Here is a 72,089-nt window from a genome sequence, read left to right on the forward strand (position 1 = left end):
GGATTATTTTGGAAAGAAAAGGAGACGAGGTGCTATTATGGATGGTGGGTGTCCCAGTGGTTTCTCGAAGAGTTGGAGTCGAATCAAAAGAATAGTACGCTTCATGTCGCGGCGTTCTTGGCTCTTTGGTTATCCAGAGATATTTTCGATGACGGCTCGAGTAAGAAGGAGATAAGACAGGAACTTATCAAGTTTTCCATAAAATTGGAAAAAGGTGTCGTTCTCCCTATTGGCGGCTTGTTTCTTGGTTCTCTGTACACACACTTGGATCAGCTGGTCGCGTACATGTGCGCTTCAAATGGTTACATGAAAGTGGATTCGTATATTCATGCCGCCTTTATCCAAGCGTGGATGTGGGAGTACTTCGAAAATTATGCTCCAAAACCGTTGGCCGTACTTCCCGAGTCTTTGGGTGGCTCTAGGATACTGCGTTGGTTGAATAGGCGCCCAAAGATTGGTTCGAACTTGGTTGGATTCCTTGACAACTCGCACACGGTTAATTTTCGTCCATGGGCTCCGGTGCATGCATCCATAACTCGGATCAGTACCTTTGATCCTGCTCCGAGCATGTCTTTGTCTTCTGATAAAGAGGATATGAGTGTTGGAGAGATGGTGTTCATGCAAAGCTGCACGCCCGGTTATGTGCCGTCTTTCTTTCGAGGATCTTGCAAAGCAGTCTCTTACAATATCGATAGGGCGGCTCGGCATATGGGTTTTGACCAAGGGGTCCCACTTGTTCGTCAGCCGGTTTTTCCAAAAGTCTCGTTGCCAATTGTTCTCGATGCTACTGTTCTTGTGTCGGGTAAAAGTCTCCCTTTCCTTCTTGCGGAACAAAATCCATCAACAACCTCCAAATATAACATATTTTGGCAGGATGAGTTTCTCGTTTTCCATGGATTCGTGAATGATGTGGTAGAAAACCGTCGCGGTAAGCCTTCTCATGTGGTTTTAGCGGAGCATACACTGCTGAGGGATCCTTCTTCGCCCAAGCGAAAATCCGTTAGCCCGAATGCAGATAGTCCCCAAGTGAAGGAGCAAAGATCTAAAAGCCGTGCAGATGGTTCCCAGTCAGTTTCGACCGCCCTACCGACTTTCATTTCGTCCAATATGCGGGTACGTGTGATTTTCCTCTTGACTTTAGTTGGATCGTGTATATCCTTGTTTCTTTCCTGAGTATCTGTCTTTGTATCTTGTCTAGGGTCTCAGCAGCGTGAACGCCTTTACCAAACTTGAAAGTAATCAGAAAACATCGCTTCTCGAGACGGAGGGTGGCGGTGCTGAGCCTATCCTTGGCGATGGGGAACCCGAGAAGGATGAAAGCTCAGAGTTTAGTGATGGCGAGAGTAGTTCTTTCGACAACAGTGCTGAATCATCCTCTAGCCAGTCTGAAAGCGAATCAGTGAGTCTCCCGCATGTTTTTTTTCCTCTTTGGAAAATATCCAATCCGTGATGTCATATGGGGAAACTGTTTCTGAAGATGGCCCTGAGACGGAGACTGGTGGTGATACAGCTTTGTCTCCAATTGTGGCAGCCGCACCGAGAGACCTTGGAATGGATGTTGATCGAGATGAAAACGTTGTTGTGACTCAGACAATGGTACTCCAGTGGCCGTAGGTGCAATTTTCGTTAGGAATCCCTTGTCGGTTGCTGATGTAGACGCGGGCGCCACTTTCAACCCTCCATACTTGGTTCCTTATCCGGATCATGTGTTGATCGTGGGATTTAGCGTGCCAGCCAAACATGCGGCGATATACACCAAGATATGGGAAAGCTACGGATATATCGCCACGACCAAGAAGGTTACTAGTCAATTTGCGTTGGTTAAGCGTGTGGAGGAAGCTTTGTCTTCGATTGAAGACATGTGCAACGTGACCGGTAATACTGTTTATGAGGATGTAATCTCGAGATGGAGGTTCCATTGTGACATATGTGTAAACTTCGAGTTCAATGTTCCTTGGTTCGTTGAAGGTTTCTATGAGGTTGAAAAGTTGTTGGTCGAAACAGTCGAAGGTCCTTCTGCGGATATGGTGAAGAAGCAGGAAGCGGAAGTCGAAAAATTGTCCAGGAAGCTGAAGTTGAAGAGGGCGGCTCTCCAAAGCACGAAGGAGGCTCTTGATAATAAGAGCAAGCCATTGTTGAAAAAATTTCCTTGAATGTATTTCTATCTTCTGAACTTCTTATTTTTAGGTTTTTTTTTTTGAAAGGCAAATGAAACGCCTAGTTTATGGTTTTGATTTCCTGGATTTTTGGGTTGATAGAAAAATCTTACCTTGAGGGTTTTGGATTATTATTTTGGAATGAATTGTTTTGGAATGGATTGTTTTGGGAATGATGTTGTCTTGGTTACGATTGCAAGTGACGCAAACATCCCAGGAAAACCATGGAACCGTGAGCGTTGCGTGTCGGTAGATGACATGGGGTGAAACATAACTTGGCTATCGGTTTTATCATTCCCGTGAAAACTTGAAATAGCAAACCATGTATTTTGTCTAGGTAAGACTTACTCGGTTTTTCAGGTCTCTTGATGAAAAGGGAATCTTACGGGTGTAAGACCGAGTTTTACGGGAGGCACCGCAGTGATTGTGGAAAGTCCCCAGTCATCTCATCTGATAATCGAGTCGACGATCCCTGGTTGGATCGTTCGTTTTTAACCTCTAGGAAGTCCCCAGTCATCCCTCGCCGTGTCAAGACTGATAATCGGGTCATCTGGTAACTGAGTCATCGATCCCTGAGCGGATCGCTTGCTTCTACCGCCTTGATGTCTAGGTCGAAGCATGAGACCGATGGTCGAAAATTGACATTGTAACCGAAATATCAATCTCCCACTGTGGTCGCCAATTGTTTGAGGATGAAAACGGTTTCTGCTGATTTTGGTAATTTCGGGTGTGTGGGTGAGAAACGAATTTAAACCCTAAACAATGTACTGCAAGGGAGTACTTTAGATTCGAGAGATAAATCTGTACAAATCCAGCCTAAACCAAGAAATGGCCGTTCAAGACTTGCTGCGGTCACAAAGTGAGGGAGAAAGGTTGGTTTTGGGGAGGGAAGCGAAGAAAGTGTTGAGACCAGAATAGTTGATTCTGGAAGAGTAGTTGTTTCACGACTTGTATCAGAAAGTGGGAAGCTAACAGATGGAAAGCTAGCAAATGTTTTCTGAGTGTTGTATCCTCCTGACCTGAACTTGTTGTTCGGTGGAAATAGGTAATGCCTATTTATACAAGTCGAAGTGAAACGTACTCTGGTCTCATTAAGAAATGGAAAACGGGTGAGTAAATGGGAGGAGGTGGTAACCGGTAACGCTTGGAATTGATGTTCCATAAAAGAAAGCGTTTCACCATTACTCCCTGTATTTACTAACCGCCTCATCCTTATGACACTTTCTTATAACGAGCGTAGTGTATGCCACACGCTGTAAACCGCCATACCAATACCCAATGAGCATCCCCCAGTTTGTGACATGTGTTGATGTCTCGAGTGTTTTCGTGGAAAACATGTATCATGTTGTTGTTGTCTGGCAAGTTGAGCTTGGGAGACTTGTCGGCTCGGTGGTGACCTTCAACGGTCGAGATTTTGCATCTTAAGAGGAAAGTAGCCGTTGATTATTGCAACCTTTCGTTTGGTAGCTAGTGGCATGAAAGTATGATCAGTATGGCTTTAATATAGCCCAGTTTAGGCGCGACCAAAAGTTAGGGTTTTGGCTTTATTTAGGCGCGACCAAACTAAGGCCAAAGGTTGTCATGTGTTAGCTGGTAACCTTGGACGGCTAAGATCTGCATCTTAGATGAAAAAGTGGTTGTTGATTGTTGCAGCCCTTCGTTTTGGTAGTTTCTAGGGAATGCCGGCATGGTATGGCGCGACAAGGTGGTTGGCATGCCATTGGCACATGTGGCATGGCATGCCTTGGCGCGGTTTGGTGTGGCCAAAACTAGGGTTTTGGGCCAAAGGTTACCATGCATTGTTTAGCGACCTTGGATGGCTAGGATTTTCATCTAGGATGGAAGGGTGTCCGTTGATCGTCGCACACCTTAGTTTTGGTAGCCGCATAGGAAAGGCCGGCATGGTATGGCGCGGAAAGGTGGTTGGCATGCCATTGGCACATGTGGCACGGCATGCCTTGGCGCGGTTTGGTGTGGCCAAAACTAGGGTTTGGGGCCAAAGGTTACCATGCGCTGTTTGGCGACCTTGGAAGGCTAGGATTTGCATCCAGGATGGAAGGGTGGTCGTTGATCGTCGCACGCCTTCGTTTTGTTAGCCGCATGGGGAAGGTCGTGATGGTATGGCCCGGAAAGATGGTTTTCATGGCATTGACACATGTGGCATGGCATGCCTTGGCGCGGTTTGGCGTGGCCAAAACTAGGGTTTTGGGCCAAAGGTTACCATGCGATGTTTGGCGACCTTGGACGGCTAGGATTTGCATCTAGGATGGAAGGGTGGTCGTTGATCGTCGCACACCTTCGTTTTGGTAGCCGCATAGGGAAGGCCGGCATGGTGGGGCCAAGGCCAATGGCGCAGATGACTTGGCATAGTGGGGACTAGGGTTTGGTACGGACGGCTTGGCATGGTGGGGCCAAGGCAAGGTGCGGTTGGCTTGGCATGATGGGGCCAAGGGTTTGGCATGCCATTGGCGCATGGTGCGGCTATCATGGTTGGAGCCAAGGCAAGGCGCGGTTGTCTTAGCATGGTGGGTCCAAGGGTTTGGCATGTCGTTGGCGCATGGTGCGGCTAGCATGGTTGGCATGCCTTGGAGCGGTTGACGTGGTTGGCATGGTTGGCATGCCTTGGCGCGGAGATGTGGCTGGCATGGTTTGTCATTGGCACAGTGGTGCGGCTGCCATGGCTGGTATGCCTTGGCGCGGAGATGTGGCTGGCATAGTTTGCCATTGGCACAGTGGTGCGGCTGGCATGGCTGGCATGCCTTGGCGCGGAGATGTGGCTGGCATGGTTTGCCATTGGCACAGTGGTGCGACTGGCATGGTTGGCATGCCTTGGCGCGGAGATGTGGCTGGCATGGTTGGCATGCCTTGGCGCGGTGATGTGGCTGCATGGTTTGCCATTGGCACAGTGGTGCGGCTGGCATGGTTGGCATCCCTTGGCACGGAGATGTGGCTGGCATGGTTTTCCATTGGCACCGTGGTGCGGCTGGCATGGTTGGCATGCCTTGGTGCAGAGATGTGGCTGGCATGGTTGGCATGCCTTGGCGCGGTAGCATGAGAATTAGGGTTTAGCATAGATGATGTTGGTCAATGTTAAGGGTTCTATCGTGGAACATGATACATAAAAAAAAGGTACCCTGGTAATTCTTTCGTAGGCATGCTGATCGATTCAATAAATGTGATAATGGTCAAAGTGACGTCATGTCAGTTGTACGGTTTTACGATTTTAACCCTAAGCTAAAAACCACCATCAACACTAGCGAGCGATATTGATAATATCGCCAGCACTACCATTAATATCGCTCGATCTTGAGTCTAGCGCCAGCATCTAGTTATTTATCGCCTATAAATAGGTAATTTTCAAACACAAAACTTACCCCAAACTTTTTACAAATTTTTCTCTATTTCCCGATCTAATTTATTTTTCAAATTTTCCCAAATGGAACAGTTTCAAACCCAACTTGATTTGGCAACATAACTTGATTTTTCTGGAGTAGTGCTTGAAGATTCCGTTAAGAAGATATGTGATAATTATAAAGAAATAGGTAAAACGCAAAGGAGTCTTCAAGTTTTGGATATTAACCAAGTCAAAACCGTAACTAAGAAAAGGCAAAGAAAAGTTCAAGACAAAACAAATTTGAAGCCAAAGAAGAAGATAAACAAAGGAAACTCCGTTCATGAGCGCATTGATTGGAAGTTTTGTGAAATAAAGAAGATTAACAAGATGAAAAACATTGTCCCAAATTCTCATTTTTAAAGTCTATATTTCAAATTACTATTGTCTAGTTTTATGTCTTGTAAAATGACTATTAACGATTAAGTTTAAGTTTAATGAATTTGAAAAATTGACTCGTATTTTTGAAAATTAAGCTTAATTATATTCTTAATTCAATCTTACATCTTAATTAGAGATACATTTTAGTTTAAACTAAAGTAAGACCAATATTAAAACTTAATACTTAAAACTACTTCCAAACTTAACGACTTAAGTAGACAATTAAGAAACTAAAACATAAATATAAATATTGGATTATATTTGGGAAACCCTCTTAAAATCTCGAAATAACTTCCAAATTAAAAGTCTTTTTCGTAGCTGCGACGATATTCCGCACGACACCTTTGTTGAAGTTCCATCATGGTTTCGTCATCCCTCATGTTTGGACCTTCTTGCTGAAGTAAAACAACATACCTAATAACTTCTTGTTGATGGTGGTTTTTAGCTTAGGGTTAAAATCGTAAAACCTTGCATCTGACGTCACTCTGCAAGGAAACGGTTCCGTGAGTGCTAACCTCTCCACCAACATATTTATTGAGCCATTCAATATATTTACATGATTTTATCCTGACTGGCGAATGTAGCAACCATCCCAAACACTGTGTAAATTTAAGCACCTCGCCAATACAAGACTCACTGAGTACTTTCATGTGCTATGTTCCCCGTCATAACCCTTAATATCAGTATGGCATGACGGATTTGTATTCACTCGCAGCGGAGTAGCATGAACCTCTAAGTACCAAAGTTAAGGTCATTGCACCAAATGCTTAGACGGAAAGCACACTGCATTCTGTAGATAAGAATTTTTATGGAAGCATACAAAATCCAGCCAATTATTGTGATAACCCACAAAAAACTCATAAACCCGACTAATTTGCAAAATTAGTGTTTCACGCCCCGCGCAGTACACTAGACCCCGTTGGTCGAAAAACTACACTTAGCCAAACTAGGCGATTAAATCCGCCACAGCACACTGGAAGTTTGGCCATGCCCTAGATTGCCGGTCCCACTTCCCATCGACCAATCAAGTCGCTTTAAATCCGCCACACTCATACAGAAGTGTAGCCACCCTCACACTCGACCAATCAGGTTGCTTCAAACTCGCCACAGCGTTGAAAAGGAGGAAACCACGCCATATGGTCACAAAGCCAATTGGCTTCCCAAAACCCGCGCCAAACACGCATGTCAGACGCACATGCCAATCGGCATGCCAAACACGCCAAGCAATATGCCAAACCCTCCAAACGTGCATGTCAGGCGCACATGCCAATCGGCATGCCAAACTCGCCAAACGCGCATGCCAGATGCACATGCCAATTGGCATGCCAAGCATCATGCCAAACGCGCATGCCAGGCGCACATGCCGAGCAGCATGTCAAACCGACCAAAAGCGCGCGTGACAGACGCACATGCCAATCGGCGTGCCAACATGCCGAGCAGCATGCCAAACCCGCCAAACACGCATGCCAGACGCACATGCCAATCGGCATGCCAAATATGCCAAGCAGCATGCCAAACTCACCAAACGCGCATGCCAGACGCACATGCCAATCGGCATGCCTAACTTGCCAAACGCGCATGCCAGGCGCACATGCCTAACTTTCCAAAAATGCACATGCCAAACGGCATTCCATATACGCTAATTAGGGTTTCGAGATGATAAATCCTAATTTAGTCAAAGTTTTCAGGCGCCGACATAAGGTAGCCATAATCAACGACTATCCTTCCTCATGAGATGCAATCTCAGCCATCCAAGTTCGCCACCGAGCTGACATATTTGTGGCAACTTTCAGGCGACCAGCCGCCTAAAATTAATGGCCATGGCTACGCCAAGCGCCACTTGCACCATCGTGCCACTGGCATGCACGAGCCATGCCAGCCATGCCGCATTGCTACTGGCGTGCACCAAAAATGCCACTACGCCATCTTCAGGCGCCAACACAAGGTAGCCACAATCAACGGCCACCCTTATTTCATAAGATGCGATCTTAGCCACCGAAGTTCACCACCAAGCCGGCGAGCTTGTGTCAAGTTTTAGGCGACCAACCAAAAGGAGCCTAATAGCATCACATGCTATTTACCTTTGGCAAGCTTCTCAATTTCAACTTACCACACGTAGCAAAGTGCTACATGTTTTCCACGAAAACACTCGAGACATCAAAACATGTCACAAAATGGGGGATACTCATCAGGGTATTGGTCTGGCAGTTTACAACGTGCGGCGTGCAATACGCCCGTTACAAGAAAGTGTCATAAAGCGGGGCGGTTAGTAATGGCAAGAAGTAATGGTGAAACGTATCCTTCATTATGGAAACATCAATTCCAGGCATTATCCGTTACTCCCTTCTTCCACTACTTAATCATTTCCACTTCCTACGAGACCAGGGTACATTTTGTTGCGACTTGTATAAATAGGTCTCATCTATTTCTACCAAACAACAGGTTTTTGGTCAAGAGAACAATACAACAATCAGAAATCACCTGATAGCTTTTCATTTAACTAGGCAGTCCAATTTTCTGATATAAGTCACAAAACACCTACACTTCCAGAATAACGATTCTGGTCTCAACACTTTCTTCGCTTCCCTCCCTAAGACCAACCCTTCTCCTTCACTTTGTGCCGAAGCAAGTCTGGAACGCCCATTTGTACAGATTGATTTCTCGAATCAAAATTACTCCTGTGCAGTACATTGTCTAAGGTTTTGACTCGTTTCTCATTCACACACACGAATTTACCAACCCTCAAACAATTGGAGACCACGGTGGGAGATTAATCTCTCGGTTACAATACCAACTTCCAATTCCAAATTTCATTCTTCAACTCGGATATCAAGATGGTAGAAGCAAACGACGCAGGGTTCAATGGCTCAGTTGTCAGTTATTACACGATGAGGAATGACTGGGGACTTCTCACAGTCACAACGGCGTCGCCACAAAACTCAGACTTACGCCCGGAAGATCCATTTTGTTGGGAGACCCTAAAAGCGAGTAAGTCTTATTAGAAAAAGTACATAATCTTCTACTTCAAGTTTTCATGTTGATAATAGGAACTGATAGCCATGTTATCCCCAAAATTTCTTCTCATACTTTCTACCGACATATAACATTCACGGTTCCATGACTCTCCTGGAATATTTGTGCTACTAGCAGTCATCAAAACGACATTATTCTAAAATTCATTCCAAAGAATAATCCAAAACCCCCATAAGTAACAATTATCTATCAATCCAAAAATCAAAAAAAAAAAACAAACCATAAACTAGGTGTTTCGTTCGCCTTTCAAAAAAAAAACCTAAGAAAAAAGAAGTCCAAAAGACAGAAGATATTCAAGGAAAATCATTCAGAAATGGCTTGCTCTTCTTAGAGAAAGCCTCCTTTGCGTTTTGGAGGGCCGCCTGTTTCAGCCTCAACTCTTGGGACAACTTCTCGACTTCTGCCTCTCGTTGATTAATCAAATCCGCGGAAGGGTCGTCAGCCGCTTTAGCCTGTAACCTTTGGACCTCAGAAAGACCTTCACAGAACCAGGAGACGTTGAACTCAAAGCCCACGCACACATCCCGGTGAAACTTCCAGCTTGATCTTACATCTTCAGAAACAGTATGGCCAGTCACATTGCACATGTCATAAATTGAAGATAAATTTTCTTCCACGCACTTGAACAGCGCAAATCGGCTAGTGATCTTTTTGGATGTGGATATATGTCCATACCTTTCCCATATCTTGGTATACAGCGCCTCATACTTAACTGGTACGCTAAAACCTCCAAACAGCGCGTGACCTTCATGAGGAGTCAAAAATGGAGGGTCAAAAGTGGCGCCTGCAATTGATTCCGCGACCAGCAGGGATTCCTTGGCGAAAATCACACCTGCAGCCATCGGAGCGTTTCTTATCATCGTGGACACAGCAACATCTTCACGACGATCAATCTCCATCTCTAGATTACCAGCGGGTACGGTTTCCATGATTGGAGACACAGTTATATCTTCATTGTCGTGAATCTCTATCTCAAAATTATTTTCAGAAGCATCCTCCTCCCGTAAACACCGCAAATTGAATATTTGTGCGGTATAAATAAATAGTCCAAGAGGAGAACGTGTGGGAGACTCAACGACTCATCTGTGGACCCAGTGGGATTGGAAAAGGACTCGCTGCCCCGCTCTGAAGAACTTCCCCCATCACCGTCAGACTCTGAGTTTTGTTCTTCTTCATCTTCCTCTTCACTGCTGAGAGGCTCAGTATCGCCGGACTTTTCTTCAGAAGGCATCACCTTTTGGCCACTTGCAAGTTTGGTAAAGGCGTTTATCTTGTTGAGGCCCTGAATCAAAAAGGAAAATATGTTCAGTGGAAACAATTCAGAATATTTATGCAAGACGAACAAATCAGGAAGAAAATCATACATACTCACATATTGGAAGAACTAAAAGTCACAAGAGCCGTCGAATCTGACTGAAAACCACCCGCACTGTTTTTAGACCTTCGCTCCTTTTCTGGGGACTGTCCACATCCGAGCTGGGAGACTTCCGCTTAGCCGTAGGAAACTCCCTCAACAATGGATGTTCCGCTAAAACCGCAGAGGAAGGCTTGCCACAGGGATCTTTCATCACGTTATTTAAAAACCCATGGAGGGAGAGAAACTCACCCTGCTATAACACATTGTATTTGGAGATCGTCGATGGACTTCGTTCTGAGAGCAGGAAAGGGAGGTTTTTACCCGACGCAAGAACACTGGCATCAAGAACAGCTGACAACAATTCTTTCGGAGCCGCCGACTGACGAAGAAATGGGACTTCTTGGTCAAAACCCATACGCCGAGCAGCCCTGTCAATATTATAAGAAACCGCCTCATAAGATCCCATGAAGAAAGATGGCACGTGTCCAGGTGTACAGCTTCGCATGAATATGATTTCTCCAACGCTCATATTCTCTCCAGCATTTCAAAGTCATATTTGGGACAGCAGCGAAAGTGTTCGGATGAACTATGGACGCATGGACCGGAGCCCAAGGACGAAAGTTAACTGCATACGCATTGTCGAGGACGTCGATGAGCTTCGACCCGGATTTTGGACGCTTGTTCAACCAGCGGAGTATCCTGGAACCACCACAGGATTCAGGAAATGAAGCCAGCGGCTTAGGAGAATAATTTTTGAAATGCTCCCACAGCCACGTTTGAAGAAAAGTGATGTGGACATACGAGTCTACTTTCATATGACCATTAAAAACATACATGTCCGAGGTCAAGTGATCCATATGGGTGTACAAAGATCCAAGAAACAAGCCGCCGATGGGGAGGAAGACACCTTTCGCCAATTTGATGGCCAGTTTGATGATCTCCTGTCTTATCTCCTTCTTGCCAGAGCCATCATCAAGAATATCTATGGATAACCACAGAGGTAAAAATGCAGCGACATGGAGCGTACCGTTCATCTGATCCGGCTCCGAGTCTTTTGAGAACCATTCAGACACCCACCAGCTGGAGAAGCACTTCGTTTCGTAATCTTTCCGAACAACCCCTGCCGACTTGGCAACGAGAGTGGCACGCATTTCCTCTTCCTCATCAGACAAAGTAATGTCAAGGTTCCCTGTTATTGGAAGATTCAGCAGGACGGCTACACTCTCTAAAGAAATAGTCATTTCACCCCAACTGCATATGGCCGTATGAGTATCCGGACACCATCTGGAGATAAAAGTGACCAAGCCCACGATGTCCTTCCTGATTTGAAGTGTTGCAGAAGCCATGACCGCATTGATAATCTGCGCCCTTGTCAGACTGTCTCTTACGCAGTCTTGACTTATCATGAACCGCGTCCATTCATCAAAAGAACGCAATGGACTCTGACAAGCTCTGAAGTCAACAAGAAAAGAAGGATACTCATTTTTCTGAAGACAAAATCGTATCACGCACCCTGGACAAACTGATGGGGCGTCTCCTTCATTTTATGAACCGCTCAGAAGGATAGCCACATATTTGGGATGGTTTCTCTTAACCGTGGCAGACTATGTAAAGAATTCGTCATCCATGTTGGTCTTGGAGTTGCTAACGTTTTTCGACATAGCGGCAGGACTATTCTCGGGTGACATCCTAACAAAATTTTCTTATACTGCTTTCACTTTCAAAATAACTACAACGGAGCAAAACAAAGAAAAGTTACTACCAAAAAAAAGAGGTGCATGAAGACTACTTTATCACCAGTGGAGAATCTATTTTGGTCGCAAGTCATAGCACACGTAGCCAAAAGGAACACTCATAGCCAATAGAGTGGGGACCGATACTCGCTTCAACGAGCCATGTTTTTCCGCGGGAAACGTGCCCCTAGACAAAACCGTGTCTCGCAGCAGGAAGTATGCTCTCGACCAAAGGGAGAGTGTGTCCCTCCACGGAAATTGTGCACACGGCCACAAAAGGAAAAGGAAACCCTAAAGCTAGGTTTTCATGGGAGAAGAACCAATGGCGGCCACCCATCCATGCACGCCGACTTTGCATAACAATGGGATTCCTTACTATCAATGTGACATCTAATATTACTACTATACCGCTAGCAGAGAAGAATCATTCATACAAGAGTATTTCCACGGGTTTATGGAGGATATGCCTATGTCTAGGGTTTACACCAACACAGAAGAGCAACAAAAGAAGAAACGTTGAGAAACATACCTAAAATACACTCGCCTACTTTTGCTGCTGCTCTCTCCGCCGATCCAAGACTTTGCCGCTAACACCAAGATATGAAAACAAAGCAAACAATACGAAATTAAGGAAGATAGGTAACACCTTTTATAGGCATGGTGTTTTGGAGTTCGACTAGAGAAAGGTTTCTCTTTTGGGACACGCACGAAATAAGGCAGCTGGCCCGCGGTGTTGACATTCCATGGCGCTAATCTCCACGGCCAAGCCAACACTATGTCAACGCTCCATGGCTCCATCTCTACCATTCCTAGCCGACGCCATCTCTGCCCACTCCAAGCTAGCTGCGCCATCCACCACGCCACGGACGCAGCCAAGCCAGCACCACCACGCCAGCACCAACAGTCCACGTTCAAGCCCTGTGCCAAAGTTTCACGTCCAAGCCAGCAGTCATCTCGGCCATTCCGCGTCCAAGCTAGCTGCACCACTCCATGGATATCCCAAGGTATCCGTGCCATCTTCCATGCCAAGCTAGCCACGCCCATCCGCTACTTCATCTAGCAGCGCCATCCTAGCCATTCAAAGCAGCGCCATCTCCACCAGCCAAGGAAGCGCCATCCTGGTCGTTCAAAGCAGCGCCATCTCCATACGTTCCGTAACCTAGCCAGCTAGCATTCACCGATTCGCGAACCAAATTGCAGTTTCATCTCTGCCAATCAGTAGGCAAACTATCAGCGCCAACTTTTCCGCTCTTGACAAATGCCCTAGCCGTCAGCGCCGTGAACCATTCCCTAACCAGTAGCCAAAGACGTCGCACTGGTGCCAACATCCCATGGCTAAGACGAATTTATGCAAAAGCCAACACAAGGATCACGGATTCCTCATGCCTTCCACCAAAGGTTAGTTGAACTTCCTTGGAAATCTCTTCACGTCTTTCTCTTTTGATTTTACTCTTGTCTGTCACCATCTCATGTTTACACCGCAACAATGCCACTGTTACGTGCTAAGCAGGGGACTTAATGTTGATGGTGGTTTTTAGCTTAGGGTTAAAATCGTAAAACCTTGCATCTGACATCACTCTCCAAGGAAACGGTGCCGTGAGTGCTAACCTCTCCACCAACATATTTATTGAGCCATTCAATATATTTACATGAAATTTATCCAGACTGACGAATATAGCAACCATCCCAAATACTCTGTAAATTTTGGCACCTCGCCAATACAAGACTCACTAAGTACTTTCCTTTGTTATGTTCTCCGGCATAACCCTTAATATCGGTATGGCATGACGGATTTGTGTTCACTCGCAGCGGAGTAACATGAACCTCCAAGTACCAAAGTTAAGGCCATTGCATGAAATGCTCAGACGGAAAGCACACTGCATTCTGTAGATAAGGATTTTTATGGCAGCATACAAAATCCAGCCAATTATTGTGATAACCCACAAAAAACTCATAAACCCGACTAATTTGCAAAATTAAGGTTTCGCGCCCCGCGCAGTACACTAGACCCCGTTGGTCGAAAAACTATGCTTAGCCAAACTAGGCGATTAAATCTGCCACATCACACTGGAAGTGTGGCCACGCCCTAGCTTTCCGACCCCACTTCCCATCGACCAATCAGGTCGCTTTAAATCCGCCACACTCACACAGAACTGTAGCCACGCCCATGCTTGGTCGACCCTCTTACATTAACCAATCAGGTTGCTTCAAACTCTCCACAGCGTTGAAAAGGAGGAAACCACGCCAGATGGTCACAAAGCCAATTGGCTTCCCAAAACCCGCGCCAAACACGCATGCCAGACGCACATGCCAATCGGCATGCCAAGCAGCATGCCAAACTCGCCAAACGCGCATGCCAGGCACACATGCCAATCGACATGCCAAACATGCCAAGCAGCATGCCAAACCCGCCAAACGCGCATGTCAGACGCACAAGCCAATCGGCATGCCAAACATGCCAAGAAACATGCCAAACTCGCCAAACACACATGCCAACCGGCATGCCAAACATGCCAAGCAGCATGCCAAACTCGCCAAACGCGCGTGCCAGGTGCACATGCCAAACATGTCGAGCATCATGCCAAACCCGCCAAACGCGCGCGTGCCAGACGCACATGCCAAGCAGCATGCCAAACACGCATGTCAGACGCACATGCCAATCGGCATGCCAAAAATGCTAAGTAGCATGCCAAACTCGCAAAACGCGCATGCCAGACGCACATGCCAATCGGCATGCCTAACTTGCCAAACGTGCATGCCAGGCACACATGCCAAACACCATGCCTAACTTTCCAAAAATGCACATGCCATTAGCACATGCCAAACGGCATGCCATATACGCTAATTAGGGTTTCGGCATGCTAAACCCTAATTTAGACAAAGTTTTCAGGCACCGACAGAAGGTATCCATAATCGACGGCTATCCTTCCTCATGAGATGCAATCTCAGCCATCCAAGTTCTCCACCGAGCTGACAGACTTGTGGCAACTTTCAGGCGACCAGCCGCCTAAAATTGATGGCCATGGCTACGCCAAGCGCCACTTGCACCACCGTGCCACTGGCATGCACGAGCCATGCCTGCCATGCCGCATTGCTACTGGCGTGCACCAAAAACTCCATTGCGCCATCTTCAGGCGCCAACACAAGGTAGCCACAATCAACGGCTACCCTTATTTCATAAGATGCGATCTCAGCCATCGAAGTTCGCCACCAAGCCGGCGAGCTTGTGGAAAGTTTTACGCAATCATCCAAGACGAGCCTAATAGCATCACATGCTATTTACCTGCGGCAAGCCTCTCCATTTCAATTTGCCACACATAGCAAAGTGATACATGTTTTCCAAGAAAACACTCGAGACATCAACACATGTCACAAACTGGGGGATACTCATCATGGTATTGGTCTGGCGGTTTACAGCGTGCGACGTGCAATACACCCATTACAAGAAAGTGTCATAAATCGGGGCGGTTAGTAATGGCAAGAAGTAATGGTGAAATGTATCCTTCATTATGAAAACATCAATTCCAGGTGTTATCCGTTACTCCCTTCTTCCACTACTCAATCGTCTCCACTTCCTACGAGACCAGGGTACGTTTTGTTACGACTTGTATAAATATGTCTCACCTATTTCCACCAAACAACAGGTTTTTGGTCAGGAGAACAATACAACATTCAGAAATCACCTAATAGCTTTTCATTCAGCTAGGCAGTCCAATTTTCTGATATAAGTCAAAAACACCCACACTTCCAGAACGACGATTCTGGTCTCAACACTTTCTTCGCTTCCCTCCCTAAGACCAACCCTTCTCCTTTACTTTGTGACCGAAGCAAGTCTGGAACGGCCATTTCTTGGTTTAGACCAGATTTTTACAGATTGATCTCTCGAATCAAAAGTACTCCCGTGTAGTACATTGTTTAAGGTTTAGACTCGTTTCTCATTCACACACACGAATTTACCAAAACCAGCAGAAACCATTTTCACTCACAAACACTTCCTTATTGATTACAGTGAAGTGATGACTCAACCCTGAAACATCACGATTGTTTGGGTTCATTGATTATTCTTGAAATCTCCCAAAAATCCCTTCCCAAAATGTTTGGAGACTGAATTCATCTGCGAATAAAGTCTCAGTAAAAGAAACAAAATTCCTGCAAATACACTCATCTTCCTCAGTAGTAAATTTTGGTAATCGCCTCCTAATTTGACTTCGCACATTTGTACGATTAATAACTCTTTGATTTTCGGCAGCATGTTGGTTTGCTACGAACTCAGCCATGTTCATATTATCAGCCATGCTCTCTGGGGAATTGGAAGAATGGTGAAAGAATTGGAGATTGAGAAATTCTAGAGAGATTTAAAAATTCTGAAGTGAGTTGAAATGAGTTTGAAATTAGGTATTTATAGATGGAAAAATGGTAGCCCCTGGATGAGGATCTGATGAGCAATGATCAGAACAGCAAACGACAGCTTGACTATAGCTGGCGCTTGAATGACCAACAAGCATTATTTTGACCATCTAACGATAAACACTCTATCGTTCGCTAGAAAGTCTGTAATGTATGCCTATATGTTATATTTAACGCACAGACATATATATATATGTTTGGCACTTTGGCATATCCATAATAAGTGTATATATGGTAAAATCAGATGTTTAACATGTGCATAGGAATAGGCCTAAGGGATGGCCTCTTTTGCTTTGGGAGTCGAAAGTATGTACGGTCTTAAGTTGCTTAGCTCCGGTCGTGTCCAGTATCCCTCCTGGAATTTGGTCGGCCATGCTTTATATTGATCATGGATGGATTTCTTGGTGTGGACCACTGGTCACTTAAGCGAGTCAAACTGAACATGCAAGCTAGCAAACAGGGAGTAATATTTAGAATTATTCAATTGAAGTAGTTGTAGTTGTGAACCCTTGTCTCGAGCGATTAAGTCAGTCCCCACGTGTTTAAATTATTATTCAACCATTTTCAGATCTTTATTCGTTAATGTGTCTTTCTTTAGTTGATGAAATGTCAAAATTTCAAGTTAATTACTTCATCCAAAACCATTTGACGCTTAAAATGACCACATACATGGAATTACTGGTACAAAACTTTGAACGTCTCTACGATCGGTATAATGGTAAGTCATTGGAACGTTAATCCTCACATAATCTTCCATACTAGTACATTTTACGGATTATTCTATATTTTAATCCTTGTTCTGAATGAAAAGGTTGATACATCAAGAAAAATCAGAGATGAAACACCATAAAATTAACTGATGAATGGAAAGGCATCGGAAGTATGCAAATTACAACACCATAAAATTACAGTAGCTTTAACTTTGCCAGTACTTCCGCAGATGAAAGTAATCGACCTCCAAACATCATCTTGTTCCAAGTTATGATAGTATGAGACCAGATTACTCAACAGAATTAAGCACTATAAACTTCATCAGAGTGTATAACTAAAATTAATCAAAACAAAAACGATATCCATTCCAATTGCCAGTTCATTTGATGCTGTATGTCTTCAATAACATTAACTTTTTTACAATATTACACGTTTTAAAGAATCAAAAAAGAAGAATCAACTGGTTTCAGATTCATCAGCAGCATGTTTAAATAATCTGCTTGATTAACAGTAACATAATTAATTAATTAATTACTCTTAATCAATCTCACAGTTGAGCTTCTTACATCCATCCCTAATAATCTGCATGGTGATAATCTTGTAGTAATAGCAACATTCTTCTTACATTCTGAAATGGTTTCCAGTTTTGGTGACCAAACTCTTTCTTTTGAAGATCCAACCAATATATCGTAATGTTTCTTCAGCTCTGGTGTACTGCAAAGAAAACTATTACTACTACTAGTACTACTAACAGTACTGTTTCCATCTGATGTACTAATTAAGTTCATTATGAACTCCGGCAAAACCCTAATCAGCATTCTTCCATCACTACCTTTCACATATTGAAAGGGACATTCAGCAAAATTTATAGGTCTTTTTGGTTTACTACCACTTGAAGATGAAGCTAAAGAAGATAGAGATGAAATGGAAAGAACTTTGAAAGCGAAAGGATCGATAGGCAAAATGAAGTAAGTTTGTCCGGCGGATAACTCATCACTTATCGATAAAGCCGGTATGATATGGTTTATGTAAAATGAATTTGCATGACATACCATCATTTCTGGATATTCAAACATGATTTCTCCTGCTATTTTCTTGCCTTTAAATGTGATTGTTTTTCCTTCCCAGAATATTAACTTCACTAGTGATGAAGATGAAGATGTTGTTGATGCTTTGTAATTTACATAGAAACATAAAGCCATTGCATTTCCCATGTTTTCGATCTCTTTCTTTTTCTGTTGCCTTGTCTGTTATTAGTTTGAGAGATGGACGGTGTTGTTCTGGATTTTTCCTGCGAAGATATATATAGATGGAGGAAGAAGAGGTTTGAGATTTTGGGTTTTCTGGACTTAATGGGGTAATGGGTAGACTTGGTTTAAATAGAGTGTGATATGTGTAAGACTGAGTAAAGTCAAAATTTAATTTTCTAAGTGTTGTGTGCGTATCCAACTTGTGGGGGAGATCGGTGGTCAGCCAAGCCGGCTGTAAACTTAAATGCATCCTGTTGCTGAGGTAATTAATTGCATTGGACACGGAAAAAACATAGTATTATCAGCAACGACGCATGTTCGACCTTGCTGTGTAATTCAGATGGCGGTAGATTATAGAGTTTCATCGATTAAAAAAAAATGTATATATTCAAAGAACTGAAGGTGACGTATAATCAGATACCTTAAGATTGAAGCAGCCGCAATATACCTTGGGAAGTTTTATGCTCCTTCAGTTTAGTTAGAGAAGCAATTTTGTCGCACATCTTCTAGCTTATTTTACATTCCTAGACTGTCCACGGTCCAAAAATATCAAATACCTATGCATTTATGATCTAGCATAATAAGAGGAGGGCAAATGCTTCGCTGCCAATTTTAATTTGGCGCGTAGGTGGAGATTGAAATTGAGCTTTACTCCGAGTCCAACTTTAATCTTGAGTTCCTGCATTGTATATGCTTTTTCTTTTTTTCTGATCGGTAAAAAAATTTTGGTGCTGGCGAGTTTCGAACTCAGATCACTAATATCATCATCCAATGACTTTACCACTGTATTACAGTGACACTGACCAATATAAATGCTCTCACAGCTCCAAATTTACTCGCCTGTGAGCCTCACAAGTTACAACTTACAAGTAACCATATCCCTAAGAGTCCAGAATTTGTCTTTGTATACAATCTCTGTTGGCTTACATGCATCAAGTGATTCTCTTGGATTGTGTGTGATTCTAAGTTTCCACCTTGAGTCTTGTTATTTACAATACCATAATAGTACTTCCAATAGTGAAATTGCCATCATGATAATAGTATTTCTAATAGGAAAACTGACATCAATTGATTATCACTAACTTCTATGCTTTGAGTTAGTCAAAGTAAAAGAGTCTGAACAATGATACACACTGTCGACTAGACTAGTGCTGATTCTGATATCTAAACTATTTATATGATGTATCTAGCTAGCTAGGTCTCGCTTGTCATAAAGCTAGAGTCTATACCGACTAAACTTGTTGGCAATTTGCGAGTTGAATTATCCCGAAAATCCATCATTTGGTTAAACTTGCTTAACATGATACGTATTGATGCTAATTTAATAATCTCAGGTTAAGAAAACAAAGTAAAGAAAACGACTACCATAAGTTTTCATGCAACTAGCAGTTATAGGATTACCAAATTCCACGTGGTTATCAAATTTGGATCCACTGGTAAACTCTCTGTGGCTGCCTTGCTTCCCTGTTGTTATAATGGAAATAAATAGAAAATAGAACGTCTTCTCAATTCTATCTTGTTATATGCTTCCTTGACGGCAGCGGTATTGAGACACTGGATGGATAAACATATTATTTGCAAGGAGTAACCAAAAAACAAGGCAAAACTTGCAAGTGAAAAAAATGGTTTTGATATAGTTTAGCTAAGAAATCGTCCATGTTTTAGTAGATGTTGAATTTTTTGACGTATCACATTATCCTAATTTAGATGAAATCAAGCCAAAGTCAAATGAAAGGAGTTAGTAGCTACAGCAGGTGTGATTAAAAAGTGTTGTATTCATCTAACCGTGTGAGATTCATGTTCCATTAAGCAACTTTTCGTCTTTAATAGCAAACCAAAGAAAATTCAATATCACCATGTGCATGTGGACGAGTACTTCTTCGTCTTGATCATCTTCTAGGGTTGACAAACGCATCGACCGAGTCGCGTCGATAACTGGGACCTTTCCTGGAGTCTCTATCCCTATAATTATTAATTAATTAATCCATACTTACTACTTTATCTAATCAGAGCTGTCCTGCAGCAAAGAGAAAACATATTCAGATTTGTAGGTCAGAAAGTTTGATTTTAGTTGGCCTTGAACATACTCAAGTAAAACCACTTCAAAAAAAAAAAAAAAGCTACAGGTGAATTTCCTTGACCACTTTTTATTTTTCAGAATTTTAAAAACATGGGAAATAATTCTGGCTCAAGTTTTCTGCACAATTTTTTTTTTTTTTTACACAAGGAACCTTTTCATTAATGGGATTTTAAGGTTACAATGAGTTTAACATCGAAAATAAGAGAATACAAAATAACAAGAACATATTGTAAGAGTATAATACCGAGAAACCCGACAAGAAAAAGAGAAGGATTATCGGAGTAAGACAAATACAAGTATGAATAAGATCCGATTAAATCGGAAGAGGGATGGTGTTTCTCGGAATTCAATTCCAACCATTTAGTTTGTTTTTCTTTTATAAAAAGAAATGCTCCAAAAGTAGGAGTGATTTGCTCAAATCTCTTGTAACTAGTGATGAAGCTTCCTTCGTCAAAAAGACCATCTATGAAGATTTCGTCGCCGGATAAATTGATGATGAAGATTCCGATGAAGATTCTGTCACCGGAGACAACCAAGATGAAGATTTCGTCTTTGGAGAGCATCACTATTGATCTTAAAACCGAACCCAATAATCAAGAATCGTCATTAAAGCGAAGATAAACCTCAAAAGAGTAGATAAAACAACCAAAACGGTGTAGATAAGTAATAACATAACAAAAACTAAACTAAACTACTAATCAACCTAGAAAGCAAGGAACAATGAAGAAGGGTTGTTTTTGATGGTTTTGTTGGAGAAGAAGAAGAGTTTAGAGAGAGAGGAGAGAGAAAAAAAGCAACCAGGATTTTTTCGATTTTGTCCTTTTAACTGGAGTGGCTGAATTTACCATTTGCAACTGATGCATGGTTTCAAGTTTTAACTTTTAACTACTTGAAGAATGCAGCAGCTCAAGGATTTAAGCTTGAATTTTCTTCAATCATTTAGATTCATCTCTACCAAACCCTACCTAAGCTTTTATTTCTTTGAAATTTCATTTGAAACATATTTGTCACCAACTAGACTCTTCACTGTCGGCATATTGTAGCCGACTTTTGACATATAAGCAACAGGTTAATACACTACAAACACCAGGATTTAACTTAATTAATTTTTCTTCTGACGCTTATTTCTTTTCCTATAGCTGTTGAAAAGCTAATGATAAACAAATGATTATGTCACACTGATAGATTCATAATCGTTGATTAATCAAGGGCTTGAGTATTCTAGGTCGACAAATGGCAATGTTAACTTTTTTAAGTATTTGTGGCTAGACGCTGAAAAAAGAAAATACTATAATTAGGATTTGGTAGCAGCAATTGGTGAAATAGCATCACATCCTGATGCATGTACATAAAATACAAAAGATACAAAATTGGCCAGATATTTTATGATTGATGCACCTGCAGTAATCAAACATCAGCATAGAAATTGAATAACTAATTGATAATACAATTAAATGGTGACAGAAGCATAGTCCAGTCATAAATAACTTGAATCTAGTCTCAAAAAACTTCAGAGTTTTTCCTTAAATTAGTTGAAAACTTGGATCCAAATAAACATTGTTAATAGAGTTGTACACAAAACATAAACCATGTTTCACATGTCCTAATTTTAGGATTTCTTTTTTTAATACATATTGGGGAGGAGCCATTAAGATTAAACTTCTGATAATGTTCGATGATGTTGAGACTTGAGAAGACACAAAAATGCGAGACAAAACCTAAATCATAATATATATAAGCACTACCATTTTTGCTAATCCACAACCACCTAGGATCATAATCACAATGACATACATTATACTAATCCAGCCAACTTATAAACAGATAAATGCAGTCTGAACAAACATGGAAATAGTATGGTTGTACAGACACGTCTTATTTTATGAAAGTGTCAAGATCCTGGAACACACAAGTATTGCTAAAACATTTCAGTTCTTTTCCCCATTAACTCCATGCTTAAATTCATGAGATAGAATATAGTATGTATCTTGTTGATGAAACCAAGGGTCGAAATTTCTGACAAAACGTCATGGCCTAAAATAAAACAAAAACGAAAATGCCAGATTGACCGCGGGATTGAACCCGTGGTCAGTCTAGCAGCAGTCTAAAAAAATATATCAAAGGATTCTTAAGATATAACACCTTACCAAAACAGGTTTTGAGAGTGCGCAAAGTAAAACTGCCTCGGATTTGTTCTTGCTTCTAAAATTGCAAAAGAGTTTTTGTTTTCAATATCTCATCAATATCTTAAAAATAGCATTGTAAAGTTCCTAAACACTTTAGTATTTAACAAAATAATGCTGTCTAAATGTAATAATAATAAGCTAAAATCAGGGTGTCTAAGTCATACATAGTACAGTGAACTCACATGTTTGTTAAACTCAGTCATGCTCGGAATCTCTGTCCAACATAGTGCTTTTGTCTATTCATCTAAGAAATGATGCTTAATGTAGCACATAATATAAACACCTCGTGTCTCGGTGATTCTTATGGACTTGCAAGGACAAGCTTCCTTGTTGAATTCCTGATACTCTGCAGTGCATTAGCTTTTGCAATCAGTCCTACTATTTTATTTATTTTTATTTATTGACAAGAATATCAGAACTACTATGGCTAACAGGTTCATTAAATGCGTCCTGGCTTAAGCACAGAAGAACATGCCTGTATGAAGAAATCTCTTCCTTGAGAAACAAAGCTGTTACCATTTGCACTCTCTTCCCAACTTCAGCGCTGGTTGAAGTGGAGGTTTTTTCTGTTGTTATTACTAAGATAAGTCAAAACCATTGTTCCAGTCATCCGACTTCAAGTGCCCCCTCACAGTTGAAACTAGTTGGGGTCTGCACACAAACGACATATGCAATACAAAGCCTTGGTGAGAGAAAGATAGAGAAATGAGCTACTATTCATGATTAGATCTCCATATTTGCTAAATAGCTAGGTCCTTGTTGCCAACAACCTAATATAATATGCTGAAATTTAAGTGTATCGTGTGCTAGATAAATAACCTTAACCAACATCTCTTTGACTCGATGTTTGTGGATTTCTATGTATAAGTCGTGTGGGCATGACAAGTCCACTTATTCTCATTCTGAATCAGGTGACTGAACCCTCTGCCCCTTCTTTTTCTACACGTTCTCGAGATCCTGCCAAGCAAAAGTACTCGATGTGATTCATCTAACTAAAAGATGATAACGGTATACAATTTTATAGCAACAATTCAGTTAGTTATCATCAGATTTACACATACCATTATGAGTTTCAGTAAAAAAAACCACTGAAATCATTGAGTAGATGCATAGATGCAAAAGTTAACTTTGCTCTACTGCACCAAGGGCACCATCATGTAATAGAGGACCACAACTTCTAAAGAAAAGGAAAATAAAAGATATCAGAAATAATCATTTGGCACGAAACCCTTCTGTAACATTTCATCATGCAGGCGAAATGCTTCTTTAACATTGTCCTTAGAAACATATCCATTTATCAGTGACGTATAAGTGGATCTATCGGGTGTTATATTTTTCTCAATCATGCTCCTGAAAATCACAGTAGCTTCATCCATTCTACCCTGTACACAGAAACAATGAACTAGAATGTTATATGTAACAACATCAGGTATGAGCCCCTTATTCTCCATTTTACTAACCAAAGCCAAAGCACCATCCATGTTTTCCTCTCTTGCAAGCCCGTGAATAAGAGTGTTATATGTAATTTTATCAGGAATGATTCCCTCTTCAATCATCTTGTTCAAAAACTCATCTGCTTTTTCTGCATTCCCTAACCGACAATAGCCCTTGATGACTGAATTGAAAGTCACAATATTAGGCTCCATTCCTTTTTTAACCATCTCATCCCACAATCTAAGTGCCTCTCTGACATGTCCTTTACTACAGAGCCTGTTGATTAATATGCTGTAAGATACATGATTAGGAAATATTCCTTGAGATATCATATCACCCCATAACTCATTAGCCTTCTCCATATTTCCTTCTTTGCAAAATCCATCGATCAAAGTATTGTATGTCACAACGTCTGGCTTGAGATTCCTCTCAATCATCATTTCGAACAAGTCTAGTGATTTATCTGCGTTCCCATCCCCACAGTAACCATGAATAAGAGTTGTATAAGTGTAATAATCAGGAGAAATTCCTCTTTCTACCATCTCATTAAAAAGCTCATCTGCTTCAGACAATCTCTTCTCCTTGCACATTCCATTCAACAGTGTATTGTAAGTAACAACATCGGGAAGGAAACCCTGCTCTGTCATTTCATCTTGAAGCTTAAGGGCCTCTGCCATATTCCCATTTTTACAAAGTCCCCCAATAAGCATAGTATAAATCACACTGTCAGGTGCCAACCCAGCATTACTCATATCTCTAAAATAAACAAAAGCTTGATCGATATCTCCCTTCCTTGAAAACAACCCAATAAGAAAGCTAAAGCTAACTAAATCTGGAAGAATGCCATGACCCAGCATTTCCTTAAAAACTTGTTGAGCAGCACGTACACTGCCTTTTCTACAGCACTCACCGAGAAATATATTATAGGTAGAGGTATCAGGATTTAACCCAATCCTTGTCATCTCACCCAAAATCTTCTTAGCCTCCACAACTTTGCCACTCTTGCAGAGACAATTTATTATGGAATTATAGGCCACATTGCCAGGCATTAGGCCCTTAGCTTTCATCGAGTTCAATAACTCAAAAGCTTCTTCACAGTTCCCTTCCTTACAATGTGCACAAATAAGGGTATTATACGTCACGATATCGGGAAAAACCTCCTTCTTTTCCATATCCAATAAAAAAGACCTGGCGTTCTCCATTTGCCTTTCCTTACACAATGCATTAATCATAATGTTAAGTGTATAAATGTTCACTTGTAAACCAATTTTAATCATTTCCCAATAGATCCCCCATGCCATATCAACCCAATCAACCTTTACCAACCCACCAAGAAGGCTATTACAAGCATTTATCGAAGGCGAAAATCCCCTACGAGTCAAAATTCGAAATGCTTCTGAAGCTTCTCTTAGCTTCCTAGCTTGCACATATGTCCTTATTAACAAATCAAATACCATAAAGTTCGAACCACAACCATAATAAGTAGAAACCAAGGAATCTACAATCTGATTCCTGGAAACCCCACTCTTTCTAACCATTCTAAGTATCAAAACCTGAGCATCCGATATTCTCCTACCCCTTACCGCTATATGAATCATTGCACTTAAAGTGCTCAACGTATGTTTAAAACCCCGGTTTCTCCCCAAAAAATCAATAAAATTCAGACCTAACTGTATATTTCCACAACATTTATACAATACATTGACAACAATTGAAGGACTCATGCGAGAGGCGGCAAAATGCCGTAAAGAATCAAAATCACGGTTTTTCAGATACATAAACATCTTTTCCACAATAAATGAATCTGAAACAGATGTTACACGCTCAAATTCCTCAGTGTTTTTCAAATGTTCTAGGGTTTGATTCATCTTGGGTTTTGGATTACTAAAACCAGAGAAGGAGAGGAATCGACAAGAATACCTGGGTAAGCTCCTAACTGTTTGCGGATGTAGAATCCTATTTCCCGCCATTTTTGGGGAACCGTTATTCGAATTCTCAGGCAGACTCTAGTATTTCTCCCCCTTCACCTCACAGAACTACAGAAGTAGTTTAAAGAGAGAAAGAAAGTAGAAGGCATTTATACGCGTATTCATTGTTACGAATTATCCGGCCATTAAAAATACACGAGTCTCCGTATAATACGGAACGAGGAAACTTAAAATCTGAATTTGGCTCTACTTTCTCCGTCTCTAGTTGTTTTGGTGGTAATGGAAGAGGAGACAGAACTGCTTAAAAGCTTCGAATTTGAAGAACCAAAATCTGCTGATGATGTAGAAAAAATCGAAGAAAAGGGGAAGAGAGACATTTGCAGAAATGGCTGTGATAGGCCTGCCAATGTGTGTTTATGCAAAGAATTACCGGGAAAACCATTCTTAACCTACACCAAAATCATCATCCTACACCACCCACACGAAGTTCATCATAAGTTAGCAACTGTACCAATCTTAACTAAAAGTCTTCAAAATTGTGAAATCTTAATTGGTCGACGCCTCCGCAGTGGGCGGTCTCCAATTTTAGATTCTCTTCATGAAGCTTCAGTAAGAGATCCTGCTCTTCCTCATAAAGCTATATATCTTTTTCCTGGTACTGATTCTTCACCAGCTATTGATTTGAATGATTGGGTTGGTTCTACTATTGGAGGAGGAGGATTGGATGGAGCAGAGATTAGGGCTTTGATTGTATTTGATGGGACATGGAAACATGCAAAGGAAATGGTTAAGTCTAGTTTACCATATTTGTCTAAATTTGCAACTAGGGTTTGTTTGAAATATGATGTGGAAGTGGATGGTGAGACTATATTTAATTCAGAATTGGTTCTTAGGAAAGAACCATTTAGTGGATGTATGAGTACTATTGAAGCTGTTGCTAGATCTTTAAAGGTTTTAGAGGAGAATAACAATGGAATTGAGATTGAAGGAAAATTGATCTCAATTTTGAAGTCTATGGTTAAGTTTCAATCTTCTCATGTTATGAAAAAGAATATCAAACCAAGACCAATGTTGAAGAAACAAAACAAGAAACCACAAAACATTGTTTCTTAACTTTTTTTGATTGGTTAACGTTTTTGCTTCTATGTTAGAAATGTAATCCATTTTTTAGTAACTTAGTGAGTGAATTGTTTGCAAAAGAAAAAGTGAGCTAGTGAACTTGGATGCCCAAAAAAATTTAGATGATTTATGGATTTCTTTTTTATGGGTTTTTATGCTACTGCAATGTTCATTTTACATTACAACAGAACAGAGAAACTTTTACAACAGTCTACAATAATTATTACTTTGATAAAACAATTACAAGATTACTTTGTAATCTACATATAGACTAAAAAAGCTACTCTGATCTGATATACAAAATGGTATAAGAAAGTCTATAGTTGTGGACGTGTACTATATTTCTCTTCCCAATTGTTGTTTCCTGAGGCGTACATTCTCAGTTACCTGTACACGCAACTGCTCTTTAAGTCTTTTGGCTGCCTGCTCAAAATTCTCATTCATAATGGTTTTCTCATTAATTGCTTCTTTGTATCTACCTCTGTACATGTCTAGCTTTATCTGTGTACCTCGAAGTCTTAACCTGGCCTTGGCTTTTTCGTTTGTATTGCTTATAGTATCCTGTGAAAGTGACAATTATGCGGAATCATAGAAACCAAGGTTAATATTTCTGAAGACGCCCGGTGAGAAAAATAAATTCAGCATGAGGTACAAATAGGGATGTGTTGATACTTCAGAATCAGTACTTAAATCCTTCTATGAGCTCGACATAGCATAGTAAAAAGATGAAATGCAAACGAACTTAGTCATGAACATCTTTAGAAATAATTCAAAGATACTCACATTACGAATCTTGAGTTCCATGTCGGAGAGCTTTCTAATTGGTTCATCGGCATCAGCTCTAGCCTTCGCTAACTGTTAAACACACAAGTGTTAAGATTTAAGTCCAAATTCGTATAATGAAGCAATTAACATAGTGGCACAGTAAATATCCTTCAGAGGTTTCCACATCAATCAAAAAAGTTTGTGAATTAGTGACTATGCTTACATCTAGACTATTTTCACTCTCCGCCACAGATATTTTGAGTTTTAGCTGATCAATTTCTGCAGACTTGTCCATGCTGTAAAAGGAAAAAGAAGAATTAAAGCCGGAACCATCAGAAATCCTCCAAAATAGTACATAAAGGAACAGTAAAACTAACCTGCATTTTCTTTCCCTTGCAGTATTTTCCTCGGACAGGGTTAAAGTTTCCTTGAGGATCTTACATTCATATCTCAAGCACTCAAGTTGATGCCTCACCTTCAATTTCAAGAATATATACACAAGTGAGAACCATAGGCAGTATCCGAAAACGTATGAGTAGCTTGCCAAACACCGACAAATTGCCAAATTGAACATAACAGATTATCTAACACAAAGTCTGCCAGGCGATGGGTAGAACATAGGATACAAAGAATAGGCAGATACAGCCAAATCGAATGGCATGGTACCTCCAACATCTCCTTTGACAACTGTGTTAGCTCATTCGATATCCTTCCCTTATCTGCGATGGCTTCAATAGATGCTTTCTCCTTAGCAGACCATATAGCCTTTTCCTCCTCCAGATCCATAAGGGCATTTGTGAGTTGCTGTAGAGTCAAATCAAGATTGGTTTAGTAACAGTTAGCTCCACATAATTAAATAATAGTAGAGATGCAGAACCATAGATTAGATAGTAGTTAGTGCAAGTAACTACCATTGCCAACTCTTCTTTTTCTTCCAACATTTGGCTGATAGCTCTTTCCATTTTGTTGCAAGACAACACAGATTCGGCAATGTTATCTCTCTGCAACAGAATAAACGTGTTAACTTTCTGAATGACTTGAAATCTACGAACTAACTAACACAATATAACATAGAAAAACAGAGTAGGAGCCTAATAAGCTTACCATGCTTGATAACTCATCTTGCATCGCCTCCTTTTCCAAGTTTGCTGAATTCAAGTCCAAGGACATAGCTTCCAGTTCTGAAGCTAAAATATCCTTATTATATAAGACCTCCTCCTTTTCTGTACTTACAGCTTTCAATTCTTCTTCCAAAGAGGCAATCGTTGTTTCCATCTCAAATGCCAAAACTTCTAGCTTTTCATATTCTCCCTTAAGACCACATACAGTAACAGTAATGGGGTCAGACAGAGAAGTAATACCATCAGAAGCTTTAGTAGTCTAGTTATCCTTTAAGATCCATCTCTATTACCTGCATCATCTGTATAGAAGGACCAGCAGGACCCCGGGACTTCTTCATGTCAAACATATTAGAGTCACGCCTGGAGATATCACGCACAAGAAGATTTTTCTGCCCATGCAATTGCTTTATTTCTCGTTCTGCTTGTGCTTTCTCACCCTAGACACACAAATGTTAATGACTTGAGCCATGTGAAGTAGTTCCCCTTAATGCGAAAGAAGATATAACAAAGAAAGAGAAGCCCGGAAAAAGGAAGAAAAAAAAAAGAGGAAAAGAGAAACCTCAAGTCTAGTTTTCTCATGGATAGCGTTCTTAAGTTTGGACTCAGTCTCCTTCGACTTCAGTTTTGTTTTCTCAAGCTCTTTTCTCAATGCTTCTTTTTCTCTTTCCAATGAACAAGAAGACAATTTTGATATCTCCTTTTTGAGAGTTTGTATTTGGGAAAGGAGCTCCACTTTCTCCAGCTCATGCAGTTCATCACGATCCTAGAAAGAAAAAAAAAACTCAAATTAGTAAGGTTCCTGTGACCCAATTGGTTTTGCAGAATCATAGCTTACCGTCAAGACCCTTTCAGATTGTTGTAAATCCACTTTAAGATCCTCTATCTGTTTATGAAGGCTGGTGGACTGATTAAGCAAAGTACACTGCAACAAGCAACTTAAACTTATTGAAATGATTTAAAGTGATCATGACTTAAGTCTGCAAACATCTACAATAAGCCAACCTTATCACTTTCAAGCTCAGAGATCTTCTTCATCAAGCAACCATACATCTCCTTATGGTCACCAATTATGGAATTCAAATGTACAGCACTTGGGCCTATAGATGACTTGAGGTCCTGCAAACGCGAGTGCAGAAGTAAACTAAACATAGTGCTGAAATATGAAGGGTTAACCACCATTCAGGGACAAGATGAGGAAAGACCATAATAATCATAAAAGCAAAATAACATTAAGGCTATGTAATACAGAGGTGGCCAAGAAACATAGTGTATACAATCCCTTGTAAGTTGAGTGTCTGACATGGCCTAGCATGAAAGTCATGAAAGTTGAAAACAAGCTTACAAAGTTTAGAATTTCCAGAAGAGAATTGTTAATTGCAAACTCACCGAGAACACGCCCAATACACCTGAGAAGTTTTGAAATAGCTCATCGATAACAGAACAAATGCTCTCAGCAGCATATTTTGAATTCTGAAATTCCAACATTAAAGCTCCGACTTCCACTGACAATTCTGCCATTTCACTATCCTCCTAGAAAGAAGTCAGACACAACAATTCTAAATGCTAAGTTATTGCACCAAAATATTACAGGGTAAGATCAAAAAAGCTTGCTCTAGAGTTAATTTTATTTTTGGAATAATAATAATCGATAACTACTACCATAGGTCATCTTATTATTTATGTGTGCATCTACAGGCTCCTCAGAAAGCTAGAAAGATATATGGAACTCAGCAGTTAAGAAATCATAAAACAATAAACAAAAGGCTAACCTGTGACCATGAGCCCTTATAACAGAATAAATATTAGATTTACCAATCTTGATGAATTTAATAAAATGGCACATAAAAAAGAAACAAAGAGCAAGTGGAACACTGTTATAGATCTGGATCAAGTACAGTAACCTTAGAAATCTAGGCAGAATTGTAATGGGTCAAGTTAAACTTACGAAAGTAACCAAGCCAGATGGTTTAGGACAGGAGCCAGTACATGTCAAAGGCTTCCTCAAGTGCAAAACTAATGTCTGGGATACATCCCAGGGTATCTGGATATCATAGAAATTACAAAGTTGCAACTAGCTACAGAAATTAAGCTTACGCTAGTAGAAAAGGCAAAATAAACACCTAGCAACATAAACTCCTCCGTTTTTGCTCACTTCTAAATCTAAGACTTTACGCATTCTTGGGAAACTTTTTTATGGATATACTTCCGCAAATACGCTCAAGATGTAATAGATGTAGAAATAAAAAACGACGAAACTGGAGGTTGCAGAGTCAAAGGTCTGCCACAAAGAGAAAAATCAGGCATATCCATTACATATTTACCTCATTGGGTGTCTTCTGCCCCATTGCCAAATCCACATAATAATCCAAATTGGTTTGGAGTGAAGATTTCTCCATCTCTAATATTTTAATCTACAATAACAGAGAAAGCAAATCCTTACAATCAATATACAAGTTTCACATAGAAATTTATAGGAAGTGAACAATAAATAACGGAAACAACGGTGGACCTGTTCCTGGAGTTGTTCAGTCGTACAAATTGCCTCCGACTTCCCCTGAAAATTACTTTTACATGGTTCGCACGTAGAAGGAGCATCCAAATGAATCTTTGCCTCTAATTTTTTGGTTAAGCATTCGATCTCTATGTCCATAGTTGTTCTCTGCCAATAAATGATTCAAAACAATCGTACACTAATTCAAAAAATAATAAGAAAAAGAAGAAGAAAGAAATAAAAAAGGATTCCTGACGAAGGAAAAAACCTGAGTTTCAAATTCTACAAGCAAGTCTTCATATTCTGCCTGCATCCTGACTAACTTGTTTTCGTCCTGTAAGAGAAATAAACGTTAACATTTTAAACTTTGTGAAAACACAATATATCATAGTATGACCTGTGCTACCTGTGTACTCTTCTTATGAAGCGGTGGTTTTCTTCTATTAGTTACATTTAACAAGGCAGTTGCACCAGGAACAATGCAGTCTCCTGGCAAGTCGATGTTTCCAATTTTATCTGATAAGCTGGTACTTTGAAGGATTTCATTGCTGCTCACTTTGTTTTCAAGTTCTTCAAAAGGAACAGCCAACCCTGTATCTCCTTCAGGTCTTATAGATTCCTCAAAAGAAGCCTTTGGTTGACTTGCAGCAGCCACCTAAATTGACAACAGAATAACTTAATCAACACTCCATCACATTCCTTAAGTAAGATTCATGATTCATTGCATGAGTGCAAACAACAAATCCATACATATCGAACTATTTATAAAAATAATTAGCAAGAAACCCAGTAAAACGCCAAATACATTTACATTGGTAGGTAACACTGCCTGATTCTCCAATTTGGTCAGTTAGATATGAAACCCTACTTTAGAATCCCTTCAACTAATGGAAATAAGAAAACCATATAAACAGCAAGGGTTTCCCTGAGCTTATATAACATTCTCGTCAAAATACTATATGATTATTGCCATAGCAACAACTGCTGATACATCGAGAGAAACTGCAACGGCTTACTGATCATTATTAAGAAGTGACAAATCAATGTACAACACTCAATCACCTCTCCTTTAACATTCTCTTGTGTGAGAGCACCTGGGCACCATGTATCTCTCCTCTTGTCCTGCAAGATGGGAAAAGGAGAATGCATGAGAAATGAAGAACAATACCGAAAGCATTAGTGCAAATAGCATAAATAAATAAAATTACAAACCAGTCCTGAAAACGGAGGATTTAATCAAGGAAACATAGCAACAGCTACCAATTAACATCACATACGTACGAACTTGGTGAATTATGCTGCAAAGCTAAAATAAGGAGCTGGACAAAAAGGCCATGTGGTATGGACAGAAATTTTAAATTTAAGAAACAAAAGCAAAAAAGTAACCAAATGAAAATAACGTAAACTAAAACAGAAATAGACCTTTTTAAAAGTAGAGCGTTTGTCATCCGTGTTTGAGTTCAACACCATTGAGCTCAAATTCTCTATTTTTTTAGCTTGCTCTTGCAACCTCCTTTTTTCCTCTTGCAGCTCCAAAGCTATACGCTCCCTTTCCAATTCACTCTGTAAGGATGAAAGTTCAGAATTACTAAGAAAATACCAAATCATTAACTCCAAGAAAATAGTGCATCACACAGCTTGTCTAATCTATATTTTGCTTTTACCCATAAAAAAATCAAAATGACAAATGCAATATTTTGGACTTCCACAAGCTAATTAAGGGAATCGGTGACATAGTTGCTAAGACTCTAAAAACACACTTTCTTTTACGTATATAATGTTATCGTTACTACCTTATAATAATGTGTTTCGCTACTTTCAGTAAAGAAACAGATAGCAACAAAAAAAAAATGTTTACCGTCAATAATGTGTTTCGTAGTTGGAGAATCTCCTCTTCAAAATGCTCAGAGTGAGAACCCTAAATAAATAGCACGCAAAAAAAGTTATAGCAGAAAACTTCCACGAGACTGTCAATTAGACGAAGTATGAAACAAAAAAAACCTTCAATTTTCCTCTCAGCTCCTCGATCTCCTTCTTTTGACGCTTTAACAAAGCTGCATCTGTCAAAATCTGGCAACAGGAAAATGTGAGGTGGTGTAAAACTAAAGCTGAACTATATTTGAGTATTACAAGTGCGTGAATATGCTAGAATTCAGCTCCTCGATCTCCTTCTTTTTAAGTCTTTCATCCCTTTCTGACAAAATAATGGGAAGATGGAGTTGAATCAGAGCAAAACCTCGTTCACGTGTGCACAATTCGTAACACGTAACGCTCGACTCGCAAATTGAAGACTACTTTTTGTCTCGTCTGCATGGATCTACATCATATTAGAGGTTGAAATGGCATTAAAATTCAAAAAAGCAATCTAAGCATAATTTGAACATAGATTTAAGTAGTGCATGAATAAGCTTAAAGAGCCTGTAACGTAATCACTGGATAATTATCCTGATAACGTCTATGAGACACTGTTATGCCTCATTAACACAGCATGTCTCAAATAAGGAGATCAACTCCATGAAATAGTGGTTAATCAGGTAGCAATTCTTCTGGAAAGTGAACAAGAATGCCGATACAAAAAAGTTCTGTGTAAAACACAAAGTTAAGCATATGAAACAAACAGTACACTGGAGAAGCAATTAAACAGATTGAAGGAGCCAAGTCATTTCAATCTCCCATGACCAACATGTTCTCACTCAAACAGCTCTACATAGTTTATTGAATAACTACCTGTGCAAGAGTAATATTGCAGATAATGGCAGTATTAGCATTGCCACCCAATGATGGCTGCAAAATGCGAGTGAGTTTGCTGTCTCTGTATGGCACATGACCCCTACATCAGATCGGAACATACTGTAAGAGCAAGTAGACGAAATAAATGCTTGATAGAGTATTACTTATTAGATCTTGTTCAACCTACCCTTGGCTTTCAGCACCTTCACTCAATTTCTTGATCACAGTTCCGAGAGTCATAAGGCTTTTGTTTATGTGTGAGCCCTCTTTCAGACGCATACCTTCTGCGCCAGTCTTTGCAGCACGTTCTGAACCAGCTAAGTCCACTAAGCTCTAGTAGATAGAAAACAACATTAGTTTTGCATGCACGAAAATAGGTCATCTCACAAAAAGTATACTGCAACTAGTTATAATGATAGAGAGGAGATGAACAATGTAAAAGTAGTAACAGAATACCAGGACAGATACACGAACAGCATCACAGGAAATGCCAACTTCCCCATCTTCAGTCCTATCTCGACTCTCAATAATCTGAAGTTCAAAGTAAAAGAAGCGGTTGAAAAACTCTTTGGATGATCAGTATTTCACAACCAGGTCAAGAATGAGGACAAAAACACTACCATGCGAAAGATTGTGTGGGATCTGCTACTGTAAGTATTCATGTTTGTCTCGCCAATGTGGCGATGAGCTGCATAATATTAGTGAAACATTAGTATCCTATCAATATTCAACCGCGAAAGTCACAAAGGTGAAGAAAAGAACCACCGAAGCAGAGACGGAGAGAGAGGGGCTCACATTCTCCAAAGTCCATTAGTTCAAGAACTTGTTCAGGAGTGGCAACAATTTCTTCTCTCAGTCCAGCAACAAATATTCCTCTCTATCAGAAAAATGGAACAAATAATACAATTAAACAAACTATCAATGACCTGTTGACAATCAAACATAGAGGAAACATTATCTTTTGGTCACATAGAGATACTTACATCAATACTTTCGTGAATCTGTAATTTGCGATGCTCGGGAGCTAGCAAATCGTTGATCTCTTCGTTATATATCTCCATATATGACATTCTTAAGAGAAACTCTCGATCCATATCCTAAATATATCAACAAAAACACATCCAAATAATCAAATGAAATTTGATGACAACGAAAAGCAACAATGTGATAACCACAAAAAGAGGGTCAGAGCATGAAAACATGAAAACTAGAGTTGATCACTACTCTCGAGCTTCAGTTTTCAGTTGCCGTTATGTTAACAAACAAGTACCTCTTGAATAGTGCGGAACAAATCATGCACAGCGAGAGGAATAACACCTGGCTCAGAAGCTGATCCTCGCATTGTATGTGTCTTGCCACTGTTAGTTTGCCCGTAAGCAAAAACAGTACCTGCAGCAAAATGACGAGAAGAAGAAATGTTTACAGCTACAGTTTTATCCTACGAAGATAGTTGTTTAGATCCAAAAAATTCAAAGTAACACGTACTATATTTTGAAGCTTAAATGTACAAGAGATATGAGTCAGTTAGAGGCAAGCCATCGGGCAGATATAACTGTATGATGGGACCCAAGGGTATTTTGATTCAGTGATATGAATATTTGACTCTCATCAACCATCCAAAATTTCCAATAGCAGATTGAATCATAGATTTTATCAACATGAAAAAAAAAAACAATTCTCAAATGGAAAGCCAAGGAACGCAAATAAATTGGATGTTCTAGTCGATTATTGGATTTATTCACCCCGAAATTGTAAAACAAAGGGGTTATAGAAATAAACGTGTCAACTTATTTTGAGAGATGCCAAGCATCAACATCCAATGCCCATGAAGATAAGACCGTGAACTAACATTGATGGCTCGCATTCTATAACATTGCATAATTCCCCTCTTTGTAGCAATTAGACAATGAAACAGTCTTTATATGAGATTGTAAAATTTTTCACATCAACCACAACTGAAATTGAAAATAATCCACTAATTATCAGTGACATGATGCTAACCACCAAAATTGAACTATTGAAAACCTAACAAAGCTTTTATCAAAAGAAAAGAAACCTAACAAAGTATTGTCTAATATACTTGCCAATTTAAAGAACATTTACACGAGGAATTCAGAAATTGATGCTGTATAAGAAATTGCATACCATTGAATCCACGAACGGCAGCAGAAACAAGTTCTCTAGTACGAAGTTCATAAACTTCTGAAGTTTTACATTCTGCTTTGAAGATATGATCTACACAAATCCATAAAAATGAGTAACTAATTAGTCAAATAAAAGATAAGTAACCAGAGACGATGAAAAGTAAGATGTGAGAACGAAGATTAAAGTAGTACCGAATTCGAATTTGGTAGGTTGATTTGGAATTGTGATGGAGTTCTCGTTAATTTTCCATGAACTGCTTTTCGAATCTTCAAGAGTGAGAGGCTTCGGTCTCACAGAAACATGAATCCTTTCCATGGGGAGAAGATAGACGAGATTCAAACCCTATTTGAGTAGTCTCTCAGTACAAATCCCCTCTCTTTCTCTCTCTTAGGTTTTTCCCCTTTCTGTTTGAAACACGAAAATGTTATTTTTCCCGCCTGGAGGGTTTTTTTATGAACCATAATATTGGGCATACCAAAATCTTACTGAATGAAGACAAAAAAAAAAAGGTTGTTGAATAGCAAAATCAGATAACCCCTTAACCCAAATTTTTTTAATGGCAAATCTGCCCTTTAGTATTAGTGTTAATAATCTTGATTAGTGATTATATATTTTGTTTAGTGATTAAGATAATTTTCAGAATTATAAGAGTGGTTTAGATGAAAAATTTGAGGAAAAAAAAATCAAAGTTTTGGTTTGGTTAAGAAGGAGAGAAAGAGAAGGAGAAAGTGAGAAAATTCCAATTCTTGATTCAATGGAGGATGAGGAGGGTCATCATTCATCTAAAAAACCTAGGAAAATACACATCAACTACAACAATGATCCAGAAATGGCTGATTTCTTAGATTATGAGAATGATTTTACACCCACTCAAACTCAAGCTCAAACTCAAACACAAACTCAAGATGATGATTTTTATGAGCCAAATCCTGATGATGAATACATTGATGAGGAACCCAATTCTTCTAATACACAGGTACACTTATATCCTATACTTAATCTCACTTCTATAGCTCTCAATTATCAAAAGTTAGGTTTTTTGAATCATGGTTCGGCGAAATAGGTTGAGGTTCGGCTCACATCTATGAGCCGAATCTACCATTGATGAACGGTTCGGCTTACTGAATCTGTTTACTGCATGCGCCGAACCTATAATTTCCAATTCCAACCCTTTTGCTAGACACTAGTTCGGCTTATATGAAAGTTTCATAGTAAGCCGAACAACATCCTGAATAGCCCGGAATAGAATCATTACTAATTCGGCTTACATATCCAAAATCGTATGTGCCGAACATAATTTTTTAATTTCTGGGTTGAAATATTGTTATTGGTTCGGCACATATGGAGAATATCGTATCATCCGAAACCTCTTATGTTCAAGGTTCGACACATAATTTGATTATAGTATGAGCCAAACATAAATTTGTAAATTTTTGGGTTAAAATATTGTTCGAGGTTCGGCACATATTGAGGATATCGTATAAGCCGAAACCTCTTATGTCCAAGGTTCGGCACATAATATGATTATCTTCTGAGCCGAACATAAATTTGTAAATTTTGGGGTTAAAATATTGTTCGAGGTTCGGCACATATTGAGGATATCGTACAAGTCGAAACCTCTTATGTCCAAGGTTCGGCACATGATATGATTATCTTCTGAGCCGAACATGCATTTGTTAATTTTTGGTTTAAAATATTGTTTGTGGTTCGGTACATATTGAGGATATCGTACAAGCCGAAACCTATAAATGTTTATAGTTCGGCACATAAGGTGATTATCGAATGCGCCGAACCTTGTTATTATATTCCCTTTCTAGTGTTTAACCTTGTGATATTCTTTGTAGATCGTGCTTGGACCCATGGAAAATCAACCTGATCCAGTAGACATAATTCACGAGGATACCAAGGATCACTTCCAAAATGATTTGGTATGTAAGAACCTTTTGCTTACCTTAATGTTGTCGGAATATTCCAAAGTTTTGCTTACTAATTACTTGTTTTGGAATGAACGTAGATATGGAAAACTAAACCAGAAGTTCTGGATTGGCTTGAGGAACACGCGATGAAGGTAAATTGTGTACTAGTTAAAGGACAACAAAGCCGATGGGATCGGTTTGAAATGATTTGTGAGCGTAGTGGAACCGGCGCTAGCAAGGTTAAAAAGGGTATTGTATACGTTGGGAAGACCGGGAGAAAGAATAGGACGAAGACGAAGAAAATAAATTGCCCTTTCAAGATCGTTTTCAACCTCAAGAATAAGTCCATGAACAAAGAAGATCAATATTGGATAATGAATAAAGATATGGATTGTCGTCATAACCACCCACGTCCCAAAGACCTTCATGGACATGCGAAAGTAGCGCGACTCAAACCCGACGAGATGCTAGAAGTGGATAAAATGACACGAGCACGTTTGCCACCTTCTAGGATTCCTAGCAAATTGAAGGCGGACAACAACAATAACAAGTCGACTATGCAAACTATCTACAATGCAAGACAAAAGATTAGAATACTCAATTTGCAAGGTAGGATGGTGATGCAACAAGTAATGTGGTTAGGGGTGAAGAATAACTACGCTTGCCAAAATAAGTTGGATGACTTCGGTCAAGTCACACACCTTTTCCTTGCCCACCCGGAATGCGCCCAATTGGCTCTATGCTTCCCACAAGTTATTATATTGGATTGCACGTACAAGACTAATAAATATGAGATGTCGTTGATGAACATTGTGGGGCATACTTCGACAAAGGCACCGTTCACTGTGGCTTTTTGTTTCATGAAAAACGAGAAGAAAGAGAGTTATGTTTGGGGGTTAGAACCATTGAAGTTAATCTTCCGGGAGGGTGCTCTTCCTAAAGTGTTTGTTTCCGATCAAGATTCATCGTTGATGTATGCTATTAAGAAGGTATTTCCGGATGCATTCAATTTTCTTTGTACGTTTCACATATGGTGCAATGTGAGGAAAAAATGTCAACCGATAATTCAACCACTTAAGTTGAAAGAATTAGAGAATATTGCTAAGCTACCGTTGGAGACATGAGTAAAGAAAAATAAGGAATTCTTGAAAGCATATGAACATAATGAGATGTTGTGGGCTTCTTTCCAAGGCGAATGGGAAGCTTTGATATGGTCAATCACCGAGGATGTCTATGAAGAAAATTTTAAAATGCTTATTAAGCATTGGAAGACCGCCTACCCCGATGTCATTACTTACTTGGTCAAAGATGTGTTGGAACCTAATAAAGAAAGGTTCGTGAGTTGTTTCACAAATCGGCACAAACACTTCGACAACCAAGCCACAAGTATGGTAGAGTCGGCTAATTATCGGTTGAATAAGAACCTTTTTGGTTGTGTTGACACTTTTGTCACGGTTTTTGATGCAATTGATGAATATTTCAAAAGTGATGTTGTGAGAATTAAAACCGCGTTCGAGCATGACCTTATGTTTAGACACAAGAATTATGGTACTAATTGGCTACGGGAATTAACTTATAAAGTCTCCCATCTATGCATCGACTTGTTGATGAAAGAAGTGGATTTGATTGAGACATTAGGCGTCACCTTGGAGGAAGAGTGTGTTTGTACAATGAAGACATCTATGGGACTTCCATGCCGCCATGACCTACTTCGGTACAAGGATGGTATCATACCATTTGAGAATATTGATCATTTTTGGAAACAATCAAGCTTGGATCCTCTCCCAACCGAAGACGATGAGGATGATCTAGAGATATGGGACACGACAAATGGGAAAAAATTGGCGGAGATGTATAGGAATATGTCCCGACCTCAAAAGAAATTCCTATGGGACAACATGATGCCGGTCATGTATCCTTTCACCCAAGAAAATATTTTGGAAACATAAAAGGACATTTAACCACAACCCCTCTTCTTAGTGGTAGGCTTTTGTCCGGGTTCCTCGGGTCCTTCTCCTTTGTTGATGATTGCATCCCACTTTTTGTAGAGGTAGTTTTGTTCTTCCACGGTCATTGGTGTTTTGGAATCAATTTTGTCCTTCATTTTTTCAACATCTCCCTACCCGCGGCATTGGTCCTGACACAAGTATGAAAGTTATAAGACTAATTCGGCGCAAGTATGAATCATGTCTTGAAATTTTTATTAGCTTACACAGAGAGTGGATCGGCTCATACCACAAAATAATTATACATCGATCCTAAATATTCGGCTCAAAACATATATTTTCGAGTAAGCCGAACCCTGTATTCGGCTCACAACCGATATTTTCGAATAAGCCGAACCTATGATTATGAACTCAAACATGTATTCGGCGCAACATGATATCATATAAATAAGCCGATCCTACACACTTGTAAAATTTATGAAATTTTAACAATGATATTCGGCGCAGCCCTAATACTATCGAATAAGCCGAATCTAGACTTATGAATTGAAACACTTATTCGGCGCAAAACTAATACTACCATACAAGCTGATCCTAAGCACATGCAAAAATTTTGAAATTCAAACAACATTTATTCGGCACAAAACTAATACTACCATACAAGTCGATCCTAAGCACATGCAAAATTTCTGAATTTCAAACAACATTTATTCGGCACAAAACTAATACTACCATACAAGCTGATCCTAAGCACATGCAAAATTTATGAATTTCAAACAACATTTATTCGGCACAAAACTAATACTACCATACAAGCCGATCCTACGCACATGCAAAATTTCTGAAATTCACAAAACATATTCGGCACAAAATTAACATCATCGAATAAGCCGATCCTAAATATAAGTCTCTGTTTTACTAAGTTCGGCTCAAAACAGATTTCAGATATACGCCGAGCCGTTCATATGCACTTTCAGGGTTCAGTTTCAAGAACAGCTCGGCGCACATCTAACATTTGTTTTACGCCGAACCATACCCTGTAACCGCCGCAGAACACATGATTTTGACGAATTAAATCGACCAAAACAATCAAAAACATCAAATATGAGATGGGTTTGTATAACTAACCTTCTTATTTTCATTTCCGGCGTTGGTTCTTTTTCAATCTCTTCTTCCGATTGATTTTGTGGTTGATTTTGAGTTTGTTCTTCACTCTCTAAATCTTCTTCTTCATGAATAGGTTGTTCAATCGATCGATTTGAACGAGATACTGCCTTACGACGATCCATTATATAGTTTCACAAATCGACAATTAAATTTCCGCGATGAAAAAAAAAGAAAGGGAAGGGTGGAGTTCGGCTGTGGAGAGGAAGAAGAAGAAGATGAATGAAACTGATTTTAGGTGTAGTTGATTATAGGTTTTGTATTAGGGTTAGGGATAGATTAGTAGTAATTTAATGGATTTAAGGGCATATAGGTAATTGAACCACCCCATAGGGTACCCCTTATAAGGTCACCCAAGTTAGGACTAGTCCTTTGTATGCCTTGAAAGTTTTAGGCATGCCCAAAATTGGTGTTCTTTTTTATTTCACTGATTTTTGTACATATAAGCTGTCATTGGGTATAACTGTACCTTTTTTTAAGGCCAAAACAACAACTAAAAAGGAGAAAAACCAACAACTAAACTACTTTTCTTAAAAATTGAAAAGATAACTAAACAACAACAAATGGTATAACTGTATCTTTGCCACTCTTTGTGGGAAGAGTGGCAAAGATCCCACAAAGGTTCAAGCTTCCAACATGAAATTTGTTTCACCATTTTGAGGGTGCTTACAAGTTTAATCCATACTTACTGGAAGGTCATCAAGTGCCTGGAAGATCACCACACGGTCCAATCTCGCAGGATTTTCAGAAGGGAGGGCATGCTTCCTCACCTGATGGAACTCCAGGTAGTCAGGAACAACACAACACTAATCTAGACGTTAACACCAACTTGAAGAGAAGAAGAGGAGGTGGTCAGAAAGCTGCAAAAGCAGCGAGAGACGCAACCCAACGAGCAGCAGAAGGAGGTTCAAGCGAGTTCAACTATGTTGATCACAAGGCAATGGAGATGCAAATGGAGACAGATAGAGTCAGGGACCGTGCCATTTCTTTAAATAATCAACAGAAAAGTCGTCTTGCGCGAGAACAACACTACATGGATTGTAAGCTAAGCAAGTTACTCTTCTTGGACACCGGAAAAATAAATAAACGACAATATGCTATATGTACTAAGAAAATGGATGAGACCGAACAACAACAAGTCCATGCCCAACAACAACAACACCAACAAACTGAAGTCACCCCTCAACAAACTGGCCAGTGTGTGAATTTGGAAGAAGACGAAGATGATACCTCAGAAGAAAACGAAGAGGAATTCAGTCTTGCTAATGTGAACACAATTTTAACAATTCAGTGTAGTTAAGTTTAGTTCAATTCAGTGTAGTCGTTTTAATTTGATTTAGTTTAGTATAATTGCCTCAATTTTAACAAACAACTTTCAATTAAAAAACATAATAATTAAATAACAAATTTTAAATATAATTGCCTCAATTGTACACGTTTATCTTCCTCTCCCTCTACCTCTACCTCCCCCCCCCCCCCCGCACCGTCTGCTGCTCCTTTTAAAGCCCAAAGGTGCTTTGTTAAATCTTGTCTTAGTTATGCATAGATTCCCCGATTGTGGAGTCTGTTAGTGGCAAGTCTATATTCTCTTTCCGGACGCCCATGCTCCACCACAAGATTCGGCGTCAAATTTTCATCTGGAAAACTAGTTCAGGTTTGGTCATGCATGGTTTCTTCAATGACCATGTTATGCAGAATGATACAAGTCAGCATAATTTTGTTCATTTCTTGAATATCAAAAAAGCGCGCCGGGACAGCTATGATGGCAAACTTCCTTTTCAATATGCCAAAAGCGCGTTCAACATCCTTTCTGCATGCCATTTGTTGTGTGTTAAAGTACTGCATATCCTTCGAAGTCGTCGGACCAAAGCCTACCTGTTTATAAGCTTGAACCATAGTTGACCATTCTGGATAGATTTCGTCTGCTAGATAATAACCCTGAGTGTAGTGATGATCGTTGATGGTGAAATTACAGTGCGACGCGAGCCCATTCTTAAGATCTTCAAACAATGGTGACTTATATAAAACGTTGAGATCGTTATTTGAACCCGGGAGTCCAAAAAAGACATGCCAAAACCAACAATCATAAGTAGATGAAGCTTCCAAAATTACAATTGGTTTTGGATAATGACCCTTATATTGGACTGCTCATTCTACCGGACACGCATGCCACGTCCAGTGCATGCAGTCAAGACTACCTAGCATTCCTGGAAAACCCCTCTCGGTGTTTTCTGCAGTTATTCTTTGAACATCTTCCTGAGTAGGCTTTCTTAAGAAGGTTGGACCAAAATGCTCAAATATTGTTTCACAAAACAATTTGAGATACCTAAAGGCGGTTGTTTTCCCAATACGGATGTAATCATCCGTGGAATCTGCTGGTACCCAGTAACAAAGTATACGGAGGGCCGCATTGACCTTTTGTTCGGGACTAAAGCCTCGTATATGTCGTGCATCATACTGATAATTAAATAAAGGTTATACCTGACAAAGCTCGGCAATAATCCTTTGCGTCAAGTTGCGGCCCATGCGGAATCGTCCCTGAAAATTCTCATCGGAATACACACAGTCATGATTAAAATAATCATGCATCATCTTTTCGTGGTAAAAATGTCGATTCCGCCACGTCCATCTTCTAGTCGCAACTTCATATGGCTCTAAAGGCTTTGGTATGATCCCGGTTTGTAATTGCAACATAAAATTTCGTCTTCTTCTATCTTGATCTGCATCTTCATCCATTTGATGCAAAAACTCCATACACGTTTCTTATCTTTTTCGTACAACATGTCATCCATCTCCATATCCTCCTCAGAAGAATCAAAATCAGAATTCATGGTTGAAAATTGAAAGCAATTGAAAAAAAAGATTGATCGGATGAAATATTGTTGTGAATTTGTAAGATCAAACTCGAGCCATATTTATGGAGGAAAAAACTAGCCGGTAGAAACTAGCCTTTCCGGTGGCTGTTGAAAAGTAGTCGTTGGCGACCTTGGTTCAAACGCCAGTGTTTCTATTACAAACGCCAGCGTTCGTGCGACGAGCGCCGGCGGTTTACCCACGATCGCTAGCGTTTCTATTACGGTCGCGCGCTTAGTTGTCTAACGCCCAGTCCTTTACCATAGTGGAAAACGCAGTTTGTTTATCCACGTGGATGAACAAAAAAATGGATTTGGTGATTGCCATAGGAATTGCCCTTAGGTCACTACCACCACATTCACCTTGGGATATTAAATGGGCTTTTTATTCCAAAAGATGCATAGGTCTCATCTCTGTGCCAACCAGTAGTAGCAAGTCCAATCAATCAATCAAAGAAGGTGTATTTGCAGGAAATCCTACAACCACACAAGTACGAGAATCTAACAATGATCAACCAATCTCAATGTAAATCATCTCTTTATTAATCAAGATCACAAGAACAATTACAAGATAATGGAAACTTTAAGTTTACACTCTCTCTACAATCTTTCTCTCTCCTGATTTCTTGACCAGGGATTCTAAAAGAACTCTATTCTTTTACATGGACCATCTACTCTTTATATAGGGTATTACATAGTGGATGACAGCTAAGAGATCCTTTATTTTCGGAATTCATGTGCGTTATTATCGCACATGTACATTAGTTATATTCGCAGACTCTACAAGCTTCGCACAGATCTTCACATTTTACTCGTGACTAAGATGACATCATTCAATACGTCACCGCATCTTGGCCTGAGCGACTACCTTCGCACACACCTGATTGTCTTTTGCTCGCATATAACACATGTGCGAAATGAGTTTCAATTTGCCTCATCGCACATGCTTATATTTTCAAATTCCATCCTACCGACATTTTTCTGTAATTTCAGTTTATTTTCTACACGTGTCATCTTCATTGTTACCGTCACGTCCTGTTTTCAACCGGTCACCTTCTTCTACCTATTTATTGATCAATTTTTAAGAAAAGTTAGTTTCTTTTCTTTTCTTTTACTCCTCTCTTCTTCTGTGAGACAATTTTCTTTCTTGCTGCTGCCTCTGCTACTTGTTCAATTGATCATCATTTGGTATTGCTACTGTTGCTTACTTAACCATCATCTTCCTTCATGAATCCCGATCCAAAGTGAGTATAATCCAAAAAAGGAGAAAAAACAACAACTAAACTACTTCATCCAACCCTTGCATAGTATTCTTCTCTAATATTTCTCTGAAAAAATTAACTTGACATTCCAAGACTTCCTATCCGCAACCCTTAGATTGACAAGTGTAGTTTTCTGTTGCAAATATGGATGCTTAAAAGCCACCGGTACATTCTGCATTGAAAAGGAAATTGACATGGGCAACCATAAATTTACAGGAAGTTAAGCATACATTTCTCTAACAGAACAGTGGACATGAGATACTTTGACCTTCCAATGCCATATGTTCATTAATATAAATCACGGTTGGGATATCTGCAGAAGTTTTAAGCAATTAATTTATAGATTCTGGTAATTTCATATCACCAATTCCTTGGGCAAATCTTGAACGACAGTGTCAAAATTAAATTTAACTCAAACTTAAGAACAATGTATTAAGATAAATCACGAAACATGTATGCTCTCGAGTTGAAAAGATTACCAAATATCAGTTTTTTACAGAAGATGGGGGCATAATGGCAATGAAGAATGGTTTCTCAGACTTAAACTCCTTGGCTTTTGCAAGTGCCTTTGATTGTGTTACCCATGAAGTACTTGATCTTCCAGTATTAAGAGTATTGGAAAACACTTTCCTTTGTTTAAGAATATCATGTTCATCAGCTGCATTTGCAAACAGAATAAACAATAACGCAATACAGCAAGCCAAGATAAGCCATACATGTTTAAGTTTGATGTTGAAAAACTTACCTGGTTCAGTTTTCAGACTGACATGACCGCCACTACTTGATAAAGACTCAGTTTGGGAAGAAGTTCCATTGTTGCTATCACTGCTATAAGAATCGAGATTGATTACTAGAGCTTTATCTTTATAATTGTTTCGGAAGTTATGTACTATTGAACAATCTGGATATTCAATCTCAGTCGCAGTCGTGTTGAATATAAGAACATGAAATTTTGAATCCCCCTCATATCTGAAAACCAAAAAATGTCCAACAGAAATAGAGTAGAACTCCATGAACTTCTTCCAACCTTTCTCAAACGAAATCGCACCTCGTCTTTTCGCCAATATTATATCCCACATTGAACCACTAGGAACCTCGATGGTTGCAGTGTCAGACAGTTCATTTTCAAACTTCTTAAGAAATTCTTTCGGGATATCCTGTCACAGTTACAACTTATATCCAGTTTACGAGTAAAACTTAAGAGAAGAAAAACAAACTCATATTTCTAACAAAGTGAAATATTAATCTAACAACAAACGAATAGGAAGGATCAGAACGGACTCCGTCTATTAGCTCTCTTTATTTGTGTTCATTTGATTCAGATGAATATTTTGTTTTTTTGCAACTTGCGGAGAAGAAATCTAAAAGAAGGAATGGATCTGTAGGAAGAATTTTAGTACTAAAACCTTACCAGTCGTTTATCTTGAATGGTATGATCAAGGATTATCTTGAAGAAATGCAATAGTGAAGAAGATGTTGTTGATGATAATTCCATCTTCTTCCTTTACTTGCTGTGATTATAGTGAGACACTTGCTTAGGATTCATTTCCTATATGGTTTGAGGCTGTGAAACTCTATAATAATAAGGAAGAGCAGTTTCACTTTAGTTTTGTTCTGACTGGCTGTGAATCAAATCTCTCAGTATATTTCTCCTCCTCTTCTCTCTTGGCTATAGGAGTATAAAGGTGCTAGTGAACGTTAATTGTATTTGACTTTGACCCATAAGAAGTAGTATTTCGGTTTCTGGGATATATTCAAACCAAACATAGCGTTTTTCTTGTATTTTGATGTTTCTACTTTTAATTGAGTCACTGATTAAGGTCTTACATTATAATTAATGATGCATTTGTATCAACAAAAGAATTAATTTTTTTGTTATCAACATAATTTCTACTAGTTTCAATGCATAAATTTAATACTTTTTAAAGTTTATTGTCTGTTATTTTCTTTTATTCTAAGATTTTTTTTTTTGTGAATAAGATATTTCATTAGAAAGCTAACTTAAGGCGTTAGCAGCCGTGATTACAATAGAGTTATAGCTAAGAATTACATAAAAAGTAAAGTGCAAACAATAGAAGGTAAATGATACAACCACCGAAAGGTGTTGGACACGCATTTGTTGCCTCGTTAAAAACCTTGACAGGGAAAACCCAAATCCAAAGGGATAAAAACCCGACGAAGGAAAAGAGCACAACGCGATGAGTCCTAAAGCAGATTCTAAAACTAAAATGACAAAGATAACCAAATTTTTGTAAATCTTCAATAACCTAAGAAGCATTCGTTCTACATCGGTACCCAATGAGTAGTCTATTAATACTGGCAGTGTGTATAGATTGAGCATCTTTGCTCGCGATAAAACTATCAAATAGTATTCCCGAGCCCTTCTACCACGAACAAGTCTGATAAAAGTATCACGGCGACCTGTACATGAAAGAGATCTCTTCTTAATGATTGAGGATGACGGTTTAGCCTTTCCCGCAATCGAAGATTTGCTTGAATCTTCGAAAAAATACAACCATAAGGAACATAGCCAGTATTGATTCGAGCATCATGTTGTTTCAGAGGAGCCTTCATTTTCCTATGCCAAGAAGAAGTACAAAAGTAAATTAAATTACGGATCAATCTTACACATACACAATACATTATAAAAGAGAAAGCTAGTAAGCAGGAAAAAAATAAACTCAAATTTTGTTGCAGTAAATCATAAAGGAGAAGAGAAAGAGGCAGAGAAGGAGAAGGTTTCTTATTGATCATTAGCCAAATTACATATCTGTAATATTTTTATATACATGTAAGGAAAACCCTAGGTATAACTAGTTGGGCCGCACATCTATGGGTCGTAGGCCCTACAACACTCCCCCTTGTGCGGTCCAATAAGACTTCATATGTAGTGCTTCACATATAGTGCGTCGAATGTAGTTCTTCAAATGTCGTCCTCTCCTTGATGACTTGTGCCGAAATCAATTGCCTCATTAAGACTTTGATAAGGAAAAACCCAGTGGGACAAAACCTTGGTACAACTATTCACATGTGGTACTTCACATGTTATCTCGTACTTTACATGTATTTCATCACATGCAATACGATTTTCAAGGACCGACTAGTCTAAGTCAATTGCCTCGTTAAGACTTTGCCAGGAAAACCCATAGGGACAAAACCTGAGCTAAAGAAAAAAAATACAATGCTAAGCAAACTTAGAACGTAGTTGGACTCGAATATGTTGCCTCATTAAAACCTTGACAAGGAAAAAACTAGTAGGAAAAAACCTTGACGAAGGGAAAAGAGTACAACATGACAGATGCAAGCAAAGGTGATCTGTTGCAGATGATCACTTTACTTCGTTGAAGTTGATTGGTTGCTTCACAACTCCTAAGGCAGAAAACCCTTGTGGGAAAGATAATAGCCTTAGTTGGGAAATTAATTCTCGGTATTTGTTGTTGTCTCATTAAAAACCTTGCCGAGTAACAAAACCTTGTGGGAAAAAGTAACCTCGGTGAAGGAAAATAGTTCAACACACTATTAGATGTTCCCCCTGATATTATACAATTTCCATTAGTCTAATGCAGTCAAAAGGAGTTTACCACACTTAACTTTTGTAACTTGAATGTTTATAAGACCCTGTTGTTGATTCTGGAAGTTACGTTGCTTAACAGACTCTCACGTTTTATTTCTTTGATTCATATATTTTTAGTAATATCAACGTGATCTTTATGTCTGCAACGTTCAACACACTTGATGTTTTCTAGTGTTGTCTCGCTAAAAACCTTGTCGAGTGACAAAACCCTGTGGGAAAAACTATTCTCGATCGAAGGGAAAAAGATTACAACACAACTTCAATTTCGAAGTAAAATATGTCGACATCATATCCTTGGATCCTCCTCCTGATGTTGGCATCTCCTCATGATTACTTTCAGAGTTGTTCCAGACAGTTCCTTTAGTCACGTACTTTTCGAACTGAATATCGGTAATGACTTAGGAAATAGTCTATCATATCTTCCCCTGATTACTTTCGTTGGAGAAGATATTATCATTCTTTCATAATCAACAACCCTAGGATTGCACTTTCGTTAGCATTCCTTTTTATGTATTTGCAGGGATAAAATAAATTTATGTCAATGGTTACTTTGAAGTACATGATTACATTCACTATACCTTTTCAATGACATTGTGTTGGCGCTGAGCTATATCTAGCTAACAAGTTCACTGAGGATGTAAAATTTAATCGAGTACATTATTATACTAAGTACAACAATGCGTCTATTGTACTTAGATATGAGAATTTTATCTCCCAACACATATTCGTCATCTTCCTTTAGACGAAATGGTCACTTACTTAGATCTGGACCTCGACTAACCATGGGAGTGCTAGCAGGATGCATGTTCTTGTTAAATTGCCTGACAACTTTAGACGTATGCAAACTGGTGGAATAATATACCACAAGCTCAGTATTCGGTCGAGCTTTCCCCAGATTTTTCATCTCAAATTCGGATTTCAAATAGCTTTTAACGTCTCTTATCACATCAAAAGCACCCATCATATCTTTACCATCGACATAGATAGCTACAATTCCAAATCAAAAACTTTCTTGTGAATACGCAAGCAAAAATAACTTATTTGTCTATCCCCTCCAAATCAAATAGCCATTTAGACGGGTATACCACTTCCGCCTGATTGCTTCAATCTATAAGTGAACATTCTATCTAATTTTTAGCGCACTCTGTTGTTTAGAGTTACTTGATTTGGGCAACAAAAGTCTATCAAGTACTTTTGTAAATATCTTCTATCTCTTGATTCATTCAGAGATACGTAACGACCACATACATATGCTGCATTTCAAGTCCTTTTGAAATTACCAAGCTAACTAAGTAGCGGAACTCTATAACATTCATTACAATAGAACAATTCCAGGGCTTTGTGAGAAACCTCGCGCCACAAGGCGAGTCTTTGTACTTTAAGACTACTTTCTTCTCATTATTCTTTGTGACAAATTTATTATGTATGTCAAATAGGCTTTACACTTGGTTGGTTAGCACTACCACACCAAATACCCGTATATTTTCCAAAGAACTAAGTTCTACTTGGATTGTGTAGGCCAAATATGTTATTTATTGAATTAAACAATAAGAAGCATGGTTCGATCTCATCGAGCTCTATTTCCTTAAGCAACTATATACAAAAATAATCATTAATATGATCGCACGATCTTTCCATTAACTCGTGTGTGTTCTCATAATCCTTTGGAATTTCATTGTTCTCTGGAATCATTAAACTTCGGAGCGTCCTCCAGTATTGATTCATGGACATAGTCAGAGACAATCAAATGAGATGATTTCATTAATGATACAAATTAGGTTGTGCCTTACTCATCTACTTCCTTTCTAGGTGAGCATTGATCGAACCTGGTGGTCTCTCCATCTTCCTTTATGGATCCACAGCCTCAACTACACTTCCACCAAGTGTAGTTGCAATACCTTAGTCTATGGTGTACCCCATACCGAGGATTTCTAACCTTGCAGGAATATTTGCAGTTGGTATGTGTGATCTTGTCACTTCAGCGACATCAGTGTACATTTTGAAAATCGATTATTATTTGTCACTTCACATTTACATTTGTGGAGTACAAGAATAAATATGAGACACGGTGGGAACACACCACGACAATTCCTGTAGTTCCCTTAGAAAATACATTTTTTTTTATCTCCCCTAACGACGGGAAGACTGTCTCATTAAAGTGATAATCCGCAAATCTAGCGGTGAGAAATCTCTTGCCAAAAGTTTTAAAATGCAGATAATTGTTGGGAACTCATTTCCAACATAAATACTTAACAGTTTTGAAGACCCATCATAGTACGATGTGGAGTCGTAATGGCACATATATAGTTCAACCAAAAATGCGTAAGAACACGAACGTCATGCTTAAATCCAGTTACCAACTGGTACGCAGAAAAGGATGACTAATATTGGGTTCTAAAACGAATTAAGTAAAGATGCGTTAGTATTGCATATTTCCCAAGCATTTAAAGGTAGGTATGTACGCGTAACCTATTTCTTAGACACCATCTGTAACCTTTGATGGTAGCCTCCGCGAGACCATTAGGTATAAGATGCTTTATATTGATCATATTAAATATGCAATATTCATCGATTCCTTTTGATGTAAATTCTCTAGCATTAACAAGGATGGCGAGCCTTTGCATTTTGCAGTATGTAATATGTGCTAGGAATTTTCTTAAAAAATATTAAACACATCGTTTTTTGTGAGTAATAATCGATTCAGCGCGTCGAATTATCCACCAGAGCCATAAATCACTTGAATTGTCTGCATTCTGCATGGATATATGTTCACTAATAACACTTTATTTCTCTGAAGAATGAGTTATTTTCCATTTGCATCTAAGTAAAACAGGATGGTCTCAATCATGTTTTACCATAGAAACACTTTGTAAGATGAGTGACGTGCTTTATTAATTTAAATCATAATGAGGAGAGGCAGTGCAAATCTAGTAACTTTAGAAATCACTGATTGTGATAGATGTCGTAACTTCGCATTATACTAGTTCATTGTCTTGTACACTCACATGAAGTGGTGCCCGTGTTATTACTTTCAAAACGGAACATCGTGTCACAACCAATGTGCCTTATGTTTATGTCAAAGTCTTTATGAATCAATCCCAATCGATTCATTGTTGGGGTTAAAATGGATTCAGTAATTCAAGTCCAATGATTTGCATTTCACTAGATTGACACATTAATTTTCTAAGAATATGCTTCCTTCCACATTTAATATAAATAATTTATAGATGCAATCAACTCCATTCTTAGTTTTCCAAAAGGTAGGTAATAGTTCACACATGAACACCCTTTGCACTTAACAAGATGTGATTATCCTTTAGTACATATAGAGCTTAGACATTGAGTCTTGAGAGATTTAATAAGTGGTGTGGTTTTATTATGTAACAAAAATTGGATTCAACTCAATTACTTTAGAATGAATATATGTTACATTTCATCCAGATATATCCCAAGTGCTTTAGAGAATATATGTCTCGTGGGGATGATGTACTTTCCATTCCATAAGCGCACACATTTGATCTAGTTCAATTAAATAGTAAATTGGCTAGGCAAAGTTCTTGTTGCCATTAAAGTTGATGTGAAAATTGGTTGCTACTATGTTACACACACTACATTGTATATACCAACACCTATAACTAGCTGCAGTTTACATTTTTAGCTTCATCCCATGATATATATGTCCCATTTCTCATGCTTTATGAGTCATTACGTCTAACCCTTATTACTTCGGGGTTCTTTCCATTTTCAATTTTTGTTACATTTAGCTTAATTTGATAAATTTCTTTATCTCAACGGGCCAAGACAACCTCACTACACATGTCAACCACTTACGTTAGGTTGAATACATTACTAAAGATAGTTCTCTTATTGTCATACTTCAACATATGCTGGTTCGTTAGTATAATGGATGAAGTAGAAAAATGGAAATTTTCTGACTCATATCACCTTTTGTGAGTTCTTTCACAAAAATTAGAATACATGTAACTTTATTTTCTATGTATCTTTTGAAACTAATAGTCGATCAAGTGGATTACATCCCACTGAACATTCAAATTTAGGGAGAAAATATCATGTATGCAACAATGGTTCTCAAGTACTTTTATACCTCAAATGAATACATTAGGATCGAGTTGGTACAACCAATTGAACAAAAAAAAACATCATTCAACCATAGCCAATATCATATTAAATAGCATTAAGACAAAATTCTTAATGATCGAGATAAGCAATCATAATTTAAAATTAACCGTTTATATGATGTGGACTTATCTTAAGGAAAAAATAAACAAAACTTGGTGTGTTCTACGAACAAATAAATAAGCCTAACAAGCACTCGATTTCAGAACCCATGTTTGTTTTATAGTTACATACCTTTGAGCTTTGGTTCCCCTTGTATATATACAGAACCGGAACAGCTTTAGCCACGCACGTCCCAAAACCAGGCAGCAACAGAACATGGCCAGAACTGGAACATGACAAGGTAGGAGGACCGATCCAGAACATACAGACTCGGATTGGAACAACGCCACTTTTATTACTGGATTGTGGACAATATCAGGACGAGAACGTGTTAAGTTCTGAAGGCAACAGTACTGCACATAGGTGCTATAAACGTGTTAAGTCCTGAAGGTAGCAGTATAAGTATTGCATGTAGTTGCTACATACGTGTTAAGTTCTGCATCATTTTTCTCACTATAGAATTTGTTCACCAGAATCACAAATTACATCATATGAAGACAAACAAGCTATTTTTTTTTTGATGTCAAAAGCTTAGTTCAAAATTAATGATTAAAGATAAAAAGTAAGTTGTGTTGCCATGTGTATTTCCAATTGATTCAAGTCGGGTGATTATAATGTAAAAGGGTAAGTAATTAAAGAATAATGAATACTTATCTTTCATTTGATTTAGTAGATTTGCAGATTGACGAGTTTTCATCTTACTCTTGAAAGAGTTCACCTCTTGTTGCACTTTGATGTAACGACTCCATCATTAATGGGGTTTTGTTCAATATTTCTGAAAAGAAACCATTCAAGAATAAGATTTTCATTAGATATCATTTTTTTGTGACTACATTTTTTTTTCCATCTAATTTAATATATAAATTACTAATTTTTTTTCATGAATAGTTCAATTTTAGATCGGGAAAATGAAATCTCATGATATTGAAATCGATTATATGGGTAACGTAGACCAAAAGATGCTGAATACGGATCTAGATCCCGATTTTAGATCGAGACAATATATCAAAAGTTTGAAAGAAATTTTATCAAGAACTAATGATATTTTTCTTTTTCTTTTTTTTTTGTGAGATTTTTCATTCGAAAAATACACCGAGATGAAGAGATTAATTAAGAAATGAATCAAATTCTCAAATAGTAAATCAAAGTTTTGGGTTTTATTTACAAACCCAAAATTTCTATAAATCGTTTTCTTATTGAAAACTCGAAGATTGCGATCTAGATATAGAGTATTATGAATGAGATACTTATCTTTATAGCTTTTTGTTTACGAATCTCCTAATTCAGTTGCTGACGAGGAGAATTTTTCGTCAAGACACAAAGATTATGGGACAAAGTATTCATTGACGAAAGTTCCTTGCAGATCTGGAACTTTTGATTCTGGTATCTTGGTTTGTTTGAGATTTTCTCTCTACTGTTGTTTTTATTGAATTCAAAAAATGGAAAAAAAAATCGGTCATAGCCATGATCGAGTTCGTGCACTATAACGTGTTGCAGTAAATCATAGAGGAGAAGAGAAAGAGGCAAAGAAGGAGAAGGTTTCTTATTGCTCATAAGCCAAATTACATATCTGTAATATCTTTATATACATGTAAGGAAAACTCTAGACACATCTATGGGCCTTAGACCCTACAACAAATTAGTATTTATTCTAGGATTATATTTGACTAGTTTGAACTTTTTAGATTTGCATTTTAGGAGTAGTTTTTTTTTTGCCGGGAAGTAGTAGTAAATCATATCATGGGAATTGTTTAAAGGATTTAAAAAGGAATTTTTTTTAATATGCGAAGTTATCTACCAGAAGGGATGGGGAGAGCTAGAGAGATTGAAGGGAGATAGAAATGGTTGGTTGTGGTGTGTAAACAGTAAAAACGAACTAGTTTAGAGAGGGGAAATAGTGTCCTGTGAGGAGGGGTTCTTGCTTTTGTCTTTCGGATATATGATAATATCAAGCTTCATAAGGCATTGTGTTGTTTTTGTTGGAGTACAAAAGTAGCCTCATTTAGGCCTAGGTTAAAAAAGAACGCGCGATTGGGGATATTGAAACTAATCGGGAAATATAGGAAAATGACAAAAACGGGATCCAAATATCAAATAAGGATCACCCCCTATCTAAGTATTTTAGGTAATTCCTAATCTATCTCTCACTAACCAAGATGAGTGATTTTGATAAATGATTAGTGTGTGTATTATTATTTTGATAAAATCATAAGATTTTGATAAATGATTAGTGTGTGTATTATTATTTGTGTTTGGATGAGAGTAGGAGGAGAGAAATAAAATTTGAGAGGGAAATTATTTTGGTGAAAATGGAGGATGATTGTGAAGAGAGAATTGCTGCTGCTGAATCTTTGGCTCAACTACAACAAGGAGCATATCTTGAATCTTCATCCAATGCCAACAACTCACAATGCAAATTTTTGTGGAACCAACACCTTTGAATCATGATTTTTATGAGCATGAAGTGTTTCATGAAGAACCAACCCAATAGAGTAAACTAGTTGAACATATAAGCACTCCCAATACTCAGGTACAGCTGCGAATATGTTGAAATTTTTTTTTTTTTTTCTTCTTTAAATCCACTATTTTTGCTGCTGAAAAAGCTCGGTACCGGCATGGTCTCAGTATGAATACAATGCGGGAACCAACAATACCGGCATAGAATTCATACTACGACCCTGCCGGAAGCTCGATATCCCCCATTTTGAAACAAATACCGGCATAGTACGCAACCAAAAAATTATGCCGGTACAAAAGTTACTTTTTATCTACCAAGGAATATTCTACAAAATATGCTACAGACATGGTTAAATTCTAAGGTTACCATGTCGGTACTGCATGAAAAACATACAGGAAACAGTTCCTTCCAAAGCCAAATTACGGCATAGTTAATTAATTAACTACTACGTCGGAACACTGTACCGGTTTGGAACCATAGATAACGAGCATGCTTGCACGTATGCCGGCGTTGTTCATTTTTAACGTTACCATGTCGGTACCTACCAAAAAAACATACAGGAAGGAGTGTTTTCCAAAGCTAAAAACCGGCATGGTATATTAATTATGTGTTATGCCGGAACCGTATACCGGCGTGGTCCCTTAGATTACTAGCATGCCGGCACCACTGTTTCCGGCGTTGATTTCAAATATAATGTTAATGTTGGAAGAGTCTCAAAATTGGTCTTCAGTTTCAGTGCAGTTCGACTATGACGGGACTGTGATCGAGCATGCCGTAACCTTGTACCGGCATAGTATTTGATTTTCTTTTTTGGACCTAATTTATTTTCTTTTCGTACGATCCTTAGGTTGTGACATATATTGATCCAACAAATGCAAAACCGCTCGGTCGGGATACGTCGGAATACTGTAAAACGCCTCCGGTATGTTACCAAAGAATTCTTTTCACCTAGTATCTTGAATATTACTAATGGATTGCTTGTAATGAACCTTATAATCTCTCATTGTTGTCTTTATGTAGGGAATAAAAGATCCAAAGGAAGCAATTGCTTGCGCTAAAGAGACGGCTCTTAAGAACATGTATGTGTTAGTGAGGAATATCCAAAGTTCAAAACGCCGTTTTGAGATGGTTTGCGAGAGAAGTGGGCAATACAAGGAGAAGGATAGCCACAAGAGAAAGTATTATGTATATTCAAAGAAGACTAATAGGGTATACAAGACTCATACGAGGAAGGATAATTGCCCCTTTAAGCATGTATTCCAATTAAATGACAACAACAAAGAATGGGATTGTGCGGTTTGGTTCGGCCGTCATAACCACCAGGATCCGAAAGATTCTGTTGGTCACTCCCTAGTTGCAAAGCTAAAACCTCATGAAATTGAGGATGTAAAGAGATTGACCAAAGCATTTATCAAACCGAGATAAATTCTCAGAAGCTTCAAGGAAAAAGATCGGACGAACGTGTCTTCTTTAAGTACAATTTATAGCGCACAAGCAAGTATTAGAAGGGTGGAATGGTAAGGGAGGAGCGTTATGCAAGAATTTGAGAAGATAGTTTGGGATCACAACTACACCCGTATCATTGAAAGAGGGTCGGACGAAAAGCCCCTTCAAATATTCATTTCGCATCCTTTGCTTTCACAATTGGCTCATACATTTTGTGGTGTTCTTATGATGGATTGCACCTACAAGATAAACAAATACAATATGCTGTTGTTCAATATCGTGGGGCACACATCGGAAAAGGTAACATTCACATTGGCTTGGTGTTTAATAGAAAACGAGAGGGACTATAATTATCATTGGGCATTACCTCAATTGAAAAGATTCTTTCGGAAAATCAACTTCTGAGGGTCATCATAACCGATCAAGATGACGCATTAATGAATGCAATATCCGACGTCTTCCCAGATGCACAAAATTTCCTATGTACATACCATATACGTAATAATGTGATAAAAACCTGTCATGCCTTGTTTGAACCCACAAAGACGGATATTAAGAAGAGAATGATTGTTCAACTAGAGGAAGATGTTCGCAAGAAAAAACTATCACCCGAAGAAGAAGAAGAGGAGAGAGGCAAGATCAAAGAGCGAGTGGACAAAGAACATGAGGAAAATCATAAAAAGTGGTTGGAATTTCTAAGAGATTGGGAGAAAGTTTATTGGTCTCTTACCGAGGATATGTATGAAAATAGATTGGATAAGTTTATTGCCGATTGTAAAATGCAACGTTACCAAACCTCAAAAGTTGGTGGTTTCCTCTAGCCTCCCTGTAAGTATCGAATACAACATCTTTGGTACTCCTCGCGTCCAGAGCCAATCTCATATCGATAAGTCGATGATTGTTACCGGGCTTCGGAATATTGTTGAACTCGTATCTCTTGGCTCTAGGCTCCTCGGGGTCGTCAATGTGTGTGATCTTCAAGAAGGGGCAGTCCTTGAACAATGTTGGGAAGTGTTCATAAGCCCACACCTATACCAATGTGGAATGATACATATAAGAATCAATAAATTTTGTTTCTAAGTTCATGATAAGGGTACATGTGAACAATATACATAAGAACATAAGTTTAAAAACAAAATTACCTGGAGTAGAGTGAAATTCCCGACAAATTGGTTTTTTTTAGCCTTAAAGGCCCTTATCATCTCCGTCATCAAATGTGCCATTACCACGGTGCCCCAAGAATAGTTATAGACATCTTCCAACGGATCCAAGTACTGAAGGTAGTTTGCACTAACCTTGTTGCCACTAGTGTCAGGGAGTACCTTAGTGCCCAAGATGTATAACAGGTACGCAACGGCTGTATAACGAATTTGTGCAGGATCCCATCCATCCTTGCCTTTTCTCTCCTCCGTTTTTTCAAACTTCTTCTTAAGCAGCATCAGCTTGAATGTCTTTGTCCTACTAACCTTAGATACATAGAAGCTTTCCACGGAAGTTTTGTAGTCCCAACCAAACAACTTGTTAGTCAGAGCGTGCAACTTCGACCATTCTAGGTTTGGACACTTATCTCATTCTGCAATTGATTTGTCGATAACATTCAAGCCTATAATGTTTTGATCATCTTCAGGGATCAAGGTCATCTCCCCAAACGGGAAGTGCGTGGTATCAATTTCACCATGATACCTTTCGAAGAAGCAATTGACAGTCACAGTATCACACTTCACATAATTTTCAACCAAAGCATATAGACCAGAATCCCTTACTATTGTTTGGACCTTTTCACATTCCTTAGACAAATCCCAACCATCCGCGGTTTGGTTTCGGCAAACACGCACAGCCTTCTTATGATCCTACAATTAGGAGACAATACAATTAAGAGATTTTACACAAATACACAACAATACATATGCACAAGATAAAAAATGCTTACATAGGTTTGATAGATAGTACGAGCCCACGAGTCCTTGTAGCCAAATAGTATTTTCGGTTCCGGAGCTTCCCCCCAAATTATACCACGATAAAGGTCAGGTATCATGTCATCGGTATGAGGAAGGTGCTAACCTTTGCCATTCCCTTTGCCCTTTCCTTGGGTCGGTTGTTGACTTGGCCCACCATCTTCCTCTACAACTTCGATTTGGGTTGCTAATTGATTTGGATCAACCTCATTATCTTCATCCTCACTTTCCTATTCATCTTTCTCATCGTGCTCAATTGTTCCAGTAGGTTCACGGATTACGAATCGACTATGGTTACCACCACTCTCCCAAATTATCCCTCTTGTATCAGCCCCCAAACGCTTGTTGCGACCTTTATCTTTCCCTCGAGGAGGAAGATACTGAGACGTATCAAGACCGTCCTTCTTTCTTCTCTTAATGTCAGCATCTTTAGTTTTCCTTTCTTAGCTTCCTTGGCTTTAGCTCTATATCACAAGCACACAAAATGAATATAAGACAACTCACTTTCAGTTTCAATACCGGCATAGACTCACGAAAACCAAACCACGCCGGGACACAAAACGTCATAAAATCTTAGCAAATAACACGTGCTGGTACATAGTTCCGGCAGTGTACAATAACTATCGAGTCATCGACAATGCCGGTAGTCATAAGTAATTCCTGGGTTGTTCTTGGATACCAAAACATCACAACCGGCACACTCGAAAAAAATCAACACCATGCCGTGACAATGTAACAATGTACCGGCATAAAATGCAACCTAAAACCAATGCCGGTACTGGTAACAAATTCCTAAATTTTCCTGTAAGTTTAAAGTTTACTACCGGCATACTCGAATAGTCATAAAAGAATGGCGTAACCAAAAACCGGCATAACATTCAACCCAATTTCTATGCCGGTACATAACATTCAGTTTCAGCCGACTATGGGTTTGAAAACGGCATTGAATTCATACTAACATCAAAGCCGTAACCCAATACCGGCACTGCCTTCATTCTAGATCGAATGTCGTAATTCAATACCGACGCTGTATTCGAACTAGATTCAATGCCGGTACTCGCTGAAACTCAACTGTTTGAGTCAGGGTTCGCGATTCTAACATAAACCCATTGCTATAAATCGATTTAAACACTCATAAAGTAGTTCAAAATCACTTACCTTCTCACGTAAGCCATGTTTGCGAGAGGTTGATTGTCTGAGTTTGATGCTTCTTCTTCTTCTTGCTCTTGAGCAATCAAAACAATCCTTTGTTCCTGTTATTATTGAGCAATCGATTTTGAATTCGATTGGGCATTTGGTTTCTTTCGTGGAGGCATTGTTATGATTCGGGTAGGTTAATCGACGAAGAAATTTTTGAATCGACGATTAATCGTCAAAGAACGGATGAAGAACGATGAAGAGGATGAAGAAATTTTTTTTCAAAACCCTAAACCTAGAAGAGTGTCGGTACTGTTTTTAGAGAATGTGGGATATATGAATTTGGTTTTTGATTTTAAGTTTTAGTATAAAGGGTAGTATAGTCTTTTCATAATATTTTTTAATTAACCAAAGGGTATTTTAGTATTCTCATACCCGAAAATCACCCCTTAATAGACACAACTGGTTGGGGGAAGTAATTTATATCCCCCAATTAGTTTCAATATCCCCCCAATTGCGCGTTCTTAAAAAACCTTGTTTGAGATACCAGGTGGCATGGCAAATGAGCTGCGCCACTGTGGGAAAAAAGCTGAGCGATAGAGTTAATATTGACGGTTATTATCAACACTGCTGGTGATATTATGGATATCGCTAACGTCATAGTCTACATCGCGCGATCTTTTCAATATCGTTCGCAATATTATGAATATCGATCAACAACTATTTTGAAAGGACTATTTCCCCCTACTGGCTCCTATATATGTGCCTTTGTACTTCTTCAAATTACTCACACCTAATTTTACACATATATTTTACCATTTTCTTTATTTGTGTTCTCAATCTTAAATTTCATAATCATCAATGGTGAGATCCAATGAAGAGAAGAATGTTATTATGAACCGGTTTAGATTACAACAAGAAATGCATCAACGAAGGTTGCAACTACTTGATGATGAGAAAGTTGAAGATAAACAACTAATCGACACTCTGATGTTCGTACATTCGGGACAAATACCTAGAGTTCCATAGTCAAAAGAAGTATTCTCAAGAAGGTATACGTACCGAGGGAGAGAATTTTACCACCAGAAGCTGATACACGATTATTTCTTCCCAATTGTGTGTACTCTGATTAAGATTTCCAACGTTGATTTTGCATGCCTCGGGTGAAAAAGATTATTGATGAACTTTGTCGAGTAGAACCTCAGTTTAATTATCATTTTGATGCACTAAATATTAGAGGTCATAATCTTGGACAAAAAGTTACTTCGGCTTTAAGGATTCTAGGTTATGGCAAACCAGCAGATGCGAAAGATGAGTACCTTCGTACGGGCATAACAACTTCATTCACTTATCTTTCATTGTTTTGCGAAGTAACAGTTAATCATTTTGGTCCAAGGTAATTATGCAAACCAACTGAGAGAGATGTTAGACAAATATTAAAGGATCATTACACCAAATCGACGGTTTTGACACATTTATATCTGTTGCTATGAATTTAAGAGGCACATATAGTGTCTCAAATCGTGCGTCCGGAATCTCTTGCGACGCATAAGAGACAGTTATAAGTGTCTCTTAAATAATTTAAGCGACACATGCAGGTGTCTCTTTAATTAGTTAGCGACACAGTTTTTGGGATAACTAAAGCGACTTATAAATTAATTCAGAGACTTTATATATGTCTCAAAATTAAATTAGCTTTTTTAAAAAAACCTAATTTTTCTGTTGGGAATTCCCAAAATCAAAATTTCCTGCACTTGCAGATTTGATTTTCTGCTTCTGAATACAGATATCTTTAGATTCCAACTCAAGTTACATAACACATTCTCATCATTATGACTTCTGACTGCAACTCTATACATATTCTCATTTATTGATTATATAATTATTCCATCTTTTATGCATGCACATCTAAAACAAAAGAAACGCAACATACAAAGCAATACCTGCACATCTAAAACATGCACATCATTCAGTAACATCTCAAATAAAGGAAGCAAGCAAGTTAACAGATTCGGTGTCCATGCTTTCCTTTGGAGATTCCCTTGTCTCACTGTTGAACACACTAATTGTTGCAAATTAGACAGAAGAGATGATGAGGATAACTCTGTTACAAACTCGGAATGTGGAGGTACGGCAAGAGCATCAGTTGACGAGGACCCTTTGTAAGCTGTAACTGGCATGAAGTCTTTCCCAATACTCTCTTGTTCTTCCACAATTTTTGTAGGTATCTTGCACGTTCCTCTGTAGCATCTGAAGGGACCTTTGCACCTGCATCAACCAGCCACAATATCAGGTTTCAGAAACCATGGGTGTGGTTGAATATAAATTATCAATCAATGTCTTAAGCATTGAATAGAGTATAATTAATATTTGTCGTGATCAAGCGACAACCCGACACCACAAAAACAATTTGAGATCAATATAATGTTCATTTATCCAAAAACTTGAATGACAAACAAATTCTTTCCTTAAGGTTGACTTAACAATATGCCATTGCAGGTAGTCCAGTCTTACAATTCTACAACTGGTTCAAATTTTCATAAACATGCTCTCCTCCAAGTTGGTTCAGAATGGAGAAACCATTTAGGCCCTAAAATAAGTCATTCCTTATTGTGGGAGCAATATCATTCCTAAAATCCCTATCTGCGGTTAGGATGGCTACATACTGGTTCATCCAAATTTCTCAGAGGCATTTGTAAACAGGTTAATAACTCTCGTTAATTGCTAGAATTTGTTTCAAAACATGTTAACACATATATATAAGGAGCCTATTGTTCTCATAATCAGAATCTAAGGTGGAAGCAACACTAAATTGACTCGGCATCCTTATGAAAAGAAGTTGCATTCCTGCATCAGTTCCATTTCTACATGAATATACTATAGATGAAATACTCTAGAGACAAATCCATAAGAGTGAACAACATCTCAGTGTTAAAAAACAGGACAAAATTTATCTAGCTATAGTGGTCACCTTTCATCAGAACCAACAATACTCCTGTTTCATTGAAGTGTTTTGTTGTTTTGCTGGTATACTATGTAATAACCTGCCTTGGGGAACTAAGTTGTCCAACTCTTCAAATGCCCTGAAATGACAAGTCATATTGATAAGAAACTAACGAAGAAACTACGCATAACCCACACTCGGAAAATTTACGCTTGTGAGCACTATAGTATAATAGCATCTATGAGAAAAGATGTACTTCCGTCGTCACTGAATATGGCTGGACCCTTGCATAGAACCATTAGTACAGTTCCAGAAGCAAATCAGGTTTTGTAATAAGCTTCATTAAATGAAAATCAGAGTATACAAATATCAAGGTTGAGAGCTTACAGCTAAGAGTAGTGAGCTTAAAAGTCCTGAAGCAAATACCCTCATAAAACCATTCCAGATCCATTTCTACCACCCAAAGGATGACATACCTAGAATCCTACCTTCAAAACAAAAAGCTAAACTAAATAAGAAATTACCATTTTGACAGGCGTCCAGAAACCTGGAACTACTCGATGGTAATACCACACAGAAATTACCGCTAAACCTCTTTTCCTACTACCAAATTTAGCTATCAGAAGTATTGTATTTATATACCTTTGTGAAGCCTGGATGATATGTTCTTCACTCCCATTAAAAGACCTAGAACCATCCAATGGAATCACTGCAGTAATTTTCGAGGGATTTCCTTAACCTAAATACACGATTCTCGTGTTGGCACAAGCACCAACACTTTAAAATAAAAAAATCCCAATGTCAATCCCAGCTTTCCAATTTAGCTCACATGTGATAAACTTTTAAAAGAAAAAACTTGCTGAATTAAGGCTTTATCATTGTTTTATGAGACTGACCGATTCTCGGACGAAGGATTTAAAGTGATAAGATCCATAAGTGCTGACCCAGAAATATCAAAACAAGATGCGCAACCATATCATACAAAATAAAAATATAAACTTAATTCTTCATATTGGTTACCATAGGGAAGTAGAACTGCAGCTAGCTTTATGGTGTGTTGGTGGCTGCAAATGGTGATGATGCAACTGAACTTGTGAAGCTGTGAATGGTATGACGCAAACGGGGAAAAGCCCTTCCCTTTACATTGAGAGACCGGTCCATCGAAGACTAATTTCTCACTTTCTAGTAGATGTAAGAAATGAATCTAGGAGGCATGGATTTCCATTTGAAGGATAACAAGAAATGAAAAAAAGATTTAAATTAGTCATATAGAATGCATATAAAACGTGGGTGGACTTTCATTCAACTTCTAATATACACATACATAAAAATAGAAACAGAGAAGCGTATGAAAATCAGTACTAAGCATGTGCACAAGAGATAATTTAAGTGCTTGTGAGAAAAAAGTAACTACCAACTGAACTTAAGTTATCGGAGAAAGCTAAGGCCCAAATTATATTAAGATGTTAACTCAGTCAGGATAGTGCAAATACAATAGACATGTAAAAGCTACGACAAGCTCCAAACCAAAAAATACTACTAACATTATAATAAGAAATTTGTTAATTATGTTAACGCATGTGGCCCTTTAAGAAAATACAAACTATTATACTTCACTTCTAAATGCTAACTGAAGACTACTCTTGTTAAGTTTAATAATATTGGTTGACATTAGACAAAGTGATAAAGAACGCAGAAGAGACACCAAAAAGGATGAGGACATATCAAAAAAAAATTGATTGCTTGGTTAGGATTCTACTCTGCCTAAAAGTTTACAATTTTAGTCAATGAATTCACAAACAAGTAGCAATTTAGACCTATAATCCAAATCAGTAGTAAAATGCAGGCCGAAAAATTGATTGTATGAACCTTATCCCGTAACAGATCCATGAAAAGCTTTGAAGCATACCCACTTTAAACTGTAGAAAACGCTAAACTGTGTGTTATTTATAAACATCAAACTAAAAGAACATGAAACCTGAAGTCCTAAAACAAAACAACTCAGTAAAGAACATGGGAAAGTAAAATCATATCAATAAAACCAAAACATAGGGGAATATTATTTTCACAGTAGAACCTTGAGGATTCTACAAACCCCAGACTTCTTATCTGCATTTACTGAATCACCTAAAATAAAACATAAAAAATATTTGAGATATCATATCAACAAAAGAGAATAGATCGGAAACAACATGTAGGGTCAAAGTTAATACCTGAATCTTCAAGAATTTGTACTTGAATCTTCTATAATTTGCATTTCGATCTTCTTCTGCAAGATTCAAACACAAGATTAGAAATCAAATTTCTAGGGTTTACAAATAAAAAATAATTTTGATTTATGTAAAAGGGGTTTTTCCATTCCTGAGGTTAGAGATCTTCTAGGGTTTTTACTTCTAAAAACTCAAATCTTTTTTGTAAGAGTTTCAAGCTAAGAGTGAAAATCAATTTCCAGGTTTACAAAATCAAAAATCAGTTAATGACTTTAATGATTTTGATAAGTTATGGAGGATTTTGTAACTGGGTTTAATCTGTGTTCACAAAATCAAAATCAGTTTATCTCCATTTTTCTTAAAGAGGACTAGAGGAGAAAGGGGAGGAAGAAACAGAGAGGAAAAAGAAAAATGTAATAAGATGTTTTTTTCCTTCTTTCTTGTCTTAAGGAGGTGCACGTGTTACGATGCCTGGGAATTATTTTATTAATCTGAAAATATCCTGGAAATAAATGGAGGGAACCAGAATAAAAATTGTGGGAAGTATATGAATTTAATTTCAAATGATTTTGTGTGAGACAAAGAGATGGGGGAAATTTGAGAGGGAAATCAATGTGTGAGTGATTTAGAAAATTGAAAAAAGAGGGGTTTTAGGGGGGAAGTTTGGAGTTTGGGAGGGAAATAAAATGAAAATGAATATTAAAAAGAAAATTATAAATCAGACTAAATTGAAGCTATTAAAAGATTTTCTGAATTAGATAAAATTATAAATTACAAATATTGCATATTTAAGACAATTTATTAGTATTTTAAGACACTTATATGAGTACTTGAAAAATCAGAATTAAAGCAACTCATATTTTTAATTTGAGACTCTTATATGAGTGGAAGCATTAAAGACATTTATATGTGTCTCGAACCCAAAAATCAATATGTCTCAAATCAGGCCATATGGTGTAGTTAAAGAAAGGGGATTCCCAGGAGTGCTAGGTAGTCTTAAATGCATGCATTGGGTATGGCAGGATGCCCCTTTTTATAGGGTCGGATAATATAATTGTCATCACCCGAAACCAACCGTTAACCTTGAAGCTACTGTTTTTTATGATTGTTGGATATGGCACGCTTTTTTTGATCTTCCAGGTTCACAAAATAATATTAATGTTTTGCACAAGTCGCCTCTGTTTGAAGATCTAAAGTATGGAATTTGTCCTGGAGCCCATTTCACAATCAACGGCAATCAATACACTCATGAGTGTTATCTTGCGGATGGTATTTATCCAAAATGGTCAACCTTGGCTTAATGTTACCGTCATCCCCATGCCGCATTTGGTAATTCACATTATCATTTTAACAAACGTCAAATGGCATTGAGGAAGGATGTGGAACGGGGAATTTTGAAGAGGAAGTTCGCTATCATTTGTTGGCCATATCGTAGTTTAATTCCTCGTGAAATGCACGAGACTATGCTCTCTTGCATAATTCTACATAACATGGTAATTTAGGAAACCCATCGTGATAAGGAGTGGAGTAACTATGAAGATGAAGACTTGAGGTATGAGATTCAACCATGCACAAAGAGGCGTGCCTGCAAGAAACTATGGGAAAATGACTAATTACATTCATAATTAAAATTTGTATGACCGATTAAGAGAAGATATGTGAGTGAATCTTTGGGCATGGAATGGAAGAGCTGGCTGCCGTAGTTATTAAGTTGTATTATAAATCAGTTTAAACATTTAATTGTCAATTTGTTTGTCGTTTGTTTTATCAATATGAAGTTGATGAGTTAAACTTGTTATTAAGTAGAATGCACATTTCAAATTAAGCAACTTCCCATTTCAAATTAATATTAAGTAAAATGCAAGAACATTTAAAAATTAAAATTCAACATTTCAAATCAAATCAAAACTAAAATTAATAGATCAATTATCTAGAGGTACTACTATATTGAACTCATCATCATCCTCCTCATCGTCACCAGGTTGGTTGTTATTAAATCCAGCTTGTTGTTCAGTTTGTTCTTGAAGCCTGTCAAATTCGATTTGCCACACATGTTTTTGGTAGGGGTTCATAATTGAAGTGTCATCTTGAAGAATGTGATGCTTGTCATAGTCATTCACATATTTTTCTTGAGAAAGGCGATATTTTTTTAATCTCCCTGTTTTGAAATTTCCTGTCAACCTCTCTTTGCGTTTCGACGGGCTACTGATGTTCCATAAACTCCGCCATGTTAAATCCACCGGAGCTTCCTCCTTCCTGAGCTCATTTTCTATCCAGTCATGCATTGTTTCTCCCTAGTAATTTTCTTTTACTATCATCATTATTGAGAACTAAGCTGACATTTGGGTTTCTTGGGGTATCTGGTGAAGAATTTGATGGACATGGTGAAAATGGTGAAGAAGTTGGTGTTGAGGGAGAAGAATTGTATGGCGACCTTTCAGGTACTTGTTGATTAGCTGCTAACACGTCTGGATTATATTTTTTCAACACCTTCAAAATATTATAACAACTTTCGAATGCAATTTTTTTGCCATTTTCACGTTGCCATTCTATATGAACCTGTCTTTCAACATCACCGCCCACAAGACCAGTCTATCGGCCTCTCTTGGATTGCATTATCGATGCAACATAAGAGGCGAATTCCTTATTAATTACAACGAAGCGGTGCGCTAACCCAGTTGCATCACGATCATTGATGTTCATGGTTTGCTCTTGATATCTCATCAATGTGTCATCCCACATGGTATCACCATGTTGTTGTGCACCATCTATACAATCTTGGGTAAAATAAACATAATGACGACAAATACATTCATCTTCTACGATGTTGAATTTTGCACCCCGAACTTTGACCTTTTTAATTTTACCTTTGCCTTGATTTTGAGATCGTGAATCCATATTAGAAAAAATTAAGAAATTAAGAAGTGCAAAGAATGTGTGATTAGTAAATATTATTTTAGATCAGAAGAATATCGAGAGAGAAAGAAAATCTAGAGAGATTTAGAAATTATAGTGTGAATTGAAATGAATTTGAATTTCGGTATTTATATAGTGGGGAATTTGTATCCGTTGGATGAGGAACTGGTAAGCGATGATCTAATCAGCGAGCGACCACATGAATAGCACTGGCGCTATAATGACATGCGAGCAATATTAAGACCATATGCGATGGATAGTTTATCGTTCACTGGGAAAATCCATCGTATATGTCTATGTGGTATATTTGTCACGTTTTCATATACGTTTGCCACTTTGACGTACCCATAGTGGGTGCAAAAGTGGCAAATTTTGGTATTTGGCATATGAATAGGAATAGGCCTCACGATGAGCTGGGTAATACAAGAAGGGGGAGATTGTAACCAAGTTCCCGAAGAATGGTTAGAAACATCACGGGCTGCTAAGGTATGAGCCACTGGCTTATTTCCTGACATGTTGAAACTGACAGAAATGCATTTAGTAGTTAGCTCACTGATTTTACTAATAATTCTCTTGACGCGCCAAAGTTACTGGTAGTGCTTGTATATGAGGCAATAATTAGGGAGTCACCTTCAATAATAACCTCCTTAAAGCCTCTCCTTATGGCAAACTCCACTGCAAGTAAAGCTCCGTGAGCCTCCGCTTCCACTACGGAAACATAGTTAAGTTCTTTATTTTGGCATCCCTGAAATGCAGCAATACAACTTTGAGTCGTGAAGTGACGAGGTGACCCTCGTGATAGCTTCCGTAAGGATGCACCTTCGAGCCATTGGATATTGTATTGTAGATATTTGGACTTCCCGAGGAAACTTTTAGAAAATAAAAATATTTTTTTTATTGTATTATTTTTCTTATTTCTTCACGTCCCCACATTTTATATTTTTTTGCTCCTTAGTCACTCCAATTTAGAGAATCTATTTTGGCCACCGATATCAATTTATCTAGGTGACAGAAGCTTGGATGATTAATTTAGAAGAAGAAGAAGAAACTGGTCTGCACACCTTCAACAAAAATTATTCTGCCCAGTTTTGGTGCTTCTTCTTCTTCAAAGTTAAAAATTATTATTTTAGCTAGCTTTCTCAAATGTGTTTTAGACCTAATCAAAGGTTAGTCGCAGAACACTTAAACTCTTCTTGCTGCTAGTTATAGAAGAGAGTTCTTGTTAATTGGCGACTACCTGCTGTTGTTGTACGTTCTTTTTCTTTTTTTCATTTCACATTTGAACAAGTTTAATACTAATGAAAGGACCCAAAAACTCCGCATCCTTTTTTTTATACAGTTCAAGGATCTTGTAACGGATGTTTTAAAAATTGATATGACGGACTATTTGAGAGCACTGGATCAATTGCAGCAGTCCATCACTGATCAAACTGTTGACCTAATGGTGCGTGATCTTCGAGGAAAGTTAATCGGTAAGAGATATATGTTGGTGGCTGGACGACGTATGGAACGAAAATGCGGAGAACTGGGAAAGGCATAGGAGTTGTATGATAAATGTTGCCGAAGGAAGCAAGATTATAGTCAGTGCACGTAAATACGAAGTTGCACATATCGTTCAAGAGGACAAAAGAAATTGGTACATGTTAAATCCTTTGCTCTCAAATAATCCGTCATATCAATTTTTAAAACAAAAGGCATTTTCTGCTGGTGGAGCATTGGAGACTGCAGAGATGACTAGTATCGGAAAGGAGATAGCGGGGAAATGTGGTGGTTTACCACTTGGTTCCAAGACTCTTGGAAATTTTATGCGCACAAAACCCAGTAAGGGACTGGAAAGACCCAGTAAGGGACTGGCTTTCCAGTCGTATTCTTTCTCAAGATGATCTAAATATATATTAAGAAATTCATTTAAGAGTTAGTCCAGATGCGCGCAACATATACCAACCATATACTCGTTAATTAGCTGATGATATAAGATTTTGAACAAATTCATCATGATCCAAGTTGATCAAGTTTTCTTCCAAGAGAAAAAAAAGCTGTTGCGCTAGGTTTTCAGAAAAACAAGTAAAAATCACGAGCTATCGATTTATTAGAAGGACTTTAGAATAAATAACATGGAATTTAGGGACCTGAAAAAATAAGAAAGATAACAAAAATATTTTTATCTTCTAAAAATATCTACAATAATACAATAATAAGTGCAAATATCTACAATAATACAATACCCAACGGCTCGGAGGGGCACCCTTATGGAAGCTGTCACGAGGGTACCCTCGTCACAGCGCGACTCAACTTCTGGCAATAGCACTACAACCAAACCTCTATCATCAGCAACACCATCAAAATTCACCTTTATTTTATTTTCCGTAGGTGCTTACCATTTGTCCTTTAGCTTCAACAAAATCCTCCTCAGTGAGACATATGTTATCTTGGAAATACAAATCTCCGTGTTATACCAATACAAAGTTTCTCTAATAATGGTAGGGATATTGAACTTACCTTTATTAAAGATAATGTTATTTATGGCCTTCCAAATGTCCCAAAAAAGAAAAGCTCCCATCTTTACTGTATTTATGCCCAAAAATGTCATTTAAAAGCTACAATATAAGCTATTGATCACCTTTTCGTCCAATGTCAGGCCACTCAAGTTGTTCTGTTTGCCTCTCAAGTAAACCTTAGAATCAATGTTGATCATAATGAGACCACTGAAAGCTTCGTATCTAAATGGTTCATTTGAGAGGCAAACAGAACAACTTGAATGGCCTGACATTAGATGAAAAGGTCATCAATAGCTTCTATTGTAGTATTGATACAATATGCATTCTGCATTTACTCCATGTACATGTCTACTGATAATACCAACAACTACAAGTTTATTCTTCAAAATTCTGCATATGAATAGATGTATTTTGGGGGGTATATTCTTAACTTGCCAGAATTTAACATTATCTTGAAATCTAGATGGTTGAATGTTTTCTAGAGGTTTAAGAAAGGATTTAGTTGAGAAGGTACCAGATGGATGGTGAGTTCAAATCAGCTTATCACTGGAGTCAGAAGGTAAATGAATATCTAAGATCTTCTGGTCTGGTTAAATAGCTGCCGCTGCAGCTTGTTTTTATTCCAGCTTTTGTCTTCTTGATTAATCAAATCTTTTACCATCTTCATATTACTTCAAGGGTCTTGTTCATCAAGGCTGAAACCCAGGGATCAGATCTTATCTGAATTTTTTCACCATTAGTAACAGACCAACAACACCCCTTCTTAATTTATTCTCTGCAATTGTTGATACATGAAAATAATCAATCCAAAAGAGGTAGCCTCTTAATGTATTAAGGGTCCCCTCTCTTGATGGATAAGGGGACTATGCCTAGTCCATGTGATAATGGATTAAGCCTATCCCAAGAAAGGTAGTCTTAAGTTGGTTGGGCTTTGTCTTAGAACAAAGAGAAGCCCTTCTCCTAAATCCTTAATGACTTGGATAAGAAATGTTGTAATATATTAGTCTTATGGATAAATATCCATAAGAAGAGGAAAGGAAGATTATTATAAAAGGGGAAAAAACGCATACTTAGAGGACACTGATCCACCACTATCTCTCATAAACCTCTCTATATCTTGGGAGTACTTTTTGTGATTAGGGATAGTTTATCCT

At 38.4% G+C, this 72,089-nt stretch overlaps 5 protein-coding genes and 1 long non-coding RNA gene across 12 annotated transcripts; 1 reads left to right on the forward strand and 5 right to left on the reverse strand.

Annotated features, from left to right (window-relative positions):
* Positions 1-17,696: 17,696 nt before the first annotated feature.
* Positions 17,697-18,383, reverse strand: LOC113324469. The gene has a single exon (XM_026572789.1). It carries the CDS (start codon positions 18,381-18,383, stop codon positions 17,697-17,699), a length of 687 nt encoding a protein of 228 aa, XP_026428574.1.
* Positions 18,384-23,170: 4,787 nt separating this feature from the next.
* Positions 23,171-26,195, reverse strand: LOC113322195 (pentatricopeptide repeat-containing protein At5g01110-like). Its single transcript, XM_026570237.1, has 3 exons — positions 23,747-26,195; positions 23,505-23,642; positions 23,171-23,336 (listed from the first exon to the last, which is right to left on the reverse strand). Exon 1 carries the CDS (start codon positions 26,087-26,089, stop codon positions 23,888-23,890), a length of 2,202 nt encoding a protein of 733 aa, XP_026426022.1. The 5' UTR covers positions 26,090-26,195; the 3' UTR covers positions 23,171-23,336; positions 23,505-23,642; positions 23,747-23,887.
* On the forward strand, positions 26,178-27,161 carry LOC113322196 (DTW domain-containing protein 2-like). The gene has a single exon (XM_026570238.1). The coding sequence runs from the start codon at positions 26,327-26,329 to the stop codon at positions 27,158-27,160; it is 834 nt and encodes a 277-aa protein (XP_026426023.1). The 5' UTR covers positions 26,178-26,326; the 3' UTR covers position 27,161.
* Positions 27,162-27,271: 110 nt separating this feature from the next.
* On the reverse strand, positions 27,272-36,819 carry LOC113322194 (kinesin-like protein KIN-7O). Its single transcript, XM_026570236.1, has 30 exons — positions 36,610-36,819; positions 36,419-36,508; positions 35,544-35,662; positions 35,257-35,370; positions 35,069-35,150; positions 34,894-34,961; positions 34,730-34,804; positions 34,461-34,606; positions 34,271-34,373; positions 33,780-33,860; positions 33,545-33,613; positions 33,402-33,461; positions 32,966-33,106; positions 32,606-32,665; positions 31,950-32,198; positions 31,812-31,877; positions 31,562-31,711; positions 31,374-31,463; positions 30,439-30,582; positions 30,055-30,168; positions 29,888-29,974; positions 29,612-29,815; positions 29,343-29,489; positions 29,036-29,242; positions 28,843-28,932; positions 28,598-28,735; positions 28,309-28,406; positions 28,155-28,227; positions 27,950-28,021; positions 27,272-27,727 (listed from the first exon to the last, which is right to left on the reverse strand). Exons 1-30 carry the CDS (start codon positions 36,731-36,733, stop codon positions 27,503-27,505), a joined length of 3,486 nt encoding a protein of 1,161 aa, XP_026426021.1. The 5' UTR covers positions 36,734-36,819; the 3' UTR covers positions 27,272-27,502.
* A 9,224-nt stretch (positions 36,820-46,043) lies between these two features.
* LOC113324470 lies at positions 46,044-47,053 on the reverse strand. Its single transcript, XM_026572790.1, has 4 exons — positions 46,970-47,053; positions 46,636-46,715; positions 46,304-46,527; positions 46,044-46,216 (listed from the first exon to the last, which is right to left on the reverse strand). The coding sequence occupies exons 1-4, from the start codon at positions 47,051-47,053 to the stop codon at positions 46,044-46,046; spliced, it is 561 nt and encodes a 186-aa protein (XP_026428575.1).
* A 15,151-nt stretch (positions 47,054-62,204) lies between these two features.
* On the reverse strand, positions 62,205-65,937 carry LOC113320258. Of its 7 annotated transcripts, XR_003345999.1 has the most exons (8): positions 65,525-65,936; positions 65,389-65,438; positions 65,181-65,230; positions 64,332-64,515; positions 63,954-64,088; positions 63,699-63,799; positions 63,339-63,450; positions 62,205-62,635 (listed from the first exon to the last, which is right to left on the reverse strand). It is a non-coding gene; the product is annotated as an uncharacterized LOC113320258 (long non-coding RNA). The 7 variants fall into 7 exon arrangements; XR_003345996.1 differs by having other exon boundaries at positions 64,332-65,230; positions 65,525-65,937; XR_003346000.1 differs by lacking the exon at positions 65,389-65,438.
* Between the last annotated feature and the right edge of the window lie 6,152 nt (positions 65,938-72,089).

The sequence above is a fragment of the Papaver somniferum genome, chromosome 11 (genome assembly GCF_003573695.1).
Source record: "Papaver somniferum cultivar HN1 chromosome 11, ASM357369v1, whole genome shotgun sequence".
Classification (NCBI taxonomy): Eukaryota; Viridiplantae; Streptophyta; class Magnoliopsida; order Ranunculales; family Papaveraceae; genus Papaver; species Papaver somniferum.

Excerpts from the sequence above, each read along its gene's own strand:
- LOC113324470 (XM_026572790.1), bottom strand. The coding sequence starts at position 47,053 with ATGGAATTATCATCAACAACATCTTCTTCACTATTGCATTTCTTCAAG. Across the intron at positions 46,716-46,969 it reads CCATTCAAGATAAACGACTG|GATATCCCGAAAGAATTTCT; the intron begins GTAAGGTTTTAG and ends TAACTGTGACAG. Across the intron at positions 46,528-46,635 it reads GAGGTTCCTAGTGGTTCAAT|ATATGAGGGGGATTCAAAAT; the intron begins GTGGGATATAAT and ends TTTGGTTTTCAG.
- LOC113324469 (XM_026572789.1), bottom strand. The coding sequence starts at position 18,383 with ATGGGAAATGCAATGGCTTTATGTTTCTATGTAAATTACAAAGCATCA.
- LOC113322194 (XM_026570236.1), bottom strand. The coding sequence starts at position 36,733 with ATGGAAAGGATTCATGTTTCTGTGAGACCGAAGCCTCTCACTCTTGAA. Across the intron at positions 34,374-34,460 it reads GAAGGTGCTGAAAGCCAAGG|GGGTCATGTGCCATACAGAG; the intron begins GTAGGTTGAACA and ends GATCTGATGTAG. Across the intron at positions 29,243-29,342 it reads CTTCTATACAGATGATGCAG|GGAGAATATGAAAAGCTAGA; the intron begins GTAATAGAGATG and ends TGTGGTCTTAAG.
- LOC113322195 (XM_026570237.1), bottom strand. The coding sequence starts at position 26,089 with ATGGCGGGAAATAGGATTCTACATCCGCAAACAGTTAGGAGCTTACCC.
- LOC113322196 (XM_026570238.1), top strand. The coding sequence starts at position 26,327 with ATGGAAGAGGAGACAGAACTGCTTAAAAGCTTCGAATTTGAAGAACCA.